Source organism: Ruditapes philippinarum, unplaced genomic scaffold (genome assembly GCF_026571515.1).
Source record: "Ruditapes philippinarum isolate M1 unplaced genomic scaffold, ASM2657151v2 ctg817_1_1_1_1, whole genome shotgun sequence".
Taxonomy (NCBI): domain Eukaryota; kingdom Metazoa; phylum Mollusca; class Bivalvia; order Venerida; family Veneridae; genus Ruditapes; species Ruditapes philippinarum.
Genome location: NW_026861697.1, coordinates 56150 through 128238, shown reverse-complemented (window position 1 = coordinate 128238; position 72089 = coordinate 56150). Strand labels below are relative to the sequence as shown.

Below are 72089 nucleotides of genomic sequence, written 5' to 3'. Positions count from 1 at the left end.
ATAACAGACAGGCATCGTCCGAAAAAACAGGAGCATAAATATGATCATGGGACAGTACTATGCGGATTATGCGGCAGTATTATATTATCGTTTTCTTTAGCTTGTTACTTCACTAAATTAGAAATTATTCTCTTATTTTGCTGTAAAAATGTCTTAAGCTGGAGGTTTGTTACAAATGATTGCATCGGACCTTAGTTATTCTTTAACTAAGTATCCTTTGACGCTTTATCCATATCTTTGAAAATTGTTCAAAACAGATAACTTTACGGCAATGTAATTTGTAGATCAATCAGAAGTACTTTACTGAAAAATATAATGCAATAAGTCGCCCAGCACAAAAGCCTATATCATTCTAAATCAACCTTTTTGTTGATTACATTTGATATTTTAAAGACTAAGCATATTTCCATGTGCCTAATATACCATCTGACAGGAATACACAAGGGAATGTTTTGATTTGATTCATAAATATATCAAAGGATAATTATGTACGAGGACGCATAGAGAATATTTATTTGCTTTGAGTGATTATGCTATATTATTGTATAAAACTGAAAAGTGATAAAATGTTGATAAGTTCTCACTTGAAATCGTTATAGGTATCATATTTACGAAAACAGAAAAATGTTTATATCTTAAGCCAATTTCAAATTGTAGATTATTACATTGGACTTTACTAAGATATTCTTTAAGAAGGTATCCTTTGACGCTTTATTCATATCTTTTAAAATTGTTCACAATAGATAAATTTACGGCAATGTGATTTCTAGATCAATCAGTATGGAGACTATTCGTTGCAAAAAATCCAGTCTTGTTGATCTGAGTTGAACAGTTTGTTAATGGGCAAAATACAATTGTATTTCTTTGTATGTAAACTCCAATTTTGCATTCTTGGATTGAGTTTGCCGATTTAACATTGTAAACTGTATTTCAACAAATACATTTTGTTAAACGACAAAACATTAACTGTTTTTCTGATAGTAGCAATACCAAGTGTTCATAATACTCATGTTCGGGTATACGCCGACAAGACAGAAGCTACTTTCTTAGCCCCTCATGATTCAGATCAGCCGGAGATGAAATAAGCTCTGCCCATTTTTCCGCCCACTACATCATCGTAAATAAACGTATTTGTCTGCTCATTTTCGGTATTTACCGCTAGCGACAAGAAGGAAGGAAGAACACTTTCGTTTACCACACCTTTCAGGTGTTTAGTTATTCACCAAACATAATTCACTTGCATGCTTGCCACTCTATGTCTTTATTCAATCAACATCAGCGGACTTTAAATGATTATAGGCATATAAGTTTTGAAACGTTGTAGATACCACATGTCCTAGGAAAAAAACTATAAAAAAAAATAAAAAAATAAACAACTCACGAGGTTACTATCTGAGGTTAAATATTTTTTTTAAGGAAGTAATAACAATTGGTAAGACTATATTCGACGATAAATAGATTTTACTGAGGGGATTCCAATTTGCATAGGGATGAGTATCATTGACAGTTAAGCTGCTACCTTACCACTTTCAAATTTTCAAGTCAACATTTGGTAGAGATACGATACGACTAAATTCAATACATACCAAATTCTGGCTGTTGTCTTTCCTAGTAGTTGCATTTACTATTACATTAGTAACCTTAATTCTAGCGTATGACTTGAAAAGTAAAAAAACTTTTAACAATAGTAAAATTGCACGAGTTATATACCGTTTTTACATAACCTTTTATTTTTACCATACTGTATAGATATATTTTCCCATTTTTTTAATAATAATACTTTAATGAGTCCTAAGGTATGTATATTGGTTATCAATTTATGTATACCTTGTTTATTTTATCTCTAAAAAAGCCATCACTTACAAAACTTAATACATATTCTGTGTAGAATTTCATGTACATAAAAATAGTTCTCTGCCTTTGATCAGACAGACAGCAAGTCTAGGTAACAGCTATTGACAGCATGTTTACACAGATTTTAAAGCTGTTATTGATTCAGTACAATTTATAAAAGAAGTCCTTAACGTAGTACGCCAGCTGATATATACGATAATAATAAAAAGGCTTAATCACATCCTATGACTCAAAATACCTCCCAATGGAGGTTAACAGAGATGCTAGGATACACTGAATATTTATTTAAACAATAAAATGAGACAAATTCACAAGTTTTTGGTTATACAAAGGAATTATCGATAGTAAACTTTAAATAGTTCCGTGTTTATACACTTGGTCAAATATTTTGGGTTTTCTACAACCAAATATAGTCCTTTAAAGAAACAGGGCTGGGAATCAAAACTGCGTCGTATCCTACAAAATGTAAACAAACGCCGCCATCTTGGAACGAAAAACGTATGTTTTTGTTTATAACTCTTTTTGTTGGAAATGACTGAAAACAAGATATATGTATTAACACGCTACACTATTTTCCGCTTCGTTCGGTATATGATGCTTGCACAACTATTTTGTAAAACAAAAGTTATAGCGAACTTGCAACTCGAAGCGGGGCAGAATTTTTATGAAAATGTGTGGATACGACGCAGTTCATATTGCTTTATCTATCGTTTTTTCCTTCAAATCAATTATATATTTGTTTCACAGTTCACCATAAACTTCTAAATTTAATTTGTCATCATTTACTAAAATTTCATTAAAAAGAGATGTTTATTTTCTAAGAAAATAATGATTTTTATAAAATGATACGACGCAGTTGAAAATAAAATATGATACGACGCAGTTGTATTTTTGGCAGTCTTTTCAACAGGGATAATTTTGGCAATATACTTCTATTTTATGGAATAATCACTTGCGCTAGATAAAAAAAACCCCAGATCATTTGCGGTGTATAGCAATGTTCTGTTGCTTTTGATTATTTAGAATACAATGTGTCATGTCCAATATAACATTTAATTTGAAAGTTTACATTGCGGAAGCTACTTTCAGTTAAACATGAACATGTAACCTTATTGATCATAATATCTGAAATAATTTCTTATATTTTTCTGTATGTTCAATATTATCCCTATTTTTTACGCAAAAAAAAATGTAGAAATCTCTTAACTTGAATTCATTTTGGCTAGCTACGCTCTAAGTTAACTGTGGTTCTGCATGTTCTGGGTAATGACTGCTTTTTTGTGGTTTCTTTTCAAACTTTCACTCTACGCATTAGCTTTACTAGGGGCGAGGACCTCAGGTGCGCATTTGTGCATTATTTCAGGCAAAATGTTGAACCTGCAGAGGACCATCGACATTTTGAAACTAGCTTGATAGGTTTTCCACACGAAAGAATAAAAGTCCCTGGTGGTATTCGAATGCATAGCAGTTCAGTTCAAGTGATTTGAATTCAGTAAACATAAACAGCTCGGCCTCGGTCGGACACACCTGTCTGATTTGGGTTTTTTTTTCAACAAAAATTTGTTAACGTCAGCTGTACAAATAAGCAGCTTTTTTATTAACTTCTGGCCTGAAGTTTTAAGATTATAAATATTTAAATTAATTATTAAAGAGAATAAAATTTAAATTTCTTATTTCAGTATGACTAGCAGAGAAATTTTCAATGTAAACAAGGGGTAATCCACTGTGAAGTCATTTTCTGAAAACTTTTGTTTAAGTTTTCAGGCAATTCATTATCAAATAAAAATCACATTTTAGTATGAAGGTATGTTAAGATGTCATGTCTCTTGTCTGTTGAAATTCGATACGATAATCTGACCTAAATTTTCTGTTCAATATTGTGAAAACTTAATAATTCTTCAATACTGTTGAAAGATCATGTCTGCCTATTATATATCTGTATCAAATTTATCGGTGCATAGCGTAAAATACCTTTGCAAAACGGACACTTTTTACAAAATAATTTGTAACTCGATTTTGAAAATTTATTTTTTTTGATGGAGAAGTATGATTCTTAAGTGCAAATATAGAAAATACATTCCGTAGACCTTTCCTCATCGGCGATAAAGAAACGCAATACGACAAAATCAGGGGTAAAGTTCCGCGGCGCTAAACATAAAATGACTAAACGGAACGCATAACCTACTTGCAAAAATATATTGTAGCTTAACCATTTATAATATAATTTTAAAAATTTAATGTTCAGTTTCAAATAATAAAGCTCATCTGTTCTTACCGATTATAAAGAAAATGAATACAATAAAATCGGCACGTAAAAGACATATTAAGTAATAAAGGAATTGACGGAAATTATTGCTAATTTCAAGTAACAAAGGTAGGCATGCAATTTGCGCATTCCCGATAGCGAGAGACCTTTTCAAAATTTGTAATTCTTTCCCTTTTTTTAAAAAAAAAAGGCCATTCCTGATTAATACAGGGTCCAGAAGAGGTTACACTGGAATATTGAATTTTGTATCAAAAATAGTAATCACTTCCATTTCGAACTCACGGGAACAAGTTTATAAGCATGCTAAGGCAACACTAGAACACGTTGTCATATGGGTGTGCGATCACGTGTTTCAATGTATATTGCATTTGATACAGCTTTTCGGAATCTGTAGATGCTTATGATTAGTACTAAAATGCGACCAAAAAAAGCAGCCTTTTCGAAAACCTAGCTAAACACCGTTTTCCGGTACGTTACCGTTTTAGCTCTGGGGAATTACACCAAATGAAGTACATAACACAGTTACGTGATATTTCTATTTTTCTATCATTATTTAACCGTTTAAGGTGAAAAAAATTGATGTTTTTGAAAATTATCAATATTCCTGTCATATCTATTGCAAAGTATTCAAAAAATAAGTTATTTATAATGAAAATCAATAAAATTCAAACAGACGTAGTGGAATCTTCCATAATAAATAAGGTTATTTTCTGCATAAACTTGTGTATTTACTTTATTTTTTGTATGGAATTATTCATACAATGATATTTAATTATTTTCTTATAAAGAAATAACTGTTTTATTTCAATTTAAATTGAATAAAAGGCCGAAAACAATGAGTTCGCTATTACACTCCATTATGTGAATTCCCCAGAGCTATGTACAGAAAGTACCGGCGTTTAGCTAGGTTTTCGAATTCGTGAATAGAATTGTATTACATTTCCATTTTAATGAAACCAATGAGTGACCTCTGCTTTTGACTTAAGTTGTAAACAAGAAATGTTGTTGGACGTTATTACCATACCTAGCACATAATTTAAATAGTTTAACCAATATTCAGCCTGCAATGAAAATACAACTGCGTCGTATCATATTTTATTTTCAACTGCGTCGTATCATTTCGTAAAAATCATTATTTTCTAGGAAAATAAACATCTCTTTTTAATGAAAGTTTAGTAAATGATGCAAAATTATGTTTTGAAGTTTATGGTGAACTCTGAAAACGAGTATATAATTGATTTGAAGGAAAAAACGATAGATAAAGCAATATGAACTGCGTCGTATCCACACATTTTCATAAAAATTCTGCCCCGCTTCGAGTTGCAAGTTCGCTATAACTTTTGTTTTACAAAATAGTTGTGCAAGCAACATATACCGAACGAAGCGGAAAATAGTGTAGCGTGTTAATACATATATTCTGTTTTCAGTCATTTCCAACAAAAAGAGTTATAAACAAAAACATACATTTTTCGCTCCAAGATGGCGGCGTTTGTTTACATTTTGTAGGATACGACGCAGTTTTGATTCCCAGCCCTGAAGAAAGAAGGCATGGGCTTACTGTTCATGTCTTTTTATTCGTGTTGCCAAAAGTGACTTCCGTGTATCGCATTATAGTACTGTTTGCTTAATGTAACAGACATACGTACGAGTTCTACTGTTGTAATGTTTGAAGGCACACAAACTCTATCGATGACGAAACAGAGGTTTATGAAACATTCCTTTATGCTTATTCACCAACTTTAGTGTTTGCATATTATTATGCTCATTATCAGTATCAACGTTGTTATATTGTTAAATTACATATTACCCAATTTTCATTACTTAAATAAGCTGAACTAGAATACGTTTTAACAAAATCAGAGGATATTCAAGGTCAACTGTAATGCAGCTGATGTATGTGAAAGAGCTAGGTTCACTAACCATGGATGTTTGCCCAATATTTTGGCAAAAAATAATTTGATGCAAAGTTCTTGTTTTTAGGTTTTATTTATAAGTTCAATCCTTAAACTGTTCAAAACATATAAATTTATAGGCATATGTTTACATTAAGTATGATTAATGTTCTATGGAAATACCCCTATTTCCAGCAAAATTAGGAAAATTCACATATTTTTGGTGTTTTAAACGAAAATTAAAGTATCAGCACAGTCCAGCCCCAACAAAATCATTACACCATTGTGCTGTAATGTATCAAAGGCTTCAACTATATCAATATAAAGTTGGGGCTTGCCTGTGCTCTATTCCAAAATTAGATTTTTATCTAATATCTTAACGTCATTTTCTGGCATTTATTTCATTAAATGTAAAATATGAAAAACAAGATCAACAAGGAAAGGCGGCGTTCAATGAACGCAACCCCCATATGACCCAGCAACAAGAAACCATTGAGCATGTATACTGCACTCAACATTATTAAGTTTTGTTCTAAGCTGTTGAAATATGATTCATAACATATATTGTAATAAATGTTTGCAGGAAAATCATTTCTAGTAAATTAAAGGCACTTTCACTAAAATGAGTACGATTAAGTTTTGGTACGAGTTCGACCGGTTTCCACTGTAACGGTTGTAAACAAAACTCTGACAGGCTAAAAGAATTATATGTAAACGTTCATAAAGAAATGCTGAAATTCTGTTTATGCCTTAAATATTTCATTCTTAGAATTAGCAAGATGTTGTTATGTAATTTTATTGATTCATTGAAAGAAGTTATGCTGTTCAGGCTATATTATTGCTGAATACTTGATCTGGGTCCGGTTCTTTCGCCCTCACAAAAAAACAACAACAACAACAAAAACAACTGTGGTTGTTAAACACAGTGATTAAGAGGTTTTCATGCCTTTTTAAAAGGTAGATTAGAAGAATTCAATTTACTTTGTGAAAATAAAATTATGGAAGTCTCAAAACAATTTAAAGATACTGTATGTGACTTATTTAAACTCTATAATTCCACATCGTCTGCATTGATGTACATGTAAAACTACTCGTTAAATGATGTCATAACTTCTCAGAATGATGCATTAGCTTAGTGGTAGCATGGGAGCCTCTCACCCAGGAGATTTGAGTTCAAACCTTGATCATGAACTCTTTTTTTTCCATTTTCTTTTTCATAATTCATAAAATAGATAGTGCTTTTTCAGTAAATAATATGTTATTTCATTATTCAGATTTTAAGCATTTTAAGTCAGTGCTATCTCATAGTTAGTTATTAAGGTATTAAAGATTTGTTAGACATTTTATTGCTTAATAGTTCAGCAAGAAGTTTTAAATCTTCTAATTTAGTGTTATTCTCATTAAAAATATTCACAACAAATTGACAAAGCAGGAAATATGTTAGGAGTCAACGGACAAAATGTCTTCACTAGACTTTCCCAGGATGAGAAAAAAGCATGGTATTAAGCTCTAGCTGTTTCCAAAAATTACTTGACAGAAAGTCTTGACTTGTCCTTTTTCACAAAGGATCCTTCTATTTTGTGCATGAAATTGCAGAGCATACATTTAAGCAGCCATAACTACATGAATTGGATTATCTACATGAATGACAGCATTGATGCGTATTAATTACTGCCTTTTTGTTGCTGGTGCACACATAGTTTGAATGTGTTCCGATGTCTCCACTGTTACAGGGTACCTCGCATATGGACACCATGAGGAGTGGTGAGACTCGGTCAGGAATGAGAAATTGGGCAGATAATGTTGCTGATCATGTAGCTGTATTTTGAAATTAATAGCCATTCAATACAGTGTGAAAGAGAATCGTTAAAAGTAACAGTAATAGAGGCAATGCTAAACTAAATTTTTAATTGTAGACTTCCTTATGTTAAATGTTTAATTGACAATCATTATGTAGATGTAAGGGCATATTGGAATGATATAAACCAAATCTTATTTAGGGTTGTTCTATGTCACATAGATTATGGATACATGTAAATAAATGTTTTCATGCCCCCGAAGGGTGGCAAATTAAAATCGAACCGTCCATCTTTCTGTCAGTCTGTCATTCCGTCAGTCATTCAGGCTTTATACATATAGACAGTGGTGGTCATGTCCGCTCTGAAACTTCAGTATGCATGAAAGGATTTTAATTTTTCTTTCATATATGAAATAACCATAGATGTATGGTGTGTCGCGAACTCTGGTTTCTATGACTTAGGTCAAGGTCACTGTGGGGGTTCAAGCTTTGTCAATTTTGATGTTAATATACATGAAGGCAGAGATGGTCGTGTCTGCTCTGAAACTAATATGCATGAAAGGGTTATATTTTTTATTTCACATACGAAATTATCATAAATGTATGATGTGTTGCCCTTAATACCTGTGTTCCTACACTTTAGTTCAAGGTCACTGCTGGGGTTTAAACTTTTTCAATATTTATGTTATATACATATAAATGGTGGTTGTTGTGTCCGCTCTGTAACTTTTATATACATGAAAGTTTCAATTTTTATTTAAAAATATAAAGTCACCATAGATGGACAATGAGTTGTGAACAAGACCTAAGTTTCTTTGTATAACATTGCTGGGGTTCGAACTTTGTCAATTTTTACCACCACACGTAACATGTAATAGGTGGTTTATAACACTAGAATCCTTTGGGGGCATTTGTCACTTTATGTGACAGCTTTTGTTTTTTTAACAGTTCTCATATCGTCATGGATCATTTGATTACAATTGAAATCAAAGTCTGATTTCCATTATTATAAATAACACAAATCGTTTTCTGGATTTGGCTGTATCATAATTCATAAAAGAAAATAGTATTGAATTTGCAGTTCAGTATCAAATATTACGTATACTCCAAAAGAGCATACAGTCAAACATTATTTTTACTTGACAAAAAATTCTAACGTACTTTTATATCTATGAATTTACTAAATTTAGGCGAAATTTTATACTATACATTGGAATAAGTCAACAACTCCTAATATTTACATACTATTTACTTACATGTATAAATTAGTTACTCAGTGTTATTTTTGTGTTATAATAATAATAATAATTATTATTATTATTATTATTATTATTATGTTCAACGTCCTTATCCAAAGACTGACTAAAAAGGCCATTAAAATTACGATTGATTCTATACACCCTTATTTTTAGCATAATGTAAGAAGTAGATGAATAAAACAAGCAAATTCGACATTTATTATTAAAAAATGAACAAACTACAGTATTTATAAAAATAAATACATGTAGTTAGGCGAAAAATAATATGCATGCACATTTTTATTTCTAAATATCCGAATTTGGAATATCCGAAATAAGCCCCATTTATCTTTTATATTAGTTTTGTGACACAATAGTCTAATTTTAACTAAACTATAATTTTGTTTACAATATATAAGAAATATATTGCTATCTTTATGAGTTTAATTCAGTCAAACACAAAAATTTATCAGTCTTGTATGAAAATTGTCGTCAAATTTGTGATTTAATTGAATTAAACAGGTGCTCTAATTATGACGCCATTATGTTGTCTTAGTAACCAGACCTGCCTAATAAATGTCTATTTTGAAAACGTAACACATTGTACTATACACCTTTAGGTTTTTATCAATATCTAAGATGGGGCCATTTTTGGTGCTTAGTGAACCTTGCTCTTTCTAACAGTTTTACATACTTTGAAATATTTTTGTACCAGCTAGAGTTACCTCTCTTTATATTCTGCTTTCGTGAAAATTGGCTCCGCCTATACATTTTCGTCTATTTCCGTGATAATTCCATATATGGAAGTTGCAAAATCGTTCACAAATGTTAATCGCGTTAGAATGTAAAAGGAAAGTGTGGCTTTGTCAACCTGAGAGTGTCAACTGATGTAGTAATTAACATTGGCAACGTCATGATGCACAGCATTGAACGTGTTGTGTACGTTTTGTCGTTTACATTTCTACATGTCGCATACTTGAAGATATACATTTCTAAATACAATTTGCAATTTATCTAAGTTGCATGTTTACAGCTTTTATTTCTTAACAAATCGAGATAATCAAAATGCTTAATACCAGTGCAGTATGTAACTCTCGGATCGACAATTAGATTGTTACTAATCTGGTCAGTAGAACCGAAGTATGCATTGTCAAGTTTCAAAGGCTGGATTTTTGGCAACAAATAGCCTCCATCTATCAGAAGTAGAAAATATAATGCAATTAGTCACCACCCAGCACAAAACCTATACAATTCCTAATCAACCTTTTGTTGATTACATTTGATATTTTAAAGACTAAAGCGAAATAAACTATCATTTCCATGTGTCTAATATACCCACTCACAGGAATACTCAAGGGAATGGTTTGCTTTGATTCAGAAATATATCAAAGGAATTTTATGTACGAGTATAAAGTGACCATGACGCATAGAGAATATTTATTTGCTTTGATTGATTATGCTATATAAATGTATCAAGCTAAAAAGTGATAAAATGTTGATAAGTCCTCAGTTGAAATCGTTATAGGTATAATATTTACGAAAACAGAAACACGTTAATATCTTAAGTCTAATTCTTAAGAAACATAAACAAGATTTTCGATTCTTTTCATTAAAGCGAAAAAAAAATGTAGAGCCACACAAAGAAGATTACGTCATAAGTTCAAAGACTTCATAAATCAAGTTATATACTATTTAACATTTCTAGTAAAGTTATGATATTTGAATGAAGAAATATGCCACGAGGAAGAAAAACAAACTTTTAATATGCATTACCGTATTGTTACAAATTTAGGGAAGCAAAAATGTTAAAAGCTTTATATTAATATGTGACTGAAATAAAATATTGTTTAAAATAATTTCACAGATAAAATCAAGTATCTTCCGGGTTATAATAAGGTTATTTTAATGTAATAATTATAATAATTATGATATTCCAAGTGAGATAATTAATTATAGAAAACTGTTTTACCAATAGGTTTGACAGTATCTTAGAACATACATGTTCTGAAGTATCCTTTTCAGTAAAGGAACGGAAAAGTCATTAATTTTGAGTTAACTTTTAAAATCACATTTCCTTTTAATTTTATGTTCCTATTTTTTAAAAAACTATGTTATTTTGCATTTAAACAACTATCATATTTTAAATGATTACTTATGCTTACTTGTAGTTTAACCACATTGATTAAAGGATATATCACCAAGATATCAAAAACTGTATATATTTATTTTATATTTTAATGAACAAACTGGTCTACAAAAACGGGTTGCTGATATTTTCAACTGTAAATTATACAGAAATATGTTTGTAGGAAGACTTTTATCAATCCACGTTAAATTTTATAATAAATTGCTTTTTGTTTATCTGTTGATATCATTAATATGTAACAAAAAAAACCTGTAGGCACAGATATTAGACATTTGCTAAAAGAAACTTTATTGACAGTGTACATGTATAATATAATCGTCCAATAAATAAATCTATAATTGTATGTGCTGCATTGTTAAAACCGATTTACGCGCTTGTTCCGTATTTAGCCTAATACGAAGATAAAATGCTTTTTTCGTCTTTTTGCAATTATACGACTTATCAGAGTGTAAGTAAGAAATTTTATCATTTGACATTTACTGACTATGCTCAAAACGTTTCGGATTGTTTGTTGTTTCATGAACAATTTAACCAAAATGGTCCATTCGCTTAAATGATTACTTTCTGGAAATAGCTTTTCGAATTTTAAATGATATTAAATACTTACAAAGATAACCGATATTATGTGTTCAGTTCTATCTCCACATTACAAACATTATTGTTCATCAAATATTCAAACATTTGGTAAAAAGGGGAAGGAAAAGGGGGAAAATATCAGTACAAAACAAATAAATGGATAGAAAAAAAACTTTATAAAAAAAAACTTGACTACAAACACCTATCATAAACAGTATACATACAGAAATGATATAAAACAAATGTTCAGTAATGTTATTAACGTTCTTCTTTATTGTCATTTTTCCCAAGAAGATGACACGTCATCATCGTGTTTGATGCATCCTGCTTTAAGCATGAAATTTATCTGTGATATCAGATATTTATTTGATGTATCGTGATTGACATATTGGACAAATTTATTTCATGACAATCAGGTTTTTGCCGTAAAACCTTCACTGAAACACTAGGCATGTTATTGATTTGATGTTCTTGTTTACTCCTTTTTATACAAATAACTGAATTTTTAAATTAACCCCAACGTTCTTGATATCATTCTGTAAAATAGAGGAGCAATAAAAGCAAGGATAAAAATGGAACAATCGAATCATTAGCATTTCTTTGTTTGCAATACTATGTTCATATATGACTGTATGAGTTTCTATATCCGGGTAAAAACAGGAACGTTTAGATAAAGATAATTAAACACCACTTATGTGATATATCAAACGAAACTTTTAGTTGATTCAAATTATGTTTATTTTAAAATATTAATAGATTGGTATACGAATCCAACAGACACAAAAAGATGCATGTTTATGTACAATTCATATCCTGATACCTCACGTTATTTTCTTATTTGGTAAACTTATTTGACGTCAGAGGGGAACATCCGGTAGTGTCAGATGGCAACATAAACATATGACCTTCCAACACATCCCGGTACCGGGGTTTAATTATAAGTAATAATGATTTAATATTTGTTTGTCCGGTAATATTATCATAAATATCACCTCCACTGAGATATAAACACATGTCATGATAAATGCTGAACAACATAAGAATAGTTTCAATTTCTACATTATCCTAAGTGCTAGTCAATATTTGCCTCTGATATCATACGATTTTGTTCAAACACTCGGCTTTATTATAAATCTGTTGGTTATATGTAATTTCTTTCATTATGGTGATATTAAGTACAGAAATCGCACGTTTTATTTGCAAAGGAATTGAATTTTGAATAGAATGAATTAGGATATTACTATTGTCACGCAGAAACACAATAAAACACATGTTTAGTTATATTATAATTAAAATACGTTATTATGAGCATCTGATAAGTAATCGAAAAGTAAAAGAAAATGTTAATATTCCTTGCGATTATTGATTTGCTTTTTCTAGGGGAAACACGTTGCTTTTCGTAAATGACATGAAAGTTTCAGTTCAGAAATTTCATGATGTATGTCGTATAACAGCACTTATTTCCATATATGACAATTTAGATACTTCAATGATAAATACTGCTTTAGCCGGTGACATTTAGTAGGACGATATGTAAATAGTATTGATACCGTCCATAAACAGGCCCTTCATCATTTGTTGTGTTGGACGACTATGTCGTTTTCCTCATTACTCTTTTTCGACATAATAATTTTCATATTGTAGAACTTCAGATGGAGGCAACTGCTACATTTACATATTAATAAAAAAGAAATTTAAAGACAGAGAATAGAGTAATAATTCGCTTGAATGTGGTGCTTTAAAAAAGAAAATTAGAGTGATTGTATGTTGAATCATGATTTTAATCATCTTTATAATTTATATGTTATTGTCTTACACTAAGATGATCATGCACTATATAATGTCGTCTTAGCTTGGCGACCATTGCCATGTAATATTTTACTAAAGAATACTAACAAACATTATCTTGTTTTCTTCGCATGTATAATTGTAATCATTAAGTACTTAGAGATATTAAGGATTTGAGCCTAAATAATCTAAAAGCTGCTTTACAAAGACATTTATCAGAATAGTAATGATATATCAGAGAGATCTAATGGACTGTCAACATTATCATACGCTATGGGATATCATGGAATTATGTGTGGTAATGTTATATCTAATTAAATTATAGGACGATATATTGAATGTAAATAAGAATACAGAGCAATGATCAAAATAAATTGTGACAATAAATAACACAAAGTTCATTAAGAACCCATTGTTTAAAAATACGTCTTATTGATAGCACTTTTATTCGTTATGTTCATTGTTGATTTATCAGTACTTTTTAACAAATGATTTACATATCCAAGTAAAAAACCTACAAATGTATATAAATCATAAGCAATTTATCAAACATTTCAAAACAACATCCGATCATTGTTTTTTGCCTTTGAAATTCAAACAACCATCGCAGAAAATGAATTATTTACGTAAACATAATAATGACGACAAAATAATATATTTCTGCCGTACATTCTAAATAAATTCATAAATCATTATAATAGTTGATTATTATGTGAATTGAATATAAATAACTGAAACTAATTACCAACTGGATTGAAAGATGACCTCGATACTAAACTACGAAATTCTTGTAATATTTTTATTATCTTTGTGTATAGTCTCAATTTATTACAGATGCCATGCCAACGAAACTACAACAGTGCAACAACCCGAGAGTACGATATAACGACAGTGCGACAATACGACAATGCGACAGAACGATGTTTTGACATCACGAAAATATGACTGTATGATAACACACAATATTGCAAACGGGAGCGTAAATATGATAATGTGACAGTATGATGCGGATGATGCGACAGTATCGTATTATCGTATTCTTTATCTTTATCTATCTTGTTTATCATATTTTATCGTGTTATTTCACTATAATTTTCGATTTTTCGTGGTCATAGGATGCTGACAAAATGTCTTAAGCTTGAGGTAGATTACTAATGACTACATTGGACGTTCGTTAGATAATCTTTAGCAAAGTATCCTTTGACGCTTTATTCATATCTTTGAAAATCGTTCACGATAGATTATATAATGGCAATGTGCATTTGTAGTTTAATAGAAGTAGTTATTTAGAAAAAAAGCAATCAGTCCCCAAGCACAAAAGCCTATGTATACAGTTCTGAATCAACCTTTTTGTTTGTTACATTTGATACTATAAAGAATAAAGCTAACAGGAAAACACAAAGGAATGATTTGCCACGATTAAGAAATATACAAGTATCAAAGGAAGATTATGTACGAGTATTAGATAACCATGACGCATAGAGAATATTTGTTTTAATTTGCTTTATTTATAATACACATTGTAATTTAAATTTAGAGAATCGTACATATTAATAAGTAAGCTATATAAGTCACAATAGGAGCAAATATATTGAGAGTGGTATTGATTTCATTTCACAGATAAAGTTATCCAGGTAATTATAAGATAATATGATATTCCAAGCAAGTAAATTGAATACAGAAAACTGTTTTACCAATAGGTTTGATAGAATCTTACAATATCAATGTTCTCATGTATCCGTTTTAGTAATAAGGTTGAAAGTCATTAATTGTTAGTTAACTTGCAAAGTCATATTCTCTTTAACTTGATATTCCTATTTGTTATGTTATTTTCATTTGAAAATCATATTTTAAATGATTACCTTTGCTTAATTGTAGTTGACACAAATTGTTTCAAGCATGTATTACATTACCTTGATATCAAAAACTGTATACATTTGTAGTCTTTAATGAACAAAATTATCTACATTAAGTATTTGCCGGTAATTGTTACTGTAAATAAAACAGAAATATGTTTGAGGAAGAAAACAAAATTGTGTTTGAAGGAAGAAGGAAGAATCTTATCAATCCACTTTCATAACATATTGTTTTATGTTTGTTTGTTTGAATCATATATATTAATAAAGAAGCTGAAACAATGATATAAGTACTTTGCTAAAAGAAACCTTACTGACATTGTACATGTATAATATAATCGTTCAATAAATTTATATAAGACTTAGTGTATGTGCATGATGCCTGCATTGTAAAACTGACTAACGCAGTTGTTCTGCATTTTGTTTACTAGAAAGATGAAAAGCTATTGATTTGCAATTTCATGGCTTTATAATCTGTGAATAATTGTAAAAAAAATACTTAAATCATTTTACCTTTAACTCACCATGCTTAAGCGTTTAATTTTATTGCTTCATTAAGAATTTCACCATAACAGTCCATTCGTGAACATGATTTCTTTCTGGAAATAGTGTTTTCCAATTTTAATAATATAACACAATATACAAAGATAAGCATAATTATGTGTTCAGGTTTTCTTTCTGCACATTACAAACATTATCTTGAATCTAAAATTGGTATAAAAAGGGAAGAGAAGGGAAAATATTAGAACAGAAACAATAAATGGACACAAATAACTTTTGAAAGATAGAGTATTGACTTGAAACACCTATCGTTAACATATGCAGACAAAATTAATATATAAAACAAAATGTTTAGTGTTGTGATTAATGTTCTTGTTATTATATTATTGTTTATGTTTTGTATCAAATGAAGTTGACACAACATCATCTTTTCATGTTTCCTGTTGAAACGTCTAGAACGATATGTAAAGCCCTCATTGAAACACGAGGCATATTATTAATTTAATATCCTTGTTTACGCCATTTTATATCAGTAATTGAATGTTCAAAACGTCATCAACCTTCCTGTCTGTTATCATCCAGGACAAATTAGGAGTAATGAAAACAGGCATAGACTTAGTACAATCGAATCATGAACATATTCTTGTAAAAAAAAAACGAAAGAAAAACCACGAAGGTTTTGATAAAGATAATTAAACGCCACGTATGTGACACATCGAGGCGTAGCCGAGGGTAACAATATTTTTACGAGGGATGATATTTTCACTGTTACTCACAAACCCATGTGTTATTTATTTTATTACCCCAAACAAAAATACTGTGATGATCTGAAATTGTCAACACAATCTAACTGTAACAAAAATAAACCAAGAGTAACAATAACTAAACTGTCCTTACCTTTTAAGTTTTAAGTGTACTTTAGGCCTACTTGAGAAGCTTTCTTTTTCTTTTATTCTTTAAGCAAATGATATCTACAAATCATAAGCATACAATAAGCTAGGTTTTATTTAGAAAACAAAACACTAACCCATTTTCACGGTTATGATCTGTGAAATCTGATCCTTCTGTTTCCAGATTATTCTTAGCATGAATTTGACAAAATAACAATGATATCCTATGTCTGTCCACCATATATAATTTGTTAAATAATCCTTTGTTGCATGCTTAAATCGTCTGCATGTTTCAGTTAGACACATAATTATTTACATTGCAATTACTTCCGTTGAAAACGGATGTTTACTTTTTGACTATTCAACAAAAAGATATTTTATACGCGAAAAGCACACCAGGGTGGAAACAACTAAATTTTATGAGTGTCATAGTTACGTTACTCCAGAGAAGAAATTGATGTCCTATCGGGGTTTAACGTCGAAAATAAGAATGAATCGAGAGAAAAAAATGGCGGCCATTTTATTTCATTTTATTTAGAAAATAGACCACGTGACCAGATTTTATACTGTTAAAAATACTGTTACCTATGTAACAGTACAACATTCTTAGTCCAGTGGTACACTTGCATTAACAGTAAAAATAACTGCCAGAGGCCTATGGGAAATTAGCATTACGAAAAAAGTGAGGGGTAATAATAGAAAATGTTATATCGCCGTAAGTGAGATCTGTTATTAATGTGATTACGTATTGGCTTTGTGTTATTCGATTTCTTGCAAAACAGCTTCAATATTATAATGATTTAATTGATTGTTATGGTTCTTTTGTTTAGACTTTTTACCAGTGATGTGCATTACCTTTGTGTAAAGAATGCTAGTAATATTCAAGTATTTGCCTGGACAATAAAGATAATTCGAAAAAAAGATATATAAACAAAAGCAATCATATATGCTGCACAACATTGGAATGCCTTTACCCTTTATATTAGTCCATGTGCTAGTTAATATTTGCCTCTTATTTCATTTAATATTGTTCAAACACTCGGCTTTATTATTAATCAGTTGGTAATATGTAGTTTTTTTTCATTATAATGATATTAAACAGGTCATCCCACATTTTATTTACAAAAGAATTGAATCTCGAATAGAATGAATTAGAATATCATGATCGCCATACAGAAACACAATAAATCACTGTTTGAATACATTTTAAATTGAAAGACGTTAACCATTTTATTTGTAAGCGCAAACAGTGTATATATTCCTTCTGATTATTGCCTGTAATTATTTGCTATATATGCTTTTCGTGAAATAGCATGGTAAATTCACTTTGGAGATTCTATGATGTCCTGTAACAGCACTTATTATTGTTTACACACTTCAATGATACCAAGCAATTATCAAAGTATTGCAAGCAAATCATAAGTCCCCTACCGGTTAGAACCCCAGCAACACTCTGATAGGCCATTGGCCATTCAATTATGCCATTGAATTAATGAATGACATGGATAAACTTAAATCTTTTGAGTTCTAAGTTTGTCTATATCATAGTAAAATAATGTGTTAAGTTTCCCTGCCTAGTAAGGAAATTACGTTAATACAACAGATAATCAAAAGGTCCAGTTTTCTTAGGATGAATAAGTACAACTAATGTTTCAACTTTTCTCTATTTGAAGTAATTTGTTGGAAAACATTTTTACAAATGGTCTCAGGAAACAGTTTTTATGAACAGACAGACTGCAGGAGACTCTAAAGTTAATTTTGTAACATCCCTGTTACCAAAATATAACATTTTTTAAAGTGAAATGCTTAAAGAGGAAATAACTCTTTGAAATAAAGATGCTAGATTTATGAACATTGTCATACATGATGTGAATGTAACAAAGAACAATTATTTTAAAGGGACTCCGCTGACCACTAATCTTTGAGCAAAATTTCAGCTCATTTGCGCACTTCGTTTTTCCAGAATATATATTCAAATTGTAAAAAAATGACCCAAAATGAAAAGCGTTTAAACGCTTTTCACTTAAATCGCGCTATGAAAAGCATAAATACGATTTTCAATTTATTTCAAAGTATATTTCTTAACTATCTCTGCATATATTTCTGCTTAAAGTGCCCCAGCTCATTTATGTAAGAAATTCAAATGCTATGTTTTTAGGTTTTTAAACCTCAGTGGAGTCCCTTTAAGTTTAAAGATACCATTTTAAGTCACAAAGAAGAAAAGTAAAAAAATACCAATTTCAAAATATACCAGTAATATTTATATTATATAATTATGATGACTTACTTGATAATTTAAACCATGTCATAGAAATCAACTTGTAACTAAGCATTTTATTTACTGACTGAAAAAACGCCTTTATCCATGTAATCCCGCTGACAATAATTCATAGTTTATTTTATCTACTGAATGCAGCCACACGGATTTGATTAAATGTTTCGGGAGTCAAAATAACTAGTGTTACAGATTTCTGAGAGACATAGGCGAGTCCAACACCTCTACCCTACACACATCACCTCTTTCTTTCCTATCCCTCACGATTCTCAACTAGAACAAAAAATGAAATGAAACAAAATAAAGTAACTATATAAAAAGAAACCTGCACTGTAAATTATCTCATAGTATAAACTTAAAATTAATGTGTAATTGAACATAATCATCCATGAAATGTCAAGGAGTTAAACGTTATGAAAATGCAAGGTAAGTTATTCTAGTATAGATCAATTAAACTGGAAATTACCCATGAAAACACGAAACTCATCAAAGCATAATGAGATACTTATTTCATCATCATATTAATAAATTTCAAAATGACAAACTGAATAATTATTAAAAACATTGTTTGATTACATTTCAGAATGTATGGCAGAAAGATATTATTGTGTCGTCATTATTATGTTTACGTTAATATTTATTTTTTGCGATTGAGACAAAAATAATGATTGAGGAGAGTTGTTTTTAAAGACTTTATAAAATGCTTATAATTAATATTAATTTGCATTTTTTACTTAAATATGTATATCACTTGTTGAATAACACCCCGACAGAGCAAGTCATGCCCTAAAATGCTTTTACTTTCATTTCTCAAACGTTTACTTCTATTTTTGAAGTCCGGACAATGTTTCAAAAGCGATTGGTCAATAACCATAACAATTTGTAGTTTTGTTGCCTTTAGTCAATTAGTAGAGTAATAATGATTTATTATTTTGTATGAAAGTCAAAATGCAATATTGTTTACATTTGGCTTATTTTATGACAAATAATTTCGCACTCAGCGCTACTTTCTTCCATTGGTAAGCAGTTTACATGCTCTAAAACAATTATTTAAATCTTACTAAACTAATTTGAAAACGTTCTAAAGAAGAGATATATTCATTCGTCTCTGAGGCATAATGTGCATATTACCACCTTTCAAAGACTATCTGTCAGTGGCACATTCGTGTTATAAATTAAACGAAAAATAAAATGGTGGTTTATATGTGAATATTTGTACTCTTAAGACACTGTTGTACCACATGGGTTGCTGAAATTTCTGCTATTATTTATTTTGATCAGAGTTTTGTAGTCTTATTTACGTTCAGTATATATCTTCCTGTGATTTAGACAGAACATTTCTACACATTATTCCATGATATCCCCAGGCGATTGATAATGCTGACAGTTCATTAGATCTCTATAGCATTACTATTCTGATAGATGCCCTTTGTAAAGCAGCTTTAAGATGATATCCTTTAGGCTCAAAGCCTTATCTCTAAGTACTTACTGATTAGAATTATACATGCAGAGAAAACAAGATAATGAGCAAAGACATCAATATATTGTGCATACCCATTGATAAACTTCTAGTTGCTGGGTCGTGTGCGGGTTGCGTTCATTGAACGCCGCCTTTTCGAGTTGATCTTGTTAATCATACTTTAGCGTAAGACAATGAATATATAAAATATAAGGATCATTAAAATCATCAATTTAATATCATCCTTGAATTTTTGAGGGACACCTTTTGGATAACACTGTAAGCACACTTTTAAGTAGATTGGTCTGCAGTGGGCACATTTTCCGCAAATATTGATACAAAAGTGTATTTTTAAGGAAATTCCTATTAGATATTTCTTGAGCAATATATGTAAATATAGTTATTAGTGATTTATTATGAACATTGATATGAAGAATACTAATAATTTGTTTGTTCTGAAACAATGTAATATCTGCTCGTACATGTAATATTGGAATCTGGCCTCAATCTTACAAACAGCATTCATATACAATGTTCTGTTTGTCACGTAAAACTATGATAATAAATACTTTCAACAATTCTACTTATTGTATTTATTACCTTCCATTATGGACATTTAAATATTTTCTATTGTTCTTTCGGCCAAGCATAATCATAATTTTAACATACATCTCTAATTTTCGTTTGTTAAGCACAACGTTCAAGTCACATTATTATTTTCTTCTCCTGTTTTGTCACATTATATAAATGTAGCAGTTGCCTCCTTCTGAAGTTATACAATATGAAGATTTTCATGTAGAAAATGAGAAATGGAAAACGCGATAGTCGTCAATTACTACAAATGTTAAAGGTTGTATTTCAGTTAGTGTGTTTATAGACGGTAGCAATACAATCCTACATTTCACCGGCTGAAGCAGTATTTATCATTGAAATATCTAAGTAGACATGTTTGGAAATTAGTTTTGTTATACGACATATATAATAGAATTTCTAATGTGAAACATTCATGCTATTTAACGAAAAGCATCGTGTTTCCCCTAGTAAAAGCAAGTCATAGTTATTCAATAATCACACGGAAACATTTTCTTTTAGTTTTTGATTACCAATAAGATTCTCTTAATAACGTCTTTTCATTTTATAATATAACTTTTATTTTATTGTGTTTCTGAATGACGATGATAATATCCTCATTCACTCTATTCAAGATTCAATCCCTTTGTAAATAAAATGTTGGATTTTCATACTTAATATCAAAATAATGAAGGAAATCACATACTATCAACTGATTCATTATAAAAGCAAATGTTTGAACAACATTATATGATATCAGAGGCAAATATTGAATAATGTAGAAATTAAAAACATTCGTATGTTGTGCAGCATTTTTCATTGCATGGGTTTATATCATTAGCTTTTTTTGCTTGTTTCTTGCTGTTTTTTTTCAAATTCTATTTATCTATTTTCCAGGGTGAAATAAATATTACTAGAATGCTATACACAAAGTACTGCACATCTCCAGTAAAAATATGTAACAAATGCAGTTAAACAATCACTGAAATAACTACAATATAGATGCCGTGTTGCAATGAATACGTCATTACATATTGAGGGCGATAAAACATTTCCAACGTCATTTGATTTGACATTTATGTTATAATACCGAACGAATAAATATTCAAAATGGTCATCTAAGACATAACTTATAAATAAAACCTGGCTCCGGCATGTGCCTGAGCGCTGTTTGTTAAAATTGCCACGTTGCATCACTGGAGATTACCTTCTGACGTCACATAATGCTGTCAAGTAAGGAAATCATTAAAGTGGCGTTTTTTATCTTTATTAAAACGTTCATTTTTTATCATGATATAGAAAGTCATATTTTTATATTTTACTGCATGCAAAAAAGGAAAGGGGAGGGAAAATATTAGTACAGTACCAATAAATGGACAGAGAAACTTTCTGATAAACAATAATATTGTTTTGGAAAACCTATCGTAAACATATGCAGAAAAAAATGTATATGAAACAAATTGTTAAGTAATATGATTAATGTTTATGTTTAATGTTACTGTTTATGTCAGTTTTATCCAAGAAGTTGACACATCATCATCTAGTTTTATGTATTCTGTTTAAATCTCAAGCATGAAATTTATCTGCGATATCAGATATTCCGTAGATGTATTGTGATTGACATATTGGACAAAATTATTTCCTGACAATGAGGGTTTTGCCGTGAAAACCTCACTGCAACACGTTGCCTGTTATTGTTTTGATAATAACTGAATATTTCAAAACGTCCACAACGTTTTTGATAACATTCTGGAGCAATAAAAGCAAGTATCGAATCATTATGCAACATAATGTACATATATTAGTGTATGAGTTTCTATGTCCCTAAAATAAAAAACGTTGTGATAAAGATAATGAAACACCACTTATGTTATATATCAAACGGAACTTTCATTTGATTCAAACTATGCTTATTTGAATATATTTACAGATTGCTTTACAAATCCAATAGACACAATTAGGTGCATTTTAACGTACAGTTAATATTATGATACCTCACGATATTTTCGTATTTGGTAACGTAATTTGAGGTCCTTCTAACGTAATTTGACGTCAGAGGGGAGCATCTGGAAGTGTCACATGGCAACATTAACAAATGGCCCTCACGCACATCCCGGTACCAGAGTTTAGTAATAAGAAATAATAATAAGTAAAGAGAATTTGAAAAAAGCTAATGATATAAACGCATGTCACGATAAATGCTGTCCAACATAAGAATGTTTTTAATTTCTACATTTTTCTGAGTGTTAGTCAATATTTGCCTCTGATATCATATAATGTTGTTCAAACACCCGGCCTTATTATAAATTGGTTGGTTATATGAAATTCTTCCATTATCGTGAAATTAAGTACAGAAATCTCACGTTTTATTTGCAAAGGAATTGAATCTTGAATAGAGTGAATTAAGATATTATTATTGTCATGCAGAAATACAATAAAACACATGTTTAGTTATATTATAAATTAAAAGACGTTATTATGAACATATTATTTGTAATCGAAAGCTAAAAGAAAATGTATATATTTCTTGCGATTATTGAATAGCTATGATTTGCTGTTCCTAGGGGAAACACGATGCTTTTCGTGAATGACATGAAAGTTACTAATAAGTTGATATCTGTCGTACAACAACACTTATTTCCAAACATGACAATTTAGATACTTCAATGCTCAAAAATGCTTCAGCCAGTGACATTTAGTAGGACGACGATATGTAGATAGTATTGCTTCCGTCCATAAACAGGCCCTTCATCATTTGTTGTGTTTGACGACCTTTTCGTTTTCCACATTACTCTTTTTCGACATAAGAATCTACATACTGTATAACTTTGTGCCGTGTGGAGGCTGTAAAAAGTTGCCCCGTACGATGTTATATTTCCGATCCTTAGAGATCGTTCAGCACGACATTATTGTTGTGCTTGTGGTAATTTAGTTATTTCTATTCGGCTATTTTCTTGTTGGGTGGTTTTTACTTGGGGCCCATATGCCGCTTTTCATTGAATGGCATTTACGTGTCACATTGAAGGTTCCATGATGACCGCAATATGAACACATCTTCGGATGTTTCAAAATTCAAAAATTGTACAAGTTAATGTTAAATGTTGAATTCTGCTTAAGCCGGTGCTAGGGCGCGTGGACGGTATTTTGCACTTGACAGTACCGTCCATGAACAGGCTCAATCAAACCGAGCCTGCAACACATTTAATTCTGCCGTGTTGGACTTTCTTTAGGAATTCTTATTTTCTCTATTTTAATGCCACATCAGCGTTGTTTGTGCCGTGTGGAGACTGTAAATAGTCGCCCCGTACATTCAATCAGAGATGATATATTTCCGATCCTTAAAGATCGTTCAGCAAGACATTGTTGTTGTGCTTGTAGTAATTTAGTTATTTCTATTCGGCTATTTTCTTGTTGGGTGGTTCCAGTATTCCTCACTTGAATACTGTTGAATCACCCTTAGGATACGTGGCCTGCTTTTTAAATTTGTCTTTTGACGTCTTATCTGTGATATGCAGGCTTCATAACCTCTGATCCCCTTTCAACATTCCATTTTATTTAGTTCCGCCCATTGTTATCTCGTTTAGGGCAAGCGCATTTTTTTTACTTGGGGACCATATGCCACTTTTCATGGAATGGCACTTACGTGTCACATTGAAGGTTCCATGATGACCGTCATATGAACACATCTTCGGATGTTTCAAAATTCAAAATTGTACCAGTTCATGTTAAATGTTGAATTCTGCTTAAGCCGGTGCTAGGGGCGTGGACGGTATTTTGCACTTGACAGTACCGTCCATGAACAGGCTCAATCAAACCGAGCCTGCAACATTTTAAATTCTGCCGTGTTGGGCTTTCTTTAGGAATTCTTATTTTCACTATTTCAGAAGGAGGCAACTGCTACATTTACATAATAAAATGAAATCTAAAAACAGAGAATAGGGTAATAATTAACTTGAACGTGGTGCTTTACAAAAGAAAATTAGAGTGATTGTATGTTGAATCATGATAAGCCTGACTGGAAGGGAAATTGCAAATAGTCCTTTAAGTTAAGGTCCATAATGGAAGGACTTTAATACAATAAGTTGTTCTGTTAATAGTATTTCTTATCATAGTTTTACTTGACAAACGAAAATATTGTATAAGAATGTTGTTTGTACGTGTGAGGTCATACTCCGAAACCGCATGTATTTAGCAGATAATACAATGTTCCAGGACAAATTACAAGTATTCTTCTTATAAATCTTCATACTAAATCACCACGAACCCTGTCAACATAAACTGCTCAAGAAATATTTAAAAAGAATATATATACATACATAAATATACATTTCCTTGTCAGTATTTGTAGTAACACTCGGAAAATGTGCACATTCCAAACCGATCCACTTATAAAAGTGTGCTCACACAATTATTTAATGGTTACATGCCTGATATTAAATTAATGATTTTAATTATCTTTATATTTTATATGTCGTTGTCTTACACTAAGATTATAAATGAGTATAAAATATATACTGACGTCTTAGCTTGGCGACTAAATATTGCCATGTTATGTTCTTCTATAGAATACAAACAAACATTATCTTGTTTTCTTTGCATGTATAGTTGTAATCACATAAGGCTTTGAGCCTAAATAATCTAAAAGCTGCTTTACTAAGACATCTTTCAGAATTATAATGATATATCATAGAGAACTAATGGACTGACAACATTATCATACGCTCATATGCACACAGAGACTATCATTGTATTTTTGTTTTATTTATAACATGCATACGCGAATGAACAAGCTTTTAAGCTTCCTGAAAGGCGATAATAAATAACACAAAGTTCTTTTAGAACCCATTGTTTAAAAATATGTCTATATTGAAAGCACTTGTTGTATTCATTGTTGATTTATCACTACTATTCAACAAATGATTTACATATCCAAGTAAAAACTACAAATATATATAAATCATAAGCAATATATAAAACAATCCAAAACAATACCCAATCATCATTTGTTGCCTTTGAAATGCAAACAAGAATCGCAGAAATTAAATTATTTACGTAAAACTATAATGACGACAAAATAATATATTTCTGCGCTACATTCTGAAATAAATTCATAAATTATTATTGTTGATTATTATGTGAATTGAATATAAGAGTAAGTGCAAAATTTGATACTTTAAAGAGTAAAGCTAAATATATTATAATTTCCTTTTGACTAATCTACCCAATAACAGGAATACACAAAGGAATGATTTGCTACGATTCAGAAATATATACAAGTATCAAAGGAAAATTATGTACGAATATCAGATAACAATGACGCATAGAGAATATTTGTTTTAATTTGTTTTATAGATAATAGTTAAAATTAAGAGAATCGTACATGTTAATAAGTAAGCTATATCAGTCACAATAGGAGCAAATATACTGAGAGTGGAATTGATTTCATTTCACAGATAAAATCAAGTATCTTCTAGGTTATTATAAAATAATATGATATTCCAAGCAAGTTAATTGAATAGAGAAAACACCAATAGGTTAGATAAAATCTTAGAACGTTGATATTCGTTTTATCCGTTTTAGTAATAATGCTGAAAGTCATTTATTGTTAGTTAACTTGCAAAGTCATATTCTCTTTAACATGATATTCCTATTTGTTATGTTAGTTTCATTTGAAAATCATATTTTAAATGATTACCTATTCTTCATTGTAGTTTAAACAATTTGATTCAAGCATGTATCGCATTACCTTGATATCAAATATTGTATGCATTTGTAGTCTTCAATAAACAAATCGAACGTCATTAAAGGGTTGCCGGTATGATTGTAAAAAAACAGAAATAAGTTTGTAGGAAGAAAACATAAATAAGTTTGTAGGAAGAAAACAGAAATGTGGTTGTTGGAAGAAGGAAGACTCTTATCAATCCATATTTATAACAGGTTGTTTTATATTTGTTTGTTTGTATCATAAATATCAATAAAGAAACTGAAACACTGATAAAAGTCTTTTTTCTAAAAGAAACCTTATTGACATCGTACATGAATAATATAATCGTTCAATAAATCAACCTATATAAGTGTATGTACATGATGCCTGCATTGTGATACTAATTTACGCAGTTGTTCTGTATTTTGTCTACTAGAAAAATGAAATGCTATTTATTTGCAATTATATTGCTTTTGAATGTGTGAGTAGTTTTTAAAAATACTTAAATTATTTTACTTTTTACTTACTATGCCTAAGCGCTTTTTTATAGTTCACATGCACCATTTCACCAAAAATGTCCATTCGCATACATGATTACTTTCTGGAAATATTGTTTCCAATTTTAATGATATTAGACAATATACAAAGATAAGCATTATTATGTGTTCATTTTTTTTTCTTACCATTGCAAACGTTATCTTGGATCATAAATTGGTATAAAAAAGGGAAAAGAAGGGAAAATATCAGTACAGAAACAATAAATAGACAGAAATAACTTTCGGAGAATAGATTATTGATTTGAAATATGTTATCATATGCACAAAACAATGATATAAAACAAAATGTTTAGTGTTGTGATTATAGTTCTTGTTTAATATTATTGTTTATGTTTTGTATCTACAACATCATCTTTTTATGTTTCCTGTTGAAACGTCTAGAATGAAATTTATGTGGGATATGTAAAGACCCCATTGAAACACGTAGCATTTTATTAATTTGTTGTTCTTGTTTACTCCATTTTAAATCAATAACTGAATGTTCAAGACCACCTCAATCTTCAGGCATAGACATGGGACAATCGAATCGTTAGCATATTTTTGTAAAACAAAACAACAAAAAACAAAAACGAAAGAAAAATCACGAACGTTATTATAAAGATAGTTAAACGACACTCGGTGACATACCAAACAAAAATTTTGATTCAAATTATGATTATTTGAAAACATTTTAAGATGGCAATAAAAATTCAACAAACACAAATTGATGCACTTTAACGTACAATAAATATAATTATACCTCACGTTATTTCTTTATTAAATAGCCTTATGTGACGTTAGAGCGTCACATCCAGTGAAGTCACATGGCAACAATAACAAAGGGCCATCACGCACATACCTTTGCCGGGTTTTAGTTAGGAGTAATTAGGTTTGGATATTTATTTGTCCGGTAAAAGATAAAGAAAAAATCAAATCAACAGGGGAAAATGTTTTGTCGCCCTCAGTGAAAGCTGATATTTGTGTAATGACGAATTGGCTTTGTGTTATTCGATTAATTGCAAAACAGCTTCAAAATTTCAGTTATTCAGTGATTGTTGTATTACGTGTGTTAAGCGTTTTTACCAGCGATGTACGTTACCTTTGTGTGCAGAATTATATTAACATTAAAGTTTTTTTTACAATAGTTCTGCCTGAAAGATAAAGAGAATTTCAAAAAACAACTATTGATTACAACACATGTCATGATAAACGCTGTACACCATAAGAATGTTTTCAATTTCTACATTATTCCAAGTGCTGGTCAATATTTGCCACTGATATCATATAATGTTGTTCAAACACTCAGCTTTTAATTATTACTAATCGGTTGGTTATATGTAATTTCTTTCATTATGGTGATATTAAATACGGCAATCTCACGTTTTATTTGCAAAGGAATTGAATCTTGAATAGAATGAATTTGGATATTATTGTCGTCATGCAGGACAAAATTAACGCACGATTATTTGTATTATAAATTGAAATACTTTATCTTATTTGTTACCGACAACGAAAAGAAAATTTATATATTCGTTGCCCTGACTTGCTTTTACTAGTGGAACACACGATGGTTTTTTGTGAAATGACACAAAAATTTCACATTGAAAATGCTATGATAACTGTAGAATAACAACATATCGCAAGATGTAACTTATTTCTTAACATGATTATTTACATACTTCAATGATAATTTCTGCTTTAGCTGGTGAAATTGAGTAGGACGATAGGTAGTTTGCATAAACAGGCTTAATTAAAGTCAATCAACCTTCGATATTTTAGTGATGACGACATGGATATCATGATATAAACATCTGTCTAGAAAAAAAACCAGTACTATATATAAATATATTTTAACCTCCGTGTGTATCAAAAAGTAGAAACGTTGTCGAATGTAGTTGTATTTCTCTATGAAACTTATGTGTAAGGCTAGCAGTACGTGTTATTAATAGATTTATACTGATAAAGCTGAAGCAGTTGGCACAAATACAATGTTAACTTGATATACGACCACACTTCACTTCAACATGCTTTATCAAACTGCGCCTGCAGGATTTACCATAGCTGCTGATACATCTATTTTTGATTATTGCAACAGATTCGTTGATCAGTTTGATGAGTGTAAAGAAATTTTTTTAAATCTTATGATTTCCTTTTTATATGAAATTACCAACTGTTACTTTACAATTTTGTCAATTGTTCTGCAATTGGTAGAACATCAATGTTGAAATATTCATACCAATGCCGGCATTATTGTTTTAGAAAAAACATATTTTGCTTTCTCTGTACAAAGCTCTTCCTACATGATCCAAATTACAATTTTATAGTTGATTACAACGAGAACAGTGACTGCTAAAGTTAGTCCCAAATTAAGTTAATGTAGATGATTTTCTGCGTTTCATTAACAAGTGCTACTGATAATTGCTAGAATTCAAATTGGACATTCCTCGGGATTTTTTTTTCGTAGATTTTAAACCCCACGAGGATAGAAGATAAATAACGAACTTCAATTTTTACTCATTATATTTGAAAAATCGTTGATTTGATTTTAATTATAAAATTTAATGATAATATCTATATTTCTTTTTGTTTTTGTCAATGTTTAACGTCAGCAACCTTTACTATCAAATAACGTTTTGTGTTATAAGTTATAATATGTCTTCATTTGAAAGTCGGTATGTTGCAAAACAAATAAATTGTTGTACGTTAAATGCTAAGGTTGCCTACCCGCAAATAAAGGCGAGTTTCGAACATTAATACGTGAACATGTAATTTACGTTTTCAGTTAAAATTAGATAACTATGATAAGATAGTTGCCAGCATCATACATTCTTAAATGGTCACATGTCAAATTAAAAAAAGTCAATTTATTTAGTTAAGTCAGTGTTATTTTTCCCATTCATTTTGATACAGTCATTTAAAACCCACAATAAAGGTCAGAATCCTGTTATGTAATTACAACTACCTGTGAAGCGTGTATTTGATAGTTTCAAGCAATTTACATTATTAATGTTACGCATTTGTAGATTTAAATATTACAGGTTGAATGAGTATGAGTGTTTACATTTAGATTTGATATCAAGGGGATTTCAAATACTGTTAAAACATGTGAATATCCCTTGAAACAGAATTTGTGATTTAGCATCATGTCTTGAAACTGATCATTCCCGAGGGAAATCTTTGTGTATGATTCAACCCAGCAATTTCGTTAATGGATATAAACTATCACCGAAAATCAATATATAACTGAATAGGTAGCACTGAACGTGAAGTAATTTGTCATAAAGGTAGCAAAACGTAAACAAAATAGTAATTGACTTGCATACAAAAAAAGTATTCGCTATAACTGTATCAACTGCCAACAAAGCAAAAAAAACAAAAGATAGTTCAACTATGTGACAATTGAGTATTTTTTTTAAACTGTAACAAGATACCAAAAAATAATGATTTTTTAAGAAATAAAATTTATAGCATTTTTTAAAAAAAGTTTTATGGGCCTTGAACTACACGTACCATTAATGTGTATATTATAAAACACCATGTTTCAAATGTCATTTTCTATTGCGTCGTCCTTTTGTCAGCGGTGTCGGCGGCGTCCCCTTAGACTCTCCAGAGCATTCTTAGTCCCTATTTCATGTCTTGCTACATACATTTTAAAGCATAATTGTTATGTTAAATTTGCTACTTTTTTCAGGTTCACTCTCTGTGTAATTATCAATTAAAAATCAAGCATACGACATTATAATGATAATGGAACTCTTGTTGCGATTTAATGTTGTCATAAAAGCCAGGTTAGTGAAGTTATGTTGGATCCCAAGCCACGAAGGAATACGAGAAAATGAAAAAAATAGATTATTTAGCTCAAGGATCTTTAAATACTTAACCATTAGAAATACTGTTACCAAATAGTGATTTTGAACCTTCCATAAATCTTCGAATGGAAATCAAATTGAGCAATATTTAGCAATTCATTATATAAACCCCTGCCTAAACGATTCGACACCTATCTCTTTTAAAATTGTCATGATCATGTGGTCCTTCTTAGATGTGGAATAAAACACATACATATTCATATCTTTCAACAGGCTATGACGCTCCTTTTTGTTATAGGTTTCAATAAATATTATACTGTCAAACATTTGCTCCTTAAATGTCATGATCTTGCAAGGTTTATGATAAATGTTAGCAAGTAAATTGACTTTCAGAACTTTTTTACTCGGCTCTTTCAATCATTAATCATTAATCAACTACTTAAAGGATATAAACCTGTATTCTAAGATTTTACAAACTCGTTTTATAACCTTGTACTTACCCTTTTTAGTTTTAGGTTCAATAATCTTATGCTAACAATCATAGTGTTCGGCATGGTATGGCCAGTTATGTGTCAATGTGCGTTAGAGCAAAACAAACGAACAAACAAAATAAAAAGCAAACAAACAAACAATTTTTTTAAATACTATCGGGGATTGGTATTCTATATTATGAGTGTATGAAGTGTTATTTCTTAACATGAGACATTGACAGAAGCACTAAATAGCAATAAGATGTTAATTAAAGGATAAAAGCATAAAAGTTACGAAGCATATAAAAATATAAAATAAAACAAAACAGGCTATATTCATGGAAGAATGTGGTTGAGACATACTCCTGTATAATATTGTAACTTTGGAACCGTCCAAAGGGAAATTATTGTGTAATTGAATAAACTGCATAGCGCATAGCGAGACTTTCCTACAGAACAATCTCTAACATAACAAAGTAATGTAGCTGTGATTGAATATGTGGTTATTCTGCTTTTGACAATCACGCCTAACAAATAACGCTGCAGCCCCAAAGTGACTATTTTATAAAGATAAGAATCATAATCGCTGATTGTTTTGCATAATTAATATAATTATGTAAATACTGACATGAATGTATACATTACACATCATGTGAAATTTTATTAAAAAAGTATAAAAAGTCATAAAGTACTCAATAACGGTTTGAACGACATTGTGGAATTTATTTGTTCAAAACAGTCTTCTTATAATATCTTCCGTGTTCTGATGTTCAAATGTGATAAGTGATAATAACAGTGACATGTGTCAGTGGTTGCTACGAGGATTTGAGTTGATTGACAACGAGTCAATTCTAATGAATGAATCTAACATATTCCTGTATTGGATTTTACAAAGCGTGAGCTAATTCAGCGGCGACAAAAGATATTTAAGAGCTTGGCACATACTGGTCGCAGCAATAATGCTTGATGACGGATATAGTGTATGTTCTCACTAATATATCTCTTAAATTGTTATAAAAAACTGGATTTGAAAAGGTAAATATTATTTTTTTGATTACGTAATTATTTTCCACTGCTCTTATATTTTACCGGCTGGTATGTAGTAGTTTTAACAATAGTGACTAGAAAATTTAATAATTTGGCAATTTCATTCTTCAAGAGGCATTTTAAATTGTTTTTTAGGATATAGAATACAGATATAACAATTTAAATTTTTATCGAAATTTAAGTTTAATCTACGCTTCCATAAAAATTACTTTCAAACCAGTAATTTCTTTTGTTAATTGTTTCATAGTTTAAGATTACCTTTATTTTTATCTGTTTTAGGATAATTTTTTTTTTTGTTAAACAAGTGTAAGTGTCTGATTTATATATAATCAAATTACAAGCTAAATTTCTGATATTTCATAAAGTAAACATAAGATTCCCCATAATTATTTCTACATTTTAAAGTTTTTACATTCTATTAAAATGTTGAAAACATGAACACATATTCTATATTTTAAGCCCTTTTTGCCATTTATACAATACGACAATCATAATTTCAAGGTTGTAATTGGAGCAATTTGATGAATGAAATTATTTTATATTTTACATTTTAATACAAAGTAGGGAGGGATTAACATCTCGTCAATATATATTTTATCTATTAAAATCGTACAATATAGGCTTCACAAGAACATTCATGTCATTTTAATTTGGCGTTTTGATTAGCGTCTTATTTTAGGACTTGCGTATATAATCGCTATTTAATTCAAGTAGTAAAGACACCGTTTATTCTTGATATCTAAAATACACCTTATTCTTGATATCTAAAATACACCTTGTTCTTGATATCTAAAATACACCTTATTCTTGATATCTAAAATACACCACGCAACAATCTGAGGAAGTAAGCCATACAGTATCTTCCTGACATTAGTCGCATGCAGAGATAAATTTTATTTATGACGAGTAGACGCTGCTAGGAAATTACTTATGTCTAACCTCTATTTATGTAACCACACGAAGTATAAAACTTATTATTGTTTCGTTAAAATTGCCGTTGACGTCACCGAGACTTTTTTGCAACATGAATGAATCAAATAATGCCAACTATCTAAACAACATTAAATTCAAAAGAAGGTTAGGAAAAAGATTCATATTAAAATTTTATCTTGACGGTTACACAGGGATACATTTAAGTGAGTTACAACGACAACCTTTTAATTATCAAAACAACGAACACGCACATACGTACATATCAATCATAAAAATGCATTTATCTATTACACTATACCAAACAACACGGCTATGGTCTTTTTTATTGACACAAAATGTTGCAGAAATGAAATGCATTGTTCCGCAAGTCGTACCGGAAAAAATAACAGGAATGGCATGCATTAATGAAAATATCATTTTATTGAACTAGTGATTTCGCGTTGAATACTGTGAATAATTTATAAACGGTTTTATCATTTATGGACCTTTAACAGTAACATGTTCATAGCAGGACACTCCCCCGGTATTATAATTGCTTTTTGACAAGTGTGACGTATATTTATTTCTTCACTCGTCACATTTAGTAAGGAAATATGCTTATGCATAATAAGTTTAAATTAGTTCAGGAAATTCTTTTTTAAAAAATAAAAAGATAAAGGATTGTAAAAATCCTTAATTCATTTTGTGTTAAAAGTCAATTCATGTTAACAACAACAGTACAAATAAATTTGAAAAACAACATTACAAAAGCGCTGGAATTTGGACCATTTGAATTACAAAGCGATTTAAAGTTTGTTATTATTTTATGGCAGATTTTACATGTTGTTATGGCTAAACTACTAGTACTGTTATGATTAATTTGCATGAGATGAAACGTGAAAAAATGGGATGGCTCTAGAATTAGGTCAGTAATTACAAGGTTAAGCACAAAGAGCTTTAGTTGCTGTTTGAGTTTGTTACGCCATGAGATAAATCAGCAAGCAAGTATGTGACTAGTTTAATCCTGATATAACTTTACTTTAATTAGTAAAAAGGGAGGGCTTGAATTTCAAAGAACTTTGTGACTGATATAGATTCGTTATAGAACTTATTGTGGAAAATATCTAAAGCTTTTTATTATTTGATATTGCGACAAATACTGTTACTTTCATTAATTACATATTCATGATGTTTTTTGCTTTTAAATGAAAAATGCGTGTTGAAAATATAAGTACATGGTTTAAGTGATCCACCTAAAAGACGTACACATTTAGTTGTGTCAATTATTCGTGCCATGTTTGTAATAGCTCAAGGAACTTCAGCTTTGTAGGTCAAATGGGATCAACAATTCTCATATTTACTTAACCAAAAACGTAATGCCAGTCTAAAGAGCATTTTGAACTAATTCAGTTATGCTTAATTGGATGCAAATTTGTTTGTTGCAACATCAGGTTCTTTTGGATACGCTGTTGTTTGTCCTTATGTAGAGATACGTGACATATGTTTTCGTCTACGAAAAATAATGTATGTGAAAAATGTTATTCTAGAACACATAGAAAGGCGTATCCAAACAAACACAACCCACTGCAGATATGCATGCAAAGTGTGACATACGTGAGTTTTGAAATGACATTGGTTGACAATTGGGGTCGTATGTATCACACGTGTGACAAATGTTATCCTTGCCTTGTGCCTTTATAATTTAAATTAAAACTAATGCAAGGCTAAAAAAGCAAACAATGGAGAATTGAATTTCAATTTATTGTACCCTGATTAAGTTAATGTCTTTTTTATTAGATTTTGCATAACAGCACAAGAGATTAATGATATGATCTGATATAGCCGCCATAGGGGGTGATTATTTTATATGATAAGCCGCCGGAGAGATTTATCATATTGAAAATATTTTAATGTTTAAACAATATCTGCTAGAATCAAATTAATCCTAAGTCATTATTTTAACAGAAGAAGATGGAGTCTGTTAAAAGTTTCAGGAAAATATTATTATCACTGTTGAAACCAATCTTAGATAAAATGTAAAAATTGAAAGGAGGATAATTGCGTTTACCGGAAGCTTTCTCGTATTATTAATCTGTAAATGATTCTTTGTTAAATATTACACTTAAGGATGTACTTGAGCTTATCTAACAAATTAATCATTGTAAAAAATACAAATTTCAAATGCTACAAACAAATAAACCACACATTTTGCAAGTTGAATATGTCTAGAATCAAGTATCAAGTTTAATTATATTTTACGGTTTCTGTCATACCAAGTTATTTGCAGAAATTATCATCTGTTTTCAAAAGTTTATCCCTTTGCTGATTTGTCAATTATGTTTAAAGCAAAGACTAGGCATCGGAATTCAGTAATGAACCAGAGTAGAATGGCAAATCATTAACTATCAGACATTTCTCTATTAGATGTAATATTAATCTTTAGCCGTTTCCCCTTGCGGAATATTTCAGAAGAAGATATAATGACTATTTTGATGATGATCAATCCGATAAGTGCTACAAGTATTGTTATACAATACTCTCACAATAGGTGCATTTTACAGTCAAAGCTTCTATCATTAAAGGGCAAATCTGATTTGGTGTATTTACTTCTCTAAAACATTAATTGTCTAGATGTGCCATATTAATCAGACAGATGGATATAACGCCAACTTGGTCACGTTCCAAGGATACTTCACTCTTAACATCGGTTTTATAATGAAATAAACCTCCTTCTTCATTTATTCAAACATGACAAGGAAAGAGAAGAAAGGATTTAGAATAATGTTTCAGACAATTGGCATGTTCTGCTCTTTTAACTTTTTTGTTGATGTTGTTATTTTCTATTTATCAATACAGTCTTTAGCAATTTTGTTAATTATACTTTTTGTAAAAATAATATCCAAGTAAATCAGGAACCATGTTTTCATTCTTCTCTTTGTTAATGCCGCTTTAGCACTTGTAAGAACGTATACCGTGTTTAATAAGGAGGTATCTAAACTGAAATATCATTCGGACTGTTATTGATAAGGTGAAAACTATAATTGTAAGATATAGTGGCCCACTACGTCCTTACTCATTCCATATGTTTACATTCCACTGGCACTGCAATTTATAGATAAACTACTATAACTGTACGAAAATTATGCTTATAATATATATGTACACATACAAATGTACCTACACAGTATGTTGGTCTTATTAAATAGATATCTGGAATGATACAGTGAATAAATATTAAACAAGTACAGTGTAAAATGTTAAGAAAAACTATGAAAACCAATATTGCTTTTAGTTTTAGTACTTTTAGACTAAATGTCAATCGATCTTACATTGGTTAGTACGATTACTAAAATTATTCACAATTAAGTGTGTCTTTGTTAAGTTGAAATTATGCAGTGAGGTTATTAAAACTGTAACATAACGATCGCCAATCCCAATTCCATGTCATTGCATCTGTTTGAATAAAAGATATCATATGTGCTATATCTGGCGTTTTATATGAGTAATTTAAAATATACCAAACAAATGATAAATATGACATGGCAAGGGAGCTAGAACAAGTTAAATTTAACTTACCGAAAATGTCAACAAATGTTAGGTCGTTTTCTCAACGGAAATGTGAAAACGTAAATAATATTCGCTTATGCGTATTTCCGATCTACGTTGCAACTTTTTTAAAACATAATATATTGAAATAAAAAACCAACATTATTTATAGTGCACCATCGCAGGATTGTTGTGGAATATATCTGTTGTTGCAGACGTGTCCTTTACTTGAATTATGATATTTGTATATCGGCATTGCTAAAATGTTTTGATCACATCTTCAACTACGAAAACTAACACGTGGTGATTTTTGGAAAATAATGAACGTCTATTTCTTTTACTTCACATGGTCGTTCAATGTTTTCTCAGATAATCCAAACGGGAAATTAAAACAAATGATGACATTTCAGTCTTACATACAAGATATTAGACAACACGACGGTGCTTTATTCCAGTGAAAAAAGTAAAGCGTTTCATTGTATAAGAGGAACGATTATTTCACAAGAAGAGGGTACAAAAGCTTAGAATGCTATAACAATAACATAATAAATACTTAAGTTCAGATCATATGCTACATGGAGTAAATAAATCAAGTAATATTTATTATACGCCTTTCGGTGGTTTATAGAAATATATCAGTGATATAAAACTGGTAATTTCACTGATTGAAACAGTGAAATTACCTCTTTGATAATTTCACTGTTTTGAATTTAAGCCCCTTACGTTGTTTCAGTAAAATACCAGCGTGCACAGTACTGGGTAACAACGTAATGACGTGACGTCGTAAATGACGTCACGTTGTATTATTATTTGGCGCGCTTTCATTCAGTATTAGGTTTAATTTCTTTTTAAAACGTTTCTTTGCATGTAATAAAAAGAAAATTTATTTAATTTAGTGTAAGATCGAAATATATTTCACCTTATGAACACCAAAAGTTCATATTTCACTCGTGGCTGCGCCACTCGTGAAATATACCTTTTGGTGCTCACTCGGTGAAATGTACTCCGATCTTACACTGAACTAAACAAATATCCTCTATATCAATCACCATTTGGTCGTATTGTGATAATAATAATATCACAATCAATTTTTTTTGTGTGCACATAATGTGTATTTGACCTTCGTTCATGTATTAACAAATGACTGTGAAATAAAAGTTATCTTATAAACCCCCTTTATCAATTTTGAATCGATCTTGAATCGTTTAAGATGTTGAAACATAAAGTCACGTCTTTTCGCATTTATTTAAAGTTTGTTATTAACATCTAAATAATGAAATCTAATAAAGGAAACCCATGTCAACAATAACATTTGAAAACTTTAAAACCAAAAATATATTTTTTTTTCAAATGCTTTCATTCAATTTGAATTTAATTTCAATATTATTTTCGTCAACATTTCCGAAAAGAAATCATAAACTTTAATATGTTATCATCATGGTTACTCGTAATAACAGAGCGTTACATTTCAAACGCTTCATTAACTGTAAATTAATGTCGATGTTATGAAAGTCAACCAGAAAATATCATGCCTTTATTTGATATCAAACTCTTTTATATGTTACCGTCTTTTTACAAAAAGATATTTTTGTGTTCAATTAGCGTAAATAGTTTCTGATAAAGAGACTTTTTATAATACATATTGTCCTTTAATTGATGTGGTTAGTGGTGGATGAACAAACATTTAAGTACTTAAAATGTTTGTTTTTATTTTGATTATAACCTCTGTGTTTCAGTATAATTTATGTTCATTCAAAAACTGGTATGTCTATCATTATAGCAGCACATACCTACATTGGAACGTTATATATGATGGTTGATCAATGATCTCCTGGTTGAAATCGCTGCATACCTTTTTATATGACGTCTATAGTATCAAACAAATGTTTTATCTCCTTTTGCATGCAGTCTTCCTATTCATTCTGTCACAGAAGTCGAGACAAGGAAATTGTGTTGTCACAAATCTTCTATGAAAGCAAAAGAGTGATTGCCAAGCTGCACGATATAACACTTAATATTTTCTTTGCTGACTTGCTTAAAATCTTTTAGTAACTATAGTCAATCATATTGTTAGACCATGTACTTTTCATTAAGTTTTCATTATCTTTAAAATTAAATAAAATGCCGTTTTAGGAGATTAACGTCTTAAAGTTCTGGTTCGGTAAAAGTGTTTGGTTTTATACATGTACAAGCAGAGATCTTGTGTTAATAGCAAATAACGTGATATAGCAATGTTTGCCTCTTTTTTAAAATATGTTGTTTTTTTAGATTAGATTCAAGAAACGAAATGAAGGAATGACATTGTTATCATACATTTATATAATATGTAAAAGGTTTCTATGTGAACTTTAATACGTAAACTATTTATGTAAGGCCTAATCATAATAATACAAAACGTATATACTACATGAATTTATTTGAATATCACACCACTTTCAAAACATATTTGCCGTGTTTAATAATTTGTTTCGTGGTCTATTGTCGTTTACGCTCGCTCACTACGTGTTAGTGTCCTGTCACAGTTATATTATGCTATCAATTGTTGGAATATCTGTATGTTCATTTGCATCAATTACAATATTGTGGTTTACATTTACAGTATTCTTACCACTAGTTTAGTTGAGCAGATTTTTACCACTTTAAAATCATTCGAAAAGAGTGAGAATATCTTCAATAGATCACTGAATATCGTTGTCGAAAGTTTATTCTTTCGGATTAACTTATATTTCTTATGCGAACCATACAAAAAAACAGTCTACACATCCATCCGTTCCTCTGACCTGCACTGTTCTTTATACAGTCGATTATTATTTTGATTTCTTTTCCTAAAGAAGATTAATAGTATTGTCCAGATTGCATGATGGACAAGTCCATTCCCGATCTTAAGCTTGAAAATAATTATTAAAATTTGTATCACTAAAATTGTGTTACGCTGTGAATTTATTACCGTTTTTTCTGTTTCTTGTTGTATAGAGGCCATCCAACAATCGTGTCTATTCATATGAAAATGAAATTAGACCCTCCTATTATCGATGTGTCACTAATGTCAGATACATATAAAGTAGTAAGAGCAATGTATTCATTATGCAAATATGTCGTTTGCTGGTTTTTTAAACAATAGCACGCAACAAACATAGTTTTGAATGACAAGTTTTGCGAACAAAAAAGGGGTCGTTATATACAGCTCTTATTTAATTATTTAAAATAAAACGTACATACTTCTTTGAAATGTATGTTTATTTAAAGAAAGAGAACTAAAAGCCATTATTGCTTTAATATATTTTCTAAATATTTCTTGACTTCGAATTTCATTGGTTTGATTATAAAACAGGAAGTAATACGTCAGCTTCAAATTTCATATAAAAGACGTTGTGCGCATGCTGTGTCGAAAATTTTAATCAAAACATTTAACAAAATACAACAATAAGTTATCAATAGATAGTTTATTTCCTCAAATGATGCCTATTACATGTCGGGTAAAATCCTTCCACAAGGAGTAGACGATGAACGGAAATAGCTGCTGTCATACATCTATTTATGGAACCAAATGATATTAAATAGCCTAACAAGTCCTATAAATATACCAGTAGAATTGAATACATTATAAACATGTTTATAAAGACTTATTGAAAAAGTGATAATAATATCATGTTACATGGAGTAAAACAAAATAGTTTTGATTACTTTTGTACTCGGTTGCTTGTATCAATTATTTACAAATTCGAAAATTAAATTCAGTCATCTTTTGCAAGTTTTCATCATTAGCATCTCTATTGAAGTAAGGAAGAAAACACACATATCATCTGTAATTGTTTACTTTTTCTTTTTTCTTTTATTGAATTACATACAATTTATATAAATCATATCAATTATAGATTTGGATAATATCAACACCAATACCAGACGCTCAATTCTCTTATAAGTTGAAAATACCACGACATTATAGACACTGAACGTCATGACCAAAAGGCTATGGACTCACATTGAAATGACATTAAAATACAAATTGAATAATAATTTGCATAGCGATCAGAAAAGGTATATAATACAAAAAAGTAAATCTATAATTCGAAAATATTCCATAAGAATCGCATAAATCCTTGACAAATACGACAATTGATTAACTTTTAATCTAGTGCTAAACTACTCTGTAATTCAATCTTAACATCTAGCTAAAGAAAACCAAAACCAATAAAGGAATTGTCATGTCATTGGGATTAATGAATGGTTTCCAAGGTAATGGTGGGATTTAATATTGTTATCATCAAATAATGAGTTTCTTATACCCTAAAGACAAATGTTCACATCCGCAATTAAAACCTTTCTGAAATATCTTACATTTTTCCTTTGGGCACAAGGCTTGACAATATAAGCAATGACTTTCGATTCGTTTTAAACTTGACTAAGTACAACACTTTGTCATGATTTTAACTTCCACAATAAGACAAAAATGATATATGCATGCATATCGTTCTCATATTTACATATCCGTTTCATTGCTAATGTATATTTATCATATATTATACTTTTATGAAATATAATATGGAGCAAATATTTATTTTATTAAATTCTCCTTTCTATTTTGAAGTAAATGTTTTGAATTACATTTTTATTTGTTCATTGACTCCAGCATTTTATCATTTTTAAACACCTTATAGATATGTGCCTAAGCACAAATACTGTCCTTATTATTGGCTATGCCAGTATCTCTTTCAATCATTTCAAGATATTACTGTGATTATAAAAATTCAAATTATCTAGTAGTCAATTTAAATAAATCTTATTGTATACTTAATTTCTGCAAACTGTCTTAAAAACTGTTAAATCCTGTTTTTCAGTACTCGACAGTTAAAGACTCTGAAATCGAAATGTTAGCCAACTAATTATACTCCACGTCCCACTGTTGTTAATCTTTAAAACGCCAACCTATAATAAAATAATGATCGGTAGGCGTAAATCGATACAAAGGAATTAGTTGAAACATATAAGCTCATTATTGAACAGTATTTATATCAAATAGTTGAGAAATGATTAAACCACTGTCATAAATATCAAATATGTAATTATGTAAGGAACGACATAAATCCTTTAGAATGTTAGTTCATTGAAAAAGCCTTAAATGTTTAGCATACAGCCAAAACCAATTATAAAATAAAAGTTTTTTTCAATATTAACTTAATGGCTTAATGTTGTAGGTGCAAACAACTAAAGGTTATCTGAATGGGTAACAAACACCAGCTATGTTCCAGTTAATGCAAAAAGGTTAATGTTTTAAACTTCAAATATCTCATATCTTAGAGAAGTTTACCAGTCTGCAAGAACACTTGATGCCTCTTCAATTTGCCAGTCCAACAAATGCCTAGAAAATGCAAAATGCAAAATCGATGCAAATGAATTTATATTTAGTTGGATAGTTTTTTTTTTAAAAAGCGGCAGTGTCATTTCTTTGGCAATGTCCTTTAGTATCTAATTAGCATCTATTAATATGTATTTTAAAGAATAAAAAATTTTATCCTCGAAACATGGGTCGTAAACATTTGAAAATAGATAAAACCAGAACTGATTCAATTATCAAGAATTGAGAATTTAGAAACCCCTTGTTACTCTTAACCATTGATACGGGCTAATTGCGTAGAAAAATCTCAAATCACTATTCTATACTTATTAAATTTGTTCCTAAGAGAAATCGGGATTATAAAAACAGAAAACCAAAGTTATCTTTTATTGCTTTTTTTCTCTTTTAAAACGCATTGCATTGCAATAAAATGATTTAAAGATTAATAAAAGCCATCTTTTTACTATTTTGGAGACAATAAAATCTCATAAAGTATGACAAATCTTGCAAAATATGGTTCACGAGATTACATCCTCAATCAAATCCATTTTTGTAAAGACATAGTTGAGGTTAAAAATCAATCTTGATAATGCTCTTGCAAAAAGGTTTTGTCCGTTACAATGACTCATTTTGTATGGCATTTTTATCATTCTTGTTCCCGGCGTATTTTCATTTATTTTTAAATATTTATAACTGATATAATTACAAAATACATTTCAGTTATTATGTTCACGAATATCATCAGTATGTCAAATAAATTCTTAGCTCCATCACATAAATCATTCTTGTTACTAGATATGTTTGTACCACAAGAGAGTTGCAAGAAATTCATTCTAAACAATTCTTAACAATGAAATCATACTAAATTCAGTAGCTTTTCTTCCAGTAAATGTGAATTATATTTGATATCCTGGCATACCGAGGTGATGAAATTCATCCGTTTTAAACAAGAGCTGCAAGGAAATTGGTTATGTCAAAGTCCTATTTATGTAACAACACGATACACGACAGCTATTATTATATCTTATCTGAAATGGTTCTTTAATTGTTTTGTTATTTTATGTAGATACACGTATATACTCGTACATAGAACATATGAAAGAGAAATGAAATATAGTCAATAGTGGACATTTAAGGGCTGCTCCCTGCATCATATTTGAAAATATTAAGATTGTGCAAATGGTATATATAGTATTTGCAAGCTGTTATTAACATCGCCACCAAAGCTCATAATATTAACATTGTTCTTTAAACTGATTAAAATTGAAACTCTATAACCCTGTTCATTCACCAAGGTAAAGAACAACAAATCACATAAAAACATAAATGAGTTTTTTTTAAAAAATGTTCCAATATTATTTCATTTTGTTTCCAAAATCAATAACTAAAGATGTTGTTATAGATTGTCTAATAACAATCATATAAAGCCCTTTTTTCTTTTATCCTGCATAATTTGAACAAATTGTATTGTTGTTATTGTTAACGTTGTGAATATAGGCAAAATAACAGTAGTATGATGCATGACTTTGAATATTTGCGTAAAGAAAATTTAAACATAACTGATCCTAAAAGCTTTGCTAAATGTTTGGTCGAGTTTAAACGTGTGTTTACTTTGTTTAAACATATCGATTTTTACATGTATACATGTATCTGTAAAGTTGAATTAGTTAATCTTAATTGATTTCCTTAGGAACAGTGTTTATTGATCGTTCATAAAGAAAAAATGTCTTCGTTACAATGAAGCTGTTGAAAAAGATCAGCAGCATTTAAAAACCTCATTATTACACTATACTCTGAGAAACATTCAAAGTCAAGAAAAAAAGACACATATGACAGATAGTAGGAGAAACTCAGGAATACAAACATACTGCTTTGGTATATTATGTCTGTATGACAGGCGCACTAAGAATTAAGTCTAAAAAGATATCGAATGATGTGTTTCATTCATTTTCAATTTAGTTACCAATTACTTTTGACATTGTTTTCTAATCACCGTCCATGATTACTAAGATTACTTCCTTGAGATACTGCAAGCACATCCGATGGCTAAGTCAGTTCTTATTAAAACACCTTTCACGAGACAGGGTGCAATAATTGAAGCAAAATCCTTTATCGCAAATTGCATATCTAAAAGCATCTTTCAGAATAATTACATGTACAGTGACAACGTTGTCTAATCTCCCCTGACTTAGCATAATCCGTAAAATACGTAAAAATGTATACAGCCACAGATATGAATTCATCAACGAATTTTGAATATTCAAAATCATATTCACGATAAAGAATAAATAATGTTTGAAATTAATGTTCCCTCCAACCACCATATTTCCGAAATAAAGACAAACAAATGAAAAAAATTACTAAACTTGTAAATTGTATGTAGCACTTGGACAACCGGCCGAACCGGTACAATATATTCACATTAATTTACATCGAAAGTTAATGAATACATTATTAAAATTGACTATAAGACTATTTATATATACCGTTTATCAGAAATGATCTTATATCAAAGTCCACTGAATAATTACCCTTATATTACCCTAAAAATACTTTTGTGTTTAGCCGGCTACCGAAAGCTGAATGAGCAAAATACACTTACTTATGATGCACGAAGTTTAAAAGTGTTTAAATAATACTGGCGACACCTATCGGACATATATATTGGATAAAGGGAAGTTAATTTTCTACTAATTCATTACATTCAAACTTGGAAAATTACATTTTATATATTTTTACTTTTGAAGCAGCTCCATTGAATTTCAAGAGAATACACGTCAATGTTTGCTGACAAGGATATAAATTAAAATTGATTATACTTCGCAAATAGTAATCTTTCAAACTTCCAGAAAACAAAAACATAGAAATAAGAAACTTTTTAATAAACCAATGATCGGATATCGTAAGATATTCACAAAAAAAAATGAACGAAAACAGAAGATCAGATATTTCCATCTATTACTATCATATGAGCCGCGTCACGACAAAACCAACATAATGGGTTTGCGACTAGCATGGATCCAGACCAGCCTGCGCATCCGCGCAGTCTGATCAGGATCCATGCTGTTCGCTATCAGTTTCCTTCCTTGTTATAGGGTTTGTAAGCGAACAGCATGGATCCTGATCAGACTGCGCGGATGCGCAGGCTGGTCTGGATCCATGCTGGTCGCAAACCCATTATGTTGGTTTTGTCATGACGCGGCTCATATGTACATCAGATATATTCAGCTATGACTAGGATCTATAATTTAGTAATAAACCTCTCCAGCTAGGACTATGATTTGTAAGTCAGATATTCCCAGCTATGCTATAACTTACATATATACGACACATATTTTCAGTTATGAATAACATCTATTAGCTAAAGATTGCTAGCTGTGATTGGCATATAAAAGTCTAATATGTCCAGCTATGACTTACACTATAAGTCAGATATTTCTAGCTATGACTGACATATGAAAGTAATATATATTTAGCTATGGCTAACAGAAATAAGTCAGATATCCCGCTATGAAAGGTATATACATGTATTAAAGCTAGACTTTCTAGCTACAGCTGCCATATATAAGCCATGAATGACATATATATAAGCCTGATATTTCTAGTTATGTCTGACATTTATAAGTCTGATATTTATAACTAAGACTGATATCTATAAAACCAAAGTTGTTGTTTTTAGGAAACGAGGGCCAGTTAAAAGAAATGAACATTTCATTTATAATGATGAACAGTTAGAAATTGTTGATGATTTCAATTATTTGGGAATAACGTTGAATTACACTGGTACTTTCGCTTTAAATATAAAATGTCTAAAAGGCAAAGCACTTAGGGCGATGCACACATTGTTAAATAATATCAAAAGATATAACATTCGTCCGGATATTTCATTGCAACTTTTTGATGCATTCGTAGGATCGATATTAAATTATGGTTGTCCTATTTGGGGTTTACTAAGTCTTGTGAATTAGAGCGTATTCATCTACAGTTTTGCAAAACAATCCTTGGTGTAAAACAATCGACAAGTAACGCAGCTATATATGCAGAATTGGGTCGCTATCCTTTATATGTATTTCGTTTTATACATATTATTAAATACTGGGTCAAGATTATCAATACGGATAATATGCTATTAAAATCAGTTTATGCACATTCATTGGCGCAGTATTATAATGGTAGAAAGAATTGGGTTTTCCATGTTAAAAAACTGCTTGATGATTATGGTTTTTGCTCTGTTTTTGTAAATCATGAAAACATAAATTTCAAATTATTTGTAAATTTGTTCAAGAAAACAGTAACGGATTGTGCCTTACAGAAACTATTTGGAGATATTGAGAAAAATGAAATACTGAAATCCTTGTACATACATTTAAAACCGAGCTTTGGTATATCGGATTACTTGATTAAAATAAATTCGTTTAAAATACGTAATAGCATAACTAGATTGCGCGTGTCGTCGCATAATTTATTTATAGAATCTCTTAGACATGGGCGTAATCGAAAACCAAGAAATGAAAGATTATGTTATTTCTGCGGTAATGACATAGAAGATGAATTTCATTTTATAATCACATGCAAAAAATATTCTGACCTGAGAAACAAATTCATACCAAAATATTATGTGAAAAATCCGAGCATGTACAAATTTATTGATTTATTAAGTTCTAAAAAGAAAAAAGTCTTGTTAAATTTGGGAAATTTTATAGCACAAGCATTTAAACGCAGGGAATTAAATCAACCGAATCTTCAGACATAATTATAAAAATGTTATCTTGTTAGTAATATTACTTAATTTCTTTTCATTCTCCATGTTTTGTTAATGCAGTCCAAAGATGTAGTTTTATCATTGTATGACACTTTGCTACTAAATAATGTTAACTTTGATGATTACGTGATGTTTAATTATATTTGAACGTATGTATTTTGTGACCATGTGCATTTTGTACACGTCTTATGTGAATAAACTATCATAATAATAATAATATCTATAAGTCAGATAATTGAAGCTATAGCTAATATTTATAATTATGGCGTTAACAGCAACAAGTAGCATATATTGATATGTGATTAACGTTCTTTTATCAAGTTGGAAAAATCATCTTGTCGGTAATTTAATTGTTTTGTTAGATCTGTGGTATTTGTAATCGTATGTATCTGTACCTTGATAAATATCAAAATTTTCTACAAGATTCAGGTTTTCAAAATCATATACGGAATAAGATATTCCATTAAGAGTCAAACAGCTATTTGAGACAATGACTCAAATAAATACTGATGTAGTTATGAAAGGTAATGGTCGGTTAAAAACCCTAGAATGTCTTTTATCACCCCCACCCCTCTCAGATAGTTTAAGAAGTTGATAACGCAGTTACAGTCTTTTGGTATTTTTCTTTATAGCAACGACACACCATCAGACAAGTATTTGATCTTTATAGTGCTACAATAGAGTAATTATCATAGAAAATTAAAAAGATGTTTGATGCTAGGTATAGCTACGTTTTATTGTTATTGAAATTAAGTACTAGTATTCTTTACTTAGTAATGCTTTTTTATCAGAAAATTTTAACTGAACTATTGGTGATTTTTATTGAATCAAAATTAAACTAGTAAGTAAATATTTGGTACACCATTTGCAATTAGTAACATATTATCATAAAACGTATGCCATGTAAACAAACTGTGGGCGTCCGTGACCGAGATGTTAAGGTCATTGACTCTCTCACCTCCGTAGGTCGAGCAGCGCAACCGTCTTCGGATTCCTCCATGTATAAACGCTTTCTAACTAGCTTACGGAATATCGGTGGTTTTACTCAGGTGCCCGTTTGTTTCTGAAATAACGCACAGAGGGGCACCCGAATTCTTCAACCACAAGTAAAGCTTGGAAAACAATAAAAACAATGGTTGTGAAACACGTAAAGTATGCCTTTTCTTTCTTTAAGTAAATAATTGGTCATTATCACAAAAAAAGGAAACAGATTTCGTTTAAAAATAATAACGTGGAAGGAAATGTATTGTCAAAAAGTCGTTACTTTATACAGAGGTAACGTCTAACGTGTCATTTGTTATCATGTGTAACCATTTCTGGTTGATACAATGAAATTGCTATGATTTTCAGTTGTTTTTTTTCTTCACCTTTTAAAATTCAAAAGTTACAAATATCTTACACTAGGTAAATTGTGTCGTCATATAAGTAGAGTATTGTAGACTGAGAAGTATAACCAGATAATGAGTGTATAATTTGTAGGAAACATAAAATGACTCATTTAATTTTAAAATAAAGATTAAGATAACAAATATGTTGAGATACATTTTCTATTTATACCTAGTATGTTTAAGTTAAAGCAATTTTTAAAAGCTAAAACAAAATCAAGTGAAGTGTCTTAATATATTCGATTTTAGATATTTTTAAATAAGGAAATATGTTGAATAATACATAACATGTCAGTCATGTATAATACAACTATGAAAAGGAAAATCGTTGTAATTTTAACACATGACTGTGTTTATTTCTATTGTTTGTACAATTGTGTATGTTTGTGTTGACACACACTGTCATAGGCCAGTTAATTAAACAAAAATTATCTGCAAAAAGTCATTAACGACATGCCAGTAAATATTAGAACATGGCTTTCACCTGTTAGAGTGTATTTGTATTGTGTATGTTTCAACACATTTATTAAAACCTTTGTTTGACATTTCCTAACAACAACACATTACAATGGTTTCGAATTCGGAATTGTACACGTCATACAATTACCATGCATATGACTTTTTTACAAGACCATGCGGGGTTAATTTTCAAATTAAAAACAAATTGCCTATTCATTTTATTGAACGTTTTATCTTACTAAAATGCAATTTTGATGTTTTTAGATATAATATAGTTAAATGTAACCCAATATTCCCATGATACCAAACGCAAAGATACAAATCGTACAATTATGTTACAAAGTAATGTATATGCAACATTCATTTTAATCAGCAGTTTTCAATGTAAAATACGATATTTATAGCAACACATGGATGGAAAATAACGTTCACATCAATATGTCACAATCAATCATCACTTTTCTCTGAAAAAAGTTTTATAAATAATCAACAGTGAAATTGAAATTCAGTTCCAATAGCTATATAGAATTACCGCAATAACGATGATTTCTTTTCAAACATATCTAATTTTATTTCCCATATTTCGTAGTCTTTGTCATACTTAATGTGATGGCATTGTCCTGAACGTTTATGAGTTATGGTCGTTTTGATTAGAATCAGACAATGGAATGAATATTTCAAAGCTCAAATATGATCATTTCGATAGGACGTAAGAATTTAAACTATCTGTCATGTTTTCAAACGTAAATGATACGGTTGTATCAAATATGTTGTCATTTGAAACGTTTCTTGTAGTATAATGTGTTTTATGATACTGTAGAACCTTTAAAGTGCTATTTTGTTTAGAATATTTGCATGTTAAATTTGATACCATAAAAGCTAATGTTTTCACAAGGCAACGTTCTGTATTAATTTTATTAACTGATTAATGTTAATTGTCAATAACTGAATGTATATTACAATTGTTCATTTTTATATGAACACAATTATATCATTATAAAACAACTGCATTTTTATGACTACAAAAATAACTTGATGCGGCACAGGATTGATTCCTCGTGTATCTTAGAGAAGGATTAATTGTTGTGTAAGTATAAAGGTATAAAGGTGAACTTGTCCATCTTAAACGATTTTCTTCTGTGAAACTTTTGTATTGATTACTCCTTTCAAAATAGGGACAACAATTCAATACCAACGCTGTAGGTTAGTGCCGGATTAACAACATTACAACGAACCTATTGATAATAGACTTACCAAGGTTATTTTTAACGCATAAATTGATAGATTAATAGCAAGACAGTACAAGAGTACTTACAAATGCGGAGAACATTTACATCATTGCTAGTTTCTCATACATTTTGTGCTTAAACAAAACAATTACAAATGATTATAACAGAGTTTTAGTATTGTTTCTAAGTTACACTATTCATTAAATATTGTATTAGTATTGTCACTCCCTGAATATATTTAAGACGTTTAAAATAAATCTGTCTTCAACTTTGTTAAGTAGCAACCCTTTAATTTTTAGATGGTCTTATATTAATTATGTCATAAATTGCATGTTCACCTACCTTGATAGATACCAATAAAATGGCAGACTGATTAATGATGTTCACGAGTCTTCCAGTTGGAATTATTCTGATGTTTACGTTGTAATGTATTGTGTGTGGATATAAGTGACAGCTTTATGTGAACGAGTGTGAAGCTATTAATGTCTTTATCCCGGCAAATATTGCAATATTGTTATATGGAAATCTATATATAACAAAGAAACATATAGCTATAGGTTTTATACTGTCACAAAAGCCGAGACAAGGAAATTATGCTGTCACAAGTTTTGCATTAATACACCTGCTGATTGTCAAACTAAGAATAAATTAAGCTCGATAATTAAAGTTATCATTTTCAAGACTTTCTAGAGTAGTGACTTCATCGTATTGTAGATATTTTGTAAAAACTATATTGTTATCAAGTTTAAAAAAACAAAGGCGTTAAGCATTAATTCCTAAAACAGTATTTACTAGATAAAGAAATAAACCGTATTAACTTCAGTTTCATTTAAATGAATTAAAAGACAGTCGCATATAAATATCAAGTATACTTAAATTCTTTGGTTTAAATGTTGGAAAGTCAGATTTACTTTATGAATTCAATTACACAAAACGTAATGATCTATTTTAACAGATAATCTGTTTAATATAATCGTTCACATTAAGTTTGACTAAAATGTTTCTTATTGTTTTTCAAAGTGCAGGTTTAAAATCATATCATAAAAGAAATAACGCATTTCACGCACATTTTAACATGACTATGTTTTAACCAGTCAAATAATCGTGATTATCCTGCAAAATATATTTATTCAACTTTAATTCATTTTACAGCATTTCAAAAACCTCTCACAGACGTCGACGAATGAAACTATTGGATTTTATGTAGGCAATTGCTATGTAAAACAAGGAGCTTGAAGTGTAAAGTCAACGGCAAATCAAGTAGACGACGGATATAGTAAAAACTGTGACGGAAATATATCATAATTGAGAAAAGGATAGGATAAGCAACACAGGTAATAACATTTTATAATGTTTTATCTTGACGCTTATATCAATAATGGTATATGCAAAAGTGCCTTAACATAAATTGTAACAATTTCTGAATATTATAAATTTCCAACTGGCGCAAGTTGCGAAAAGAAATCTGGAAACAAAGTGGTCCCTCGGGAGCATTAATCACAACAAAATTACATGAAAATTTCAGACTGAATCTGTACATGAGGGATCATGAATAAATGCAAAGTTTACTTTGTAAGTATAAGACAGAACTTTTAAAAATTAATAATTCTAGAACTTTTTTCTGACAGATAAAGAACTCGTGTGATGAAAGTGTCATCGGGTTGTTGTTCGATATGGTAATTCAGATAGTAAATACTTACGCTTCATAAAACAAGTACAAATAAAAGAAATAAAAAAGCAAAAGTAATAAAGATTTTTCTTATTATATATTTGCATGTTATTAAAAAGTAAGTTAAAACAACAAAAGTCCGCTGTTAATTGATAACTGATTTATTATAATCAAATTTACCCAAAAATTAAATAGTAAAATTATCCAAAGTACAATATCAAGTGTAAATATCTTGACTTTAAACTAAACAGTCTCAATACATTTTAAAATATAAAAATATATAGAGGCAAATTGTTCAATATAATTCACTTAAAAAATGGCCCCCACAATTATACTTATTCGGGGCCAGAAAAGCTTGTTTTGCTTATTCAATCGATTTTTTTTTTGATATTTCTTCCAATAATATCATTTTGGTAAATGAAGATATTTTTTCTTACAAATAGACAAAATTGACTTACGTAATGGCACATCGTCAATTTGGAAAATGGTCTGGGTAATGTAACAATCAAACGTTAAATAAATGACCTGCTGTCTAAGAGATTGTAATAAAAGTACAATTTGGGAAGAAAGCAGACATCTGATTGATATTTTATTTCCTCTAAATTCAATATACAAAACAAGTTAAATATGAAAGATACTTTACGATATTTCAGTTGCAGAAGTGTTCGTCTCACATAGTGTTTAATTTTATCTTGTAAATGTTTTCATTCTTTAGATGAAATGAATACAATTCGGATTTTGTTTAGTGTTTCATTTAATGTATACCCTTAAAATTCGTTTTTCCCTATATCGTATTTTTGTATGCGCTTTGAAAGATTTGTTTCAATATGTTCTCCAATATCGAAAGTCTTTAAGAGATATCTATAGCAAATAGCCTAAGATTCTGTTATTTTAGAACTGACTGTTATTTCAACATTGTATCATAGTTTGGGGACCTTTCTGATGAAAATGCGAGTTAAATCGTATACATATACATGCACAGTTCGTTAACTGGAGTGCAGGTATTAGTTACCCGCACTCCTGAGCACGCCAATTGATTGGTTCATTTTTGCTGGGGTTTACTTATTGTGACGACAGAGAAAGGAAACGCGACAGAAATATGATATTCAGATGCTCGTTCATTGGTTACTTTTTTCTGGGGTTTCATATTGCGACAACAAGGAACGTGTTTTTATGTTTGACTATGATACAAAAGAGAAAGAACACCAAAACACTCGGCAATCTGATTAATACTCGGGGGCTACGCCCCCTCGTACAAACCAAATAGCCTCGTGTTTCGGTGCTCTTTCTATTAATTAGTTCAACTTCTACCAGGCCGCAATAAAAGGCATTCCTGTTCAAATTATCATGCGTGTAATAATTTCTGTTGTGAGATTAATCAGTTTCATTCCTTTCTTGTTAAGTATGTTGGGCACAATGATATGTCTTTATATTTTCATACATATTTTCATACGAATATATTGGAAATAAACATGTGAAAAATCTAGACTGATGAGTATTTTATTTGTTCTGTTCCTTTCTTATCATCACACACATTTAGTTCTGAAACGTTGTCTCTATTATAACATATTTTCTGACATAACAATCATTTTCTGGCATTAGAAACACGGCTAAGTAATGTGTCGGTTGTTGTATATTACTCAACTTATTTAAACTTGCTTGTTAAATTCCTAGGCTTCGCTTTTTCTAAACAAATACAATGAGAACGGACTGGGAACATAAATAACAAGCTATAGCCAGCCATTCATATTCACATTCATAGCCGACCTGAATATTTTATTTAGCACGTTTGTTTTGAGGGGAAAATCACATTGGAACCTTACAATAGATACCACACCTTTCACTGTTATGCCTGAAGATATTTTGAATGGAAATTTCTTAATCCTTAATTTAATGTTTATCAGTTATCCGAGAGTTATATGACAAATCGAATTTAGTTTTTTAGCGGAATTCATTTTCTATTTAATGTCATTTTTATCAGTATGCCATTAATGAGCAATAATCAGTTCTGCTGGTATTAGTAGATTACAAAAATACAGTAGTATGATCATCATTAATTCTATTTGAATGCAATTTAATGATAACTGATTACATTTGTTTCCATCTAAACTATATATAAGTAGCCAATTAAATTATTCTTGATCAATATACTGTTACAATTATTAAAAATACCGAACTTTATTTGACATTTAATTTTGAATGTAAGAGTCCTGTAATTACGAAAGTATTTTCAAATCTGCTTTTGAAATGTGGAAAAATGTTTCTACGCAGGCTGTCATTATCATGAGGTTCGCATTGTTTTGGAAACAATAATATACATGTGTAATTTCATTTTTTTCCCGTAGAATATAGCCAGATAATTGCTATGATATATAAGTTACACAGAAAATCGATACAAATCAGTCGAGTTATGGTGCTATAACACGCATTGCTTCACGTCATGAATAAATAATATAAAACTAGTATTTACATTTACATGTACCTCGAAATTGTTCCGATATGTTCTAATACTAGTTGTATTTTATTGTTAAAAGAGATTTGATAAAAGAAATATAAACTCTTTCAAATAGAAAACCATTGCAAACATTTGTTTTTAAAAAGCCGATACTCTAAAGAAATAGAAAATTTGCTTGCAAGAATACTAATTTGATATATTAATCTAGTAATTCTACTACATAATATTATACCACAGTACAGATAAAAATTAGAGCACCAATGGACAATGAAAAACTTGCTGAGAAATGTATTTAATTCTATTAATTAGGTAACAATAAAAACATCAATTTTATTCCGAATCTGGTGTTCTTATTACATGTATGTATTTATATTTTGATATAAATTATTTAAATATCAATCATCATCTTTGCGTTTCACCGATATCGATATATGAGTATATCTGTTTTCCAAGAAACAAAAATCTGCTTTGCAATGAACGTGTTTACATCATCTATGCTTTGCCAAGTAAAATATAAATACAACAAAAAGGCTTTTTTGTATTAAAAAAAGAGTTGTTTTCTCAGAAACTAGTTACCCGTATCTTACAATGTTGCAAAAGTGGTCTCGTGTGCACTTAAAATATAAACAGAAAAGTACAAACTTCAACAAAGAAAACTGTTGCATATGAATCACTTGTTTTAACTTTTGAATGGGTTTGAACCGACGTTTGATCTGCTCTTAAGATATTTTAAAGCTATATATTTTTATCCCTATTGCACTGTTAAACATTGCTTTTGTTGATTATTCCCTCAATAAACGGAAGCACGCCGTTTATTGACAAGTTCCTTCGAATAATTTCTGTAGAATTTTAATTGCTGCCATGTCAAGCGACCTGTGCGGATATAATAACGCAAATTCATCTTTATTGCTATTTCCTTTCAGACAAGCATTTCAAAAGGTTTACGTTTATGCATGATGCTGTAAACGTACACTAATCCATCTAATATAAGAACGATATCGGTCACTGATTTTACATAAAGGTTGACATTTTTCTAAGTTTTTAAGATATCGAATCTTCTACAAAGCATTAAGACAATATAAAAACCATTTTCATAATCACTGCTTTTTTAAAAAAGACTGATTTATCGAAACATCTGATGATGTAGTAAAATTGCTGTTTGTATGATAAGAAGATTTTTTTCATAATAAGCATTAGTTACTCATTTTCTGATATTGTGTAAGGATATAAATTACAGGAAATCAGAATCATTGTTATTGTAAAGAAGATTCGGAATGTTTTAAAGAAAAAGATCAAATAGCAACTTGCATAAGAGAAAATGAATTTTTTGTCAAATAGCAAAATGTATTAATGTTTTTTAGTTGTTTTATTTCAACTATGCAAGTATGTCAACTATATGAATAAAATAGCTAGTCTGTTTGATATTTATTTGCAAACTGATTTAAGTATACTACGGCTACATAAATTGTTACAATGATTATATCTTGTTCGAGTTTGATACTCGTAGCTATAATCAACATTAAAACTTTAAACTTAATACGTGAGAGAATGACACTGAATTTAAAATGATTCTTTTTTCTTTTCAGCTCCAACTAAAAGTCGACGTTGGCGTGACAAGTCATCAAACAAAAGTGCACTCATTAAAAAGCAATATTGTAAGAACAGAAATTGGCCAAAAAAGTTAATTTGATTACAATTTGATTAAAATACAATAATTTTGTTTAAATGAGTTTATTTTATAAATAGGCTAGTGAACAGCTAGATATATAGCGAATGTATCTGCATAGTTTCAAAGTGCCTTGTGTTTAGTGTTCTTAAGCAATACCGTACATCAAAGAAAATGGAAAATCAAACATATTTGATGTATCATAATTATTCAAATGAATCAAATATTACATTTATTTTAGATCATGTTCATCCTTCGCATCCAGTTTCGGAATTCATTTACAACTATATTTGTCCGATTTTTGTTCCTATTGGAATTATCTGCAACCTATTGACATTCATTGTACTGCTAAGACCACCGATCAACAATATCTCAGTGTCAGTTTACCTTAAGGCGTATAGTTTGGCTGCAATGCTCACGTGGACACTCCTGATAAAGCTGAACTGGGTTCTTGACAAAGCAGAATTACGCCACTTTAGTAGAATGTCTCAAATAAGCTGTCGAATTTGGTCGTTCTTGACTTGTATTGTTACATTTTCTGGATTCTGGTTCATAACAGGTGCAGCAGTGGACAGAGTGTTTATTCTTTGGACACCTAAAAGAGCACAGTGTTTATGTACAGTGTTCATGGCAAAAAACGCAGTCGTTTTTATTATGATAGGTTTAACTGCTGTAAGCATACACTCTCTTTGGATGTACGATATGTCGCCAAATCAGGACTGTTATTTTGTAAGGGATGACTACTTCAATCAACTTTGGTTGTGGACGTCAGGTTTCTTGTTAGGATGTTTGCCTTTAATATTACTGTTTACTTTCGGGAATTTAATGATAATACGATTTTGCCTTAAACATCACGGCAGACAGATTCCGGATATATCTAAAAATGAGATGGATGTTACATACACTGTAATGATCATTTCAATTACTGTTTTTACATGCGCCATGCCATCGAACATCTTACACTTTATGCATATCATAGACATGGAAAATGGGAATCGACTTACACTCCTTATGGAGTTCGCATCCTACATTTCATGGATATGTTATCTGTGTGTTTTCTTTGTGCTCATAACCCGATGTAACGTATTTCGAGATTCTTTGAAAGATGCTTTTAATGATTGCATGTCCCGACTGCGAAGGAAACGCTCACAAATTGAACTAAAGTCATTGAAGCCAGAGTACAATCAAGTACCATCAACATCTACAAGTGTCTAATTTCTAAAGGAAAAACAGCTTTTGCTTGTTGCATTGATGTATAGTAACTGTAATTTATTCCCTTTAGCAGTATTTATTCGGAAAGCAACTGCAATGTTTGCCTTCTTTTATGCGTTGTTTTCTATAAACTGGTCCATTCGAGTCTCATTCTAATCTTCATTTATTATTAATAACTAATCACATGAAATAGAAAAATAGAGTTTAAAGTAAGGAGTTATTTCAAAAGCATGTGTAAGTTGCTAATCTGAGACGTCAGCACAAACAATAACTTAGAAGCCTATTCATGCATATTATGTGTCTTCAAATGAGGTAATGGCTATTTGAACAAATGGACACAAACAAGCATAACCTAAATATCAGTCCATGGTTTCCACTACATTAACCTCAAAAGTAAACATTTCTACGAAATTTCAATGCAGCTATATAATATTTTAAATTTTATTGCGAATTAAAAAAAGATTTTCTTTTGCATAATTGATAAAAGGCAGTCAACATTTAAATAGTGGTGCTGAAATTGTTTTTACTACTTTAATCAACATGTCTATTGTTATTTCATAGTATGGCAAATATCTACCTTTTGAAAATGATGAACACATTTTTAATATTCAAGTCATATTATTATAAATAAACTTAATAGGTACTAGTAAACAGCCACAATGCTTTGGATTCTTTTGATGTTTTATCCTGCTCATTTTGTTCAATATCTTGGTTATAAAAAGGAATTGAAGCATTTTTTATGCTCCTCGAAGGGAGAGCATATAGTAGCCGCTTTGTCCGTCCGCATTTTCTTGTCCGGGATATTACTCTGAAACTAAAAGAGGATATAAAAAACTATGTAGGTAGATTGATCTCATTTAGTAGAAGAGCAGTACACTGTTTGCTTAATTTTGAGTTATTGTCTTTTTTAATTTTTACACTTTAAAAATTGTCCAAGACATAAGTCTGCAAGCACAAGAGGCATCAATAAGAAACTGAGTAGAAACTTAATCTCATTGTGAAGAAGTGCACTGCATAAAAACAGTAGCCTTGACTAATTTTGGAGTTTTAAATTTTTTATTTTTACATTTTGAACTTCGACCGGGACATAACACTGAAACTACAAGAGATATTAACACGAAACTATATCCATGTGTTCAAAACCACTTCGGGGAGCATCACACGGTTCGACCTGTCCTTGTCTGTTGGGGCTATCTTTTATCTTTATATAAAAAATCTTTGTTTTTATTGTTTGTAAGGAACAGGATAGAATTCTTATAAAAAATCTCTTCATTTCAATTATATGCTTGTATAAAATGTAAATATTTGTGTATATATTCATTTATTCTTTTTCAGGAACTATATTTTGATTACATTAAAATGTATCAAATGATGTTTTCTTATGATTTTTTTAATGATCTTGCCTTAAAAAAAGATAAAAGTATATTGGAACAATTTTAAAAGTTTTGATTTGCATATTCAATACGAAATACCTTTGAATATGTCAATCAAAGCAAATATGAAAATATATATATTACATGACGAACGGATACTATAGACAATTACCCATTAAAAAAAAAACCTTTTATTTTGAGAGGAATATTGGAATACAATTACAAACAGCAACAACAGGATCAACATAAGACACATGTTAACATTTGAGTCATTATTTAGATCAATGTACATATTTTGAAACGTAGTTAAGTCTGATTTTGTTTTTAATTTTATGATCTTTATGAATATATGTAAATCATTCAGAAAGGGGAATTTAAGTAGAATTCCTACAGAACGCCCAAAACCATATAAATTGAACATGCGGTAGACTGAGCTGTTAATAGCGGTAGTGGTAATTGCAAGGCTTCTGACGTTCACCCTCTAGCGTTTGCTTAAACAGAAACCCGCACAGTGTAAAACCTATAATTTTTAACTGATTTTAGTATTTTCAAATATACTAAGGCAACATGATCATGACACTGGTCCTTAATCCTTTGCTGTGACTAAATGGCCTAGTGATTCATATTTGTGATATAGGAACAACATAGTATTCTGAAAATAAGTGATTTTTTGTAAATTTGATAGATCAAATACAAAATTATAATCTTGCTCCGGTTCGTAAATATTTCAGGTACAAATAAAAAAAAAATAAACAAGTACACAGTAGTGTTTATTTGACGACTTATTTTAGAAGATAACCTAGTACATGTATAATAAAACAAGGCAATTATCAGTTACAGATTATCAATACTTTAAAGTAGAATACATAAACAATTTACTATGACATTATGTTCTACTATGACTCGATGTTGCTTCGCTTTAATAAGGTCATTTTTTTCTCAAATATAATCATCTTATTTTGAAATATAATAAAACAATTATCAGTTACAAATTATCAATACTTTAAAGTAGAATACATAAACAATTTACTATGACATTATGGATAACGAATGATGCCTTAGAACATAAACAATTGAATGAGGATTATTTTTTTAAAACGCAATTATCGAAAATGTTTGTTCCGACAATATTTTAAACATAATTGTGAAAATAAATTGCTGAAGATATACAATAATGAAGAATGAATAATTTGCATTCATAATAATACATTAAATAATAATAACATTTCATTATTTCTGTAAATCTGAGTTTGATTCCAAACTGATTGTTGATTTATATAAGAACAACTGCGTTTCATAACATTTTATACATCTTGTTTTTAAATGGAAACATCGGACGGTTATTGCGATATTTTTATTCAATCATGACAGAAAAGATGACGATGCGACGATATTTCCCATGACTCTAATTATCAAATATCAAAGTGATGTGTAAACTGTATCAAATAACAGATTAATTTCATGTACTGGCTGTTGTTTGATAACTAAATGGAATTACTTTCGAGAGTGGGTTCTAATGAGTCACGTGACAAGTACATGTATATGAAAATGTACGATAATTTTGATCGATAATGTGCACAAGGAATATTTCCAGTGATTCCCATTGTTCCTTAGTTATATCTGTTCACATATATAGATATGCTTTTATTCTAATGTAAAAAAAGACGTTCAACAGCTACACCGACGATGCACACACGAAATTTATTCAAGTTCGTTATCATTGGTGCAGAGTAACTTCTAACAAATTAATAATATTTAAATCGAAAATATGCAATTTATATCACAACCATCACTTGTTTTATGTTAATATACAAATCATAAAAAAATTATTGACATACTGTTGGTGATATTGATTTGATTACACGGTACACGGATAAGACCCAGTATCTCACTGGTCAGCGTAAAATAAAAAAGTTTTTATTTTCATATACCCATACAATGTTACATGTACCCATACAATGTTATCTATACACTTATCATAGGAAAAACGCATTTATTGCTAAATTGTTGTGGACTTACACAAACTTGACAATAATATAATATGTGAAATATAATTTAATTAAATGAAAACTTATTTTAGTCAAGCGTACTTTGTAGTTTCCGACTGGTTAGCAAGCATGTGTGATTATGTTGATAACCGATTATTAATGATCATAATTATTTTACTCGAGAAAAACTATTAAAGAAAAGAAATAATAGAATAAAAGGAATAACCGTTTTATCTTGGTGCTAAATATATCCTAAAAGGAAAACTATTAAGATTTTATCTGTGCCAATGAAAATGAAAGTTGAAAATGCAAGATCTAAGATCTTTACGGATAACCGATATTTTGGAGTTCGTTATAAAAGTGTAATTTCCTGTACTTTTAACTAAATTTGGACTAAGAAATGAGTTCCTTATAAGCGACAATTTCTTATAACCATGTTCGCGTTAACAGTTTAATTTTATATTAAAGCAGCTGATCTCCAGAGGAAAGCAAAAAAACTGCCGGCTTGCTAATATTTCACCCCCCCCCCCCCCCCCCTCAAAGACATTATATAGTTGAAAGTAATCGAAAAGAACACTTCAAAATGTTCATATTTTAACACTATTGCTCTGAAAACAAACAGTTCGCTTTTCCACCAACGGGAAATACCTTCTTTTATTATACCACGGAATTCTTTCTTCCGGGTTTTTTTTCTAGTATCACGTGATCGTTCAGGACAATATCGGAACGCACGGAATCCGGCATTTTTTTCAAACATATAGGGATACGAATAACTGCTTTTGTTTTTATATTTGTAGTAATTCATGGCACTAAAAATTATAATTGATTAATTATTTCATATATATGATGACCAATTTATCAATTTAACCTTTAGCTTGAAATGTGATAGGGGCCTACTTAATGACGAAAATTTATAAACGATTCCGGGCATAACGGATACCGGGATTTTTCCGGATCACTGTTGGGACACGTGACCGCGTTAAATGAATTATCTTCTCCTATTTATATTGGCTACTGCGTTAGTAACGTAGTAGATTATGGAAAAGAAAACTCGATATATTAACGCCTTTGTCAACATTCTTTCTTGAATTAAGGTGTCAGTAATGATAAATTTAAACTATAAACCAGTATTTACCATTTACTTGAAATTTTATTTCATTTTTTTCATTTTACCATCTGGACCGGGTTGTTTAAAACATTGGTTAAAATTAACCAATGGATAGCTTATCCACTGGCTAAATCCTTAACCAGCGGTCAGCTATCCAGTAGATAAAATTTCATTGTTCGACAGTTGGATAGTACACTGGCTACCTAACCAGTGGATAGCGTATTTATCCACTGGTTAAGTACCACAATGCAACAGGGCTGGTTAGTGATTCTGGAAACAAAATGGCCGATTTTTTTATGAATAATAAATTTATTAGAATCAAAAAGCTCCCAAAAAGTAATTTTGCATGTTTTGTGCTTTCTTGTTTTTGGAATCAAACAAAAAGTATATCAGATGCCTTAAAGTATTGATATATTTATTTTTCCCTTAGACACACATAAGAAAAAAATCAAAAACAACTTTTTTCCAAATTTTGAATTGAAATTACTTCCATTAGATGAGTAATGTTCTAACTAAAAAAATGAGTATTGACACTTGTATGTTTTATTAAAGAATAAGAAAGTTATGACTGTTTAACTGAATTTTCTGAACTACAACAACAACAAATTTAGATTGAAAAAGGGTTCTAAAAGCACCTTTTCAGAATGTTTCAATTTAATCCTATGCATTTTATATGAAATGTTCTAGTTAAGAAACATAAACATATATTTGCAACAAAAATCTTGTTTTAAACAAGTTTTAATGAGTTTTACTGTTTTAATGATGATGACTAACCACTGGTTTAGGGCATTATCCGGTGGTCATAGGACTGGTAAAGATTAACCGCTGGATAACGCATTTTATCCGTTGGAAAAGTTTTGAGTAACATAATTTATCCAACAGACAAAATTTAACCAGCGGATAATGAATTTAACCACTGGTTAACACTAATCAATGTTTTTGAACAACCGGATCCTGGAGGTCAGTGGCTTGAAATAAAGAAGGGCAAAATTCTGGCCAAAAATGTTCCTTATAACCGGAAGTTCGCTATATCCGTGTTCGCTATAAGTGAAGTTTACTGTAATAGGTTATTCAATGAACAGAGCATTGAAATTTATCAGTATTCCTTTTTATAGATTTAAAGTGGCATTATGTGTATCCTGAACAGGTAAAAATAAAAATAATTTGACATTTTATCATAATTGTGTTAAATATTAAATTTTACTTTGAAAAAAATAATCCATGTGACCCACGCAAATTTCTATAAATGATATTGTTCTGAATGAATCGATAATTCTCAATTCTTAAAAATGATACAGCAGTTCTGACTAAACTCAGCTTGACAGCGAAAAATGACCATAATATCACTTTATGAAATTTCTTTGGACTTACAACGTGTATAATTAAAATACGATTTGAATAGTACAATCCATCCAGGTGACATTTGTTTTACGTTAAAATCGATATTATTTCAAATTCAATTAGTGAAAGTGCTATGATATTAAACTATGTGTAACTGCTTCACATTTCAATTTTGCAAAATCAATTTCTTTTTAAGCTTTACGTTCGAACCTTATTCATAATTTATTTTCCTCCATTAACAGATTATTGTTTTCATAGTTTCATGCCAGTATATGCAAACAAAGTGTAATGTAATATCGCGCTAGGACTGGTTATTAAATCACGTTAGAATACGGACCAAGTTGCTAACCTCGTATAAATCATTACTTCAGTTTGAAAATTCTTCTTTTCGTAATATCAGCAAACTTTAAAATGAATAATAACACATTATCAGCTTAGTGAAGTAACGGGTTAACTGCTGCATTAAGGTGACGATATGCTTATATATATCTTTATTATAAGTTTAATAAATATCACGTGAACTTAATTTAATTCACGATAAGGAATTCTACAATAAACATAAACAATGTTATCTTGATAACAATTTTAAAATTTCGAAGTTACTGAAATCACTTTCATATTTAAAGGATAAGTAATGTAGGCCTATGCCATGCAACGTGGATGTCTAAAAGACACCTTTAGAATTTGTTTGTTTGACATGTTTATTCTAGAGCAAATGAATGTGTTAATCACTTTGGACTTTGCTTTCTTAAAGTGGACACTACTGGTATCAACTAGGAAAACGTAATGTTATTGTACCCCGAGCTATACTGATACCCAGGATCCGTTTAATGAGAGAAAGAAATTTTCAATCAAATTATTATTTTTTGTAAATGATGCGTAATGAAGTACGTTTCTGGAAAGAATGACATTAACAACAAGCTTATATCTCATAGCTTTTATTCTGCTTTAAATTATATTAATTTATTTAAATAAAGATGGTGAATTTTTCTAATATTTGTCTGTGCAATCTTGTTTTTGTCATCCGCTTAAAGATTTCTTCAACGTGACTAGCATTCATTAGCATACAAACAAATAAAGATTGCCTTACACAATAACTCAATTTGACATTTCTAGAGAAATTGAATATTACATTAAGGAAAAAAGATAGTAGCGCCTGTTAATTTTTTACATGATGAATATAACCTTCTTTAAAAAAAGATCATTCAGTACGACATAGTTTTTGCTTAAACATGTTTGTTGTGTTTCTTTAAGTTCATTCTATTTCATCATTTTCTGTTCAATCTTGACTATGCTTAATCACATATGCTGTCTGTTTTTTGTTTTAAATGTCTCTTGAACTATTGCATAGGATTTAAAGCTTCATAACCTTTTATCTGCATTTAAACTCTAATTTGTATAGCGCCGCCCATTGTTTGTTTTTTCGTTAAGAGCACTTGCATTATTTTACTTGGCGTTTATTCCATGAAGTGAACGTTTCACATTGAAGGATCCATGATGACCGCCACATATCAACACATCTGCGGTTGTTTTGTAAATAAATAAATAAATAATCCAGAAACACAAGAAAATATCAAAACACCCAGTACCACTTTTACCACATTGATTGTCTACTTACCGTACTTAAAATGCAATAAACAGTTTTCACATCATTTCGTATCTCTTAATCAAACTATTCTTGTCACATATTATAAAACATAGTTTTTAAACAAATGTACGGAAATGGGGAAATTACCAACAGGAAATAAATTCTCAAAATTGTCTTGGCGCAACAGTATGAAAATGGTAAGACATAGCCAGGAGAAATATACTCAATATCTACAGTAAATTAAAAACACACGCATACAGTTGTAATAGTGGTTTAAGTGTACTAGACTTGTTGCTGTTGTGTCTATTATGTTACTAACATTTTGAGCTTTATGACTATGTTTGAAAACATATAAACGCTCAGATTATTTTATTCTATATAAAAGATCTAAGAAATAAAAAAAGAAATATTTTTCACACAAAAAAAAATGCATTTATAACTTTCCCTATAGTCAAACGCTAATCAAAGGCACATTTGTGTGTGTTTTCGTTTGTTTGTGTTTTTTCATTGTTGTGTGTTTTGTTGTTGTTTTTGTTGTTGTTTTTCTTTTTTTAAGACAAAAAAACACGATTAAATAGACAAAATAGGAATCCCTGAGGAAAGTGAAAATTGGTCACTTTGAACATGTTGCAGGCTCAGTTTGATTGAACCTGTTCTAGGACGGTGCTGTCAAGTGCAAACTACTGTCTACACACTCTTGAGCGCATTTAAATAAATATCCGTTGGCACAAACATTTGCAAATAGTAATTATGATAATGATTCATAAATCATTATTCTTATTATTATTTTTTTATTATTATTATTACTATTATTATTATTATTATTATTGTTGTTGTTGTTGTTTCGTACCTTACTGTTATTCATTTTTCAAGAAAGTTAAAGGAAAATGATAAAATAGCGTCTCTAGACGTTTTCCGGGAATCAAACTACCCCTATGTGGAACAGAAACTTACTAAAAAGTTTATAACCAACACAAAATCATTTTTTCATCAGATAAGATTTCTCTGCTCTCTTGATTGAATACTACGCAAAAACATTTGTTATTTGTTATATTTTCTCATACAAATTTAACTTTATATTTGCGATCTGTAACTCCTACTATTTTATAGGGCGGCGCTAGTCTAAAGTTTCATATTTTGATCTTTCCGTTTGTTTCTACTTTATTATATAGAAAACATAAAATATGTCTGATTTTTTACATTATTCCTTCTTAAGAATTACCGATTTAAGAAACAAATGGAAACTATTTTCTTGCGGTTTAATATGTTTTGTGCGTAAATAACATTTATTTATGGAAACGTTAATTGGGCACCTGAAAGTTGATACTTACCTGTGTTATTGTTTGTATTTTGTCCACTTTATCTCGGTATCTCGTGAAAATATAAGACTACTTGATGCATTGATGTTTCAATTTTATACCAGAAGTTTTTTCTCTTCAATACTATTTTTAAGACATGTCGATATATCGGAACTGGTTTTGACGAGAAAATGTAAATTGGGTACCTGAAAGTGGACACATATCTGTGTTATTGTATGTAGTTTTGTACACTTTATCACGGTATCTCGTGAATAATATATGACTACTTAATTCATTTATACCATTTATTTTTTCTGTTATATCGACATGTCATAAAGAATATTATTGTTACATACTTTATAACGGCATTCCGCAAAAACATATGTTGCCAAAGCCTAAACATGTAGCGTGGAGGCGATTTTTTTCTACTCTTGACCAGTTCCGTTATATCGGCAAACCATAAAGAATAGTATTGCGGGGGGGGGACTTCTGGTATAAACTGAAACACTAATGCATCAAGAAGTCATATATTTTTACGATATACCGTGATAAAATTGACAATACTACATGCAATAACACAGGTAGGTATCAACTTTCAGGTGCCCAATTAACGTTTCCATATTTATTTGAACTAAAAAATGCATCATTGTGTCCTTTATGGCAACATTTATATGAGGACATACACATTACAGTTCATCAAATCAATGTTGGACACATAAATGGGGAGACAAATAGAATGTCATTTCTCCATTTTCATTCAACGTTCTAATGTATTATGTAGGCATAAATAATGTAACACACATTGATAACAAGGTAATTGTTAAAAGAAAAATTAATTGCGAGAAACTGAAACGTTATATGCAGACATTATAATAGAGATAAAGGGCGTTGTTATACATGTAATCGAGTGGGTGGTTGATCAATTATGTTAATACGGCTGATACAGGAGGAGAAATTTATAACTTTATTTTATTATATAATCTTATGATTGATTAACGGCTGTTACAATTAATGTCTCTTTAATCTAACACACATAAACACTGTACGTTAACAGAATTAAATCGTCCGAGCTGCTATTTTAAGTACATTCAACCAGGGATGTTATATTACCAATCCTTTAAGATCGTTCAGCAAGACATTATTGTAAACAGTTGTGTTTGTAGTACTTTCAGTTCTTACTATTTGCCCCTTTTTCTAGTAAGGTTGTTCCAATATTCCTACTTGAATAATGTTGAACCACCCTTGCCTTTTGACGTTTTATGTGTGTTAACCCATTACTTCATATACACGCCTTTTAACGCCTTTTTCACCCCCCCCCCCTTTTTTGTTGTCTCAAATGATGAAAAATGCCTTATTTAGGCCCCAAACACTTGTTTTTGTTTGAGAAATGTTGTTAAAAAAAGTGACCTCTTTTTCGGCGCGGCCCCCAACCAAAAGATACATCAGGGGGTTGCCAGAAGGGGGATGTGCCCCCTTCTGTTTGGGGGGGGTTTGAAGGGGGGCGGAGTCCCCCTCATCGCCAAGAAAATTTTGGACTTGTGAGAGGCTGTAAATGACCCCAGATTGATCATAAGGTAACATGTAACCAACGTTGAAAAGCATTTGACTCTATCTCAATCCATTGAAAAGTTACAGCACTTTGAAATCAATTTTGATGGAAAAAATCAACGCAAAATAGTGATTTTTGGCAATTTTGAGATGTCCCCTCGTTGCCATGGTAACAGAAAATTAAAGCCTGATCATGTTGTTGCAAGGGCAATGGTCCAGTCAACATTTGTGCCAAGTTTGATTAGTGTTGAAGCAGTTTTAATAGTATCATAGCAATTTGAACTTGTAACGGGAGACTTTTCAATGAAAACAGCCATTTTTCACAAAATGCTCATGAAGTAATGGGTTAAACAGGCTTCATAACCTCTAATTTCCTCTCAAACCTACATTTTGTTCAGTTCCGCCAGTTATTTTCTCGTTTAGAGCACTTGGGGATCATATGCCGCTTTTCGTGGAATAGCACGAAAGTGTCACATTGACACATTGTTCTTTAGGGTTTACGTTATTCGTTAATTCATTTGACTAAACCCATTCAAATGGATTAAACCATCAATACGCATTTATTCAGGTGAGAATAGCACTTGGTTTTACTTAATGAGGGTCAGTTTTATTTAACAAGGTAAACTAAAATCAATTTCGAGTAGACTTGAATTTTATATTTGAATATCCTTAGTTTGGAATATGTTTTGAAAAATGTTACCTTTAAGTTTGCAATAAATAGAAAGCTGTGTAAATAATTGAAAAAAGTACAGTGTTGGAGGAAAGCAGACATGTAATTGATAGCTTATTTCCTTAACTGTTATATTTAACCAACAAAAACGTCGTAAAACTTGTTCAACATCCATTCATGCGTTCATACAGAGATCATACTTTATTAACATATACCGGAACAAAATAGTTTCAAATAAAGATGATTTGAAGAACGAAATGAGAAAAAATAACAAGACATTTGCCAAATTCGGGGGGGGGGGGTGTTGGATTTGAAGGGGGTGAAAAGTTTTGAATGTAACACCATTCATACGACGTTACGTCAGGCCCGTAAAGTTGCGTTGGTCTGTAAATAGGAGCAACAGAATAATCTTTAACTAACTATAGTGAAAGATTCATATTTCTGTATTTTTTACCTTTTTCTTATCATTTGTTTAACTAAAACATACTTGATAATAAAAATACGTAACTTCAAATGTCGCCTTTCAAATGTGTTACTTCATCTACTTCCTGCAATTTTGTTATCGGAAAATGGTTTAATTAGTTATATGCATAAATGCTCGTTCATTGTAATAATAATATTGTTTTTTTTTCTCTATGGAAATGCCTTTTACCTCAGTTTGAAACATTTGGTTGAAATAGTTTAACATTCTGTTTCCTATCTCAAACAATTAGTTGGGAATAGCAAAATACTAAATCAGATCAGGTCTTCGGAGACGTAAGGTTAGTATCAGTCCATATTTGCTAAATCAAATATGCAAGAAGATATCGAAGCATTAATAATTCCCTTGTTGTCACTTATCTAACATCAAAGTGATGTATAAAGTGTATCCAATTCCAAGGTTTTTATATTTGTCGTTATTCCGCTAAATATGATTGCTTTTGCATATAGCTGGTATAATACATCTTGTTACTATAGCAACGAAATTTTAAAAGGTATACTTTCATTATTCTGTGATCATTATAGATATATACTTTAAATTTATTGATTAACAATTTACAAGAGGAATATGCGATTTAAAGATTGGAAGATTTAGACATAACTAGTTTTCATTTAATTTAATTATATTTCACATGTAATAATATTATTGTCAGGTTAACGTAAAGTCCACAACAATTTAACAATAAATGCGTTTTAAAATAAATGTAAAGATAACATTATATGGGTATATAAAAATAAAAACTTTTTATTTTACGCTAACCAATGGGATATTGGGTCTTATCCGTGTACCGTGTAATCAAATCAATATCACAAACAGTATGTCAAAAATTTTGTATGATTTGCATATTAACATAAAACAATTGATGTGTTGTGATCTAAATTGCATATTTACGAGTCAAATATTAATAATTTGATAAAAGTTACTCTTAACCAATGAAAACGAACTTGAATTTAATTTGTGTGCGCAGCGTCGGCATAGCTGTTGAACGTCTGACTTCATCATCTTAACGTGTGCCTTTTTCCCGGTTTCAATGCAAACAATCATACTTATAAAGTATGAAATAAAGCATAAAGAGAAAAAAAAGTATTTTTATAGTGAATATGCTAGATCTATTATATATCACATACCTCGATTTAAGTATTTCATTCTGCTATATGTCTAGATATAGCCCTTACATATGCATTTAAGGAAATAAAATATCGAATTAAACACTTTTTAAGCAAAACAATTTTATTTAACACCACAAGCCACTTAACAGCAAAAACACAAAATAAGACAACAACAAATAATAAACGAAATAAAAATCACAAACTTTTAACCTAAATTACTTCAATCAACTCGGCATAAGCTGATTAGATTTGTTTTTGAGCTTCATGCCAGTTCACATAATGATCCAACTCATTTTCGCTCACTAAGTTGGTAACCAGTCAATACACTTGTAGATAAGATCATCTTTTGTCATGCTTTTAAAATGCAAATGGTCTGACTCCAGATAACATGGAAGAATATTTTACCGCACAGGTCGCTGATCATTCTTACAAGAACCAGCTTAAGTAGCAAGGGTGCAACTGCAATCTAAAAGGTCAAAAGTTTTGGCTCCAAGTAATTCTGCCTTGTCGGTTGTTCGTTGTGGAACAGTTTGCCAGCATTGGCAGACCACCTACTTTTAAAATATCTGTTAATATATGCCAATCTGATGGATCAAAATTTCTATCTAAAATGTTTTATTCCATTCAGAAGTTTTTGTCATTATCAAATGTGAAAAATGTAAACATAAAAACACAATGTTTGAATCAATGAATGAATGATAGTTTCCAGTTTAATATACATGTACTTAATTTAGTAAATATTTACAGATAAGACAAAATAAATCCTGAACAAGGCTTTGTTCGTTAACTGAATCATTTTTAACCAGCTTTTTTTTCTTTGTTTGATCATTGTTAAGAACAAAAGGTTCAGTTGAACTGACATATTTTGCACAAAATATTATCCTCAAAATTAAACGACGCATTTAATGTGATAAGTTTACCAAATACCTATATTAATGCAGTAAAGTATATCGAACCAATTATTTCTTGTAAATCATACAAGCAAGAATAATTATTTGTCACAGCGTCTCTGTCTTGAAAAGTTCTTCGTGCTTAACCTTCTCATTTTCCGCTAAAGATGCAATGCAGACACATATTGTAATCCCCAGAAAGCAATTCGAACACAGCAGAATATCAAATAACAGACTCTTGCGGTTAGTATTGAGAGATATAATGACTTGCATAAGATCTTCAACAATGTAGGATTATTATTTTACATTCGAAACATATTTTACATAAATCATTACTTTTGCTATAATAGGCAATATAACAATATTAATACATTTCCTTATACACAAATGTTACTAATCTCGGTAATGTAATAAAACCAGTTTAAGAAATAACGCATACATGAAATGCCCGCATAAAACGATCTATACTTCCTTTTAAATTAATCCGTAGATTTTCAAAGATATAAATTATGCAATAAATATGGTCCGTTTGACTTCCTGTTAGGTATTTATTCAACAGTGATTTTATTTTAAAATAAAATCACTGTTTGGAGTTCGAATGCGATGAATTATATAATATATATAATGATGCGTATCCGGTCGACAATCAATGATTTTATTCAGCGATAAAGCCACTGGTTTGGATATGTTAGTTCGATTCTAAAACGTCATCAACACGTAAATGTTGTCGTACCAGATATCAAGCCAAATGGCGACTAATTTGTTTCCGTACTTATTTTCAGCGCGTCGCATTATTAATAGTTATGTCACGTGTCGAATGGTTGCGTCACATTTTTAAATATTGAACGTCAACAGTGATTTTAGTGCATAATAACACACGTTTTCGGTCCTTCTTTGTTCAATAGGGTAAAATGCGGATAGTTTAAGAATGTTCACTTTCCCACTTTTTGTTTCTACATCGTGTTTTATGTAACGTAACAATAAAAAAAATTTTTCTCTCGCAAATTATCCTTTTATATTTTTAGCACTCTCCCCGAAATCGTTCAGCATTTTTTCAACTGTCTCAAGAATTTTTTTATAATTGGCTCAACAAAATTTTATCTTGTTTAAAATATAATACCCTTTTTCTTAACCTTTTCTTAAAGACATTAACGTTTAAGCTCTTTGAAATTATTTTAAAATGTCTACAACAACATATGTATATTAGTTTTTAATGTATGTTATGTAAAAGAATTAATTGAAAAATGTAAAATGCATGTATTATGTAAAAAGGAAAATGTAAATAAACGGGCCTTAAACGTGGTTCAACAAAAGAAGAAAAAAAAAGAAAAATTAATGTTTAGTTAAAATAAAATAATGAAATAGTAATATAGAAACAAATAGCGAATAT

General features: G+C 30.2%; 1 protein-coding gene across 1 annotated transcript; it reads left to right on the top strand.

Moving 5' to 3' along the window:
• The first annotated feature begins 32201 nt into the window (after positions 1-32201).
• On the top strand, positions 32202-58677 carry LOC132716547 (uncharacterized). Its single transcript, XM_060699845.1, has 3 exons — positions 32202-32663; positions 51456-51637; positions 56014-58677. Exon 3 carries the CDS (start codon positions 56268-56270, stop codon positions 57306-57308), a length of 1041 nt encoding a protein of 346 aa, XP_060555828.1. The 5' UTR covers positions 32202-32663; positions 51456-51637; positions 56014-56267; the 3' UTR covers positions 57309-58677.
• Positions 58678-72089: the final 13412 nt, after the last annotated feature.

What these genes read in the sequence shown, in the direction of transcription:
- LOC132716547 (XM_060699845.1), top strand. Translation starts at nt 56,268, where the DNA reads ATGGAAAATCAAACATATTTGATGTATCATAATTATTCAAATGAATCA.